At 41.5% G+C, this 72,089-nt stretch overlaps 1 long non-coding RNA gene and 9 other non-coding genes across 10 annotated transcripts; 5 read left to right on the plus strand and 5 right to left on the minus strand.

Moving 5' to 3' along the window:
* Positions 1-11,526: 11,526 nt before the first annotated feature.
* On the minus strand, positions 11,527-11,614 carry trnay-gua (transfer RNA tyrosine (anticodon GUA)). The gene is given in 2 exon segments: positions 11,527-11,562; positions 11,578-11,614. It is a non-coding gene; the product is annotated as a tRNA-Tyr (tRNA).
* A 524-nt stretch (positions 11,615-12,138) lies between these two features.
* On the minus strand, positions 12,139-12,221 carry trnal-cag (transfer RNA leucine (anticodon CAG)). Its single transcript has one exon. It is a non-coding gene; the product is annotated as a tRNA-Leu (tRNA).
* Positions 12,222-15,896: 3,675 nt separating this feature from the next.
* On the minus strand, positions 15,897-15,968 carry trnaq-cug (transfer RNA glutamine (anticodon CUG)). The gene has a single exon. It is a non-coding gene; the product is annotated as a tRNA-Gln (tRNA).
* A 365-nt stretch (positions 15,969-16,333) lies between these two features.
* Positions 16,334-16,414, plus strand: trnas-uga (transfer RNA serine (anticodon UGA)). The gene has a single exon. It is a non-coding gene; the product is annotated as a tRNA-Ser (tRNA).
* Positions 16,415-20,987: 4,573 nt separating this feature from the next.
* trnat-ugu (transfer RNA threonine (anticodon UGU)) lies at positions 20,988-21,060 on the plus strand. Its single transcript has one exon. It is a non-coding gene; the product is annotated as a tRNA-Thr (tRNA).
* A 2,976-nt stretch (positions 21,061-24,036) lies between these two features.
* On the plus strand, positions 24,037-24,109 carry trnar-ccu (transfer RNA arginine (anticodon CCU)). Its single transcript has one exon. It is a non-coding gene; the product is annotated as a tRNA-Arg (tRNA).
* A 5,612-nt stretch (positions 24,110-29,721) lies between these two features.
* On the plus strand, positions 29,722-29,795 carry trnan-guu (transfer RNA asparagine (anticodon GUU)). Its single transcript has one exon. It is a non-coding gene; the product is annotated as a tRNA-Asn (tRNA).
* Positions 29,796-31,661: 1,866 nt separating this feature from the next.
* On the minus strand, positions 31,662-31,733 carry trnae-cuc (transfer RNA glutamic acid (anticodon CUC)). Its single transcript has one exon. It is a non-coding gene; the product is annotated as a tRNA-Glu (tRNA).
* An 18,554-nt stretch (positions 31,734-50,287) lies between these two features.
* On the minus strand, positions 50,288-50,404 carry LOC116683992 (U5 spliceosomal RNA). The gene has a single exon (XR_004330741.1). It is a non-coding gene; the product is annotated as a U5 spliceosomal RNA (small nuclear RNA).
* Positions 50,405-67,259: 16,855 nt separating this feature from the next.
* On the plus strand, positions 67,260-69,558 carry LOC116683991 (uncharacterized). Its single transcript, XR_004330740.1, has 3 exons — positions 67,260-67,404; positions 68,814-68,884; positions 68,989-69,558. It is a non-coding gene; the product is annotated as an uncharacterized LOC116683991 (long non-coding RNA).
* Positions 69,559-72,089: the final 2,531 nt, after the last annotated feature.

Here is a 72,089-nt window from a genome sequence, read left to right on the forward strand (position 1 = left end):
GCTCATTGTATTCTTGCATGACACACAAACCTCTAGGAGGCACTGTAGCTTAGTGGTTAAAGCACTGTCTTGCTGAAGTGACTAAAGAGGAATGTGAAAAAATCATCTTTTGAAAGTGATCTTAAAGGGGTGAGTGGAATCAAAAAAACGATTTTACCTTTCTATTGATATAAGCATTAAGTCTGTTGATGTTTGACAAAGCATCTGTTGCTGCAAGTGTCTGAAGTGAAATGTCTCCACTGCTGAAGAGTAAACTTAATTTCATGTCAAGTTAATTTCATCTATAAAAATGGAAACTACATGGCCCATACCCGCCGTAACACCCATAAACGGAGCATAATAAAATAAATATACTACAATACAAGTAAATAAATACAGTAAAATAGAGACTGTAAAACATGTCCATTTAAATACAAGTCTCTTGCTGTTCCTTGACTAGTTGGCCACCCCTGCTCTGCATCGCTCCAGGTATGTAGAAAGCAATCTGTTATGCACCTTTGCATTGCACTAAAATGTCAAAATTTGGACTTAAATCCAAATAACATTACATTAGTGTTAAACTAATGAGGAAGAATTGATAAATGTAAATCAACCAAAAACCAGTTAAGAACTTGCTCTTTCAAATATACACGTGAATCTGTCAAGTCCTGACCATTCCCTGACCAGGAATTGAACCCGTACCGCAGCAGTGAGAGCACCAAATCCTAGCCACTAGACCATCAGGAGTCACATCTATCCAATTTATTCTTTGTAGATGTGAGTTTTTCTTTTCATTTCCTGAATGACTCATATTGTTTTAGGCGAGGAATGGTCCTGGCTAGAGCTTCAGAAGGCAGGACATGACAGATTACACATCTGTCACATAGTCAGTTTGTAGTCTTCCCTCTGAACCCACGAGAGACTGTGCACGAGCAAAAACAGCACCTCTGATTCATAGTTTAATCATTTAATAACCATAATGATAGACTACAAAAATTGCAGCTAAAAGCTAACAAGTTAGCGTTTACGGGGTCTCTTCTGGGTCTTTCTAGCCTCTACAGGTGATTTTTATCCAGCCTGGAACCTGTGCCTTCGGGGTCATTGAGCATTAAATCCATATCGTCACATCCACGATTTATCAACTTTTATGTCTATAATTCATCGCGTTTTTGCTTATTTATGCCACTAGCTCCGGGCTCCGTGTCTGCCTCTGTTTACGGAAGAGAAGGAAGTAATATGCCATATATGGGAGACAACGTCACACAAAGAGTATGGAGTCCTAAAGAGATCAATCTTCCTAGTCACACTATGGTCACATAGTCTAGTATGCGATATAAGATGCTATAGCGGAACAAAATAGATATCTACCGTTTTATAGAGAGGAACATGGACCCACTGGTTTGAGATTTGGGATATATTTGGGCCTTATTTGAAGAATTGTAAATAGTATGTGCTTTATATGAGTTATATGTTTATTATGTTATTTTTGCATATAGGAGAAACTGTTTTAGACACACAAATGTTTGTGTAGCATCGCTGGTGTGCTGGTGTATTATTTATAGTAAAGGCATAAGTAAATGTCATGAGGGCAAAAGCGTCTGGATTTCTTTGAAAAAATGTATGTATTTTGTCAACTGTATTGTTTATATGATTATTTCTTCACAGTGTGACTCCCAAGACATATGAGAAGTGTTTTAGAGAGGAAATGGCTTAGGTTTTACTGCTTTCTGTCTGTGATATCAATACATGTCTGTGAGATTCATGCTCCGTTTTATTTGTCTTTAAGGTCCTACAACCGTTAACATGCAAGGACCTCACTGCAGCCCAAATCTTCTAATAACCCAGTTTTGTCCTAAAAAAATGAGTTCATATCTTGACTGTAGACCACAGGGTGATGTTTGCAAGCTTTTTTATCAAATAAATCCAGACGGACAATGAACTGTAAAATGGACACAGCTGCATTGTCCAGTGATGGTGGTATAGTGGTGAGCACAGCTGCTTCCAAGCAGTTGACCTGGGTTCTATTCCCTGCCGTTGCAGTAGTTTCATTGTGTGGCTTACTTGCTTTCTTTGTCAAGAAGTAACCAGAAAGCTTACTTGCCAAAACGATTTGATAAACAAATGGATATCTGTTATGGTACAATTAAGGGAGCATGTCAATCAATCAAGCTGCCTCCACGAGGATATACAGGACACAGGCAGTGCACTACGATTTGCACTTGCCCGTGTCTGGTAATACTAATAACCATTGAAAAGTTTATGAACATTTGTGCAAAGAGGTAAAATGCTGCTTTTCAGGTTGTCGTGGCCGAGTGGTTAAGGCGATGGACGCAGGTTTGAGTCCTGCTGTCAACGAAAGGCTTGGTTTAAGAGAAACCAACATTATTCGGCATAACCGACATTATTTTTCTTGCTTTACAACTTTTTAGGAATATTTCAACATACTTTTAAGGAAGTGAATATGACTTTTTATGTTTTTGTCGACATACTATCCTATGACTTTTTATGAAAATTTTTCGAACATACTTAACCAACTATACGTTTTATGAATTTTGACATACTATACCATGACTTTTTATGAATTTTTGAATACTATATTATGATTTTATGAACTTTTTGACCATATTTATACTATGACTTTTATGATTTTTTTGACATACTATAGTATGACTTTCATGATTTTTTTGTCATACTTAACTACGACTTTTTATGAATTTTGACATACTAGATTTATAATTTTTTCTTTAAAAGTGGAATTAGCTCAAATGGTAGAGTGCTTGCTTAGCATGCGAGAGGTAGCGGGATCAACGCCGCATTCTCCAGAGGACTTTAGATTCTTCTTGTTTTACAACAAGAACAAATAAATCTGGACGTGTTACGACATACTATACTACAACTTTTAGGAATATTTCGACATATTATACTATGACTTTTTGTGACTTTTTATGAATTTTTTGACAACTATACTATGAATTTTTTAAATATTTGTACATACAACAGTATGAGTTTTTATGTTTTTTGACATACTTTAGCATACTTTACTTACAGGGGCGGCTGTGGCTCAGTGGTAGAGCGGTTGCCTGCCAATCGGAAGGGGTTCGATCCCCGCCCCTGCACTCATTGTCGAAGTGTCCTTGGGCAAGACACTGAACCCCGAGTTGCCCCCGGTGCTGCGCATCGGAGTGTGAATGTGTGTGAATGTTTATCTGATGAGCAGGTGGCACCTTGTACGGCAGCCCCGGCCACAGTGTATGAATGTGTGTGAATGGTGAATGTATCCTGTAGATGTAAAAGCGCTTTGAGCAGTTGTTAAAACTGGAAAAAGCGCTATATAAATACAGCACATTACATTTACTTTACGGACAATACACTACGACTTTTTAGGAATATTTATCATACTATACTAGACTTTTTAGACATTTTATGAATATTTTGACATATTATACTAAGACTTTATGATTTTTTTTGTCATACTAAACTATGACTTTCATGATTTTTTTGACATACTATAGTATGACTTTTATGAATTTTCGACATACTATACTATGACTTTTTATGACATTTAATGAATTTTGTCATACTATACTATGACTTTTATGATTTTTTCAACATAATATGACTCTTTTTGAAAAGGGGGAATTAGCTCAAATGGTAGAGCGCTTGCTCAGCATGCGAAGGGTAGGGGGATCAATGCCCGCATTCTCCAGAGGACTTTAGATTCTTCTTGTTTTACAACAAGAACCATTATCTGACTGTTACGACATACTATACCACGATTTTTATGTTGTTGGCGACATATACCTATGACTTTTTGGACTTTTTGAGATACTAAACTATGACTTTCAGATTTTCCGTCATACTATACTATGACATTTTATGAATTTTTGTCATCTAAACTATGACTTTTATGAATTTTTGACATGTTATTCCACAACTTTTTATGAATTTTGACATACTATACTCTGACTTTTTTGAATATTTGTCATATATACTATGACTTTTATGAATATTTGACATACTAAACTATGACTTTTATGAAATTTGACACGTTATAATATGACTCTCATGATTTTTTGTCATACTATACTAGACTTTATGAATTTTTTGACATACTACACTTGACTTTTATCATTTTTTCAACATACTATGACTCTTTTGAAAAGGGGAATTAGCTCAAATGGTAGAGTGCTTGCTTAGCATGAGAGAGGTAGTGGGATCAATGCCGCATTCTCAGAGGACTTTAGATTCTTCTTGTTTTACAACAAGAACCATAAATCTGGACTTGTTACGACATACTATACCACGACTTTTATGTTTTGTCGACATATATCCTTGACTTTTATGACTTTTTGAGATACTAAACTATGACTTTCATGATTTTCCGTCATACTATACTATGACATTTTATGAATTTTTGTCATACTAAACTATGACTTTTGAATTTTTGACATGTTATACCACAACTTTTATGAATTTTTGACATACTATACTCTGACTTTTTTGAATATTTGTCATAATATACTATGACTTTTTTTGAAATTTGACATACAAAACTATGACTTTTATGAATTTCGACACGTTATATATGACTCTCATGATTTTTGTCATATTAGATGACTTTATGATTTTTTGACATACTACACTATGACTTTTATCATTTTTTTCAACATACTATGACTCTTTTGGAAAAGGGGAATTAGCTCAAATGGTAGAGTGCTTGCTTAGCATGTGAGAGGTAGCGGGATCAATGCCAGCATTCTCCAGAGGACTTCAGATTCTTCTAGTTTTGCAACAAGAACCATAAATCTGGACTTGTTACGACATACTATACTACAACTTTTTAGGAATATTCGACATATTATACTATGACTTTTTGTGACTTTTTATGAATTTTTGACAACTATACTATGAATTTTTATAAATATTTGTACATAAACAGTATGACTTTTTATGTTTTTTGACATACTTTAGCATACTTACTTTACGACATACTACACTACGACTTTAAGGAATATTTATACATACTATACTATGACTTTTTATGACATTTTATGAATATTTTGACATATTATACTAAGACTTTTATGATTTTTTTGTCATACTAAACTATGACTTTCATGATTTTTTTGACATACTATAGTATGACTTTTTATGATATTTCGACACACTATACTATGATTTTATGACATTTAATGAATTTTTGTCATACTATACTATGACTTTATGAATTTTTTCAACATACTATGACTTTTTTTGAAAAGGGGAATTAGCTCAAATGGTAGAGCGCTTGCTCAGCATGCGAGAGGTAGCGGGATCAATGCCCGCATTCTCCAGGGGTCTTTAGATCTTCTTGTTTACAACAAATTAAATTTGGACTTGTTATGACATACTACACTAAGACTTTTTATGTTTTTGTCGACATACTATCCTATGACTTTTATGACTTTTTTGAGATACTAAACTATGACTTTTGTGAATTTTGACATGTTATACTACAACTTTTTTTGAATATTTGACATACTAAACTATGACTTATGAATTTTCGACACGTTATAATATGACTTTTATGATTTTTTGTCATACTAAACTATGACTCATGATTTTTTGTCATACTCTACTATGACTTTTTATAAATATTTCGACATACTATAGTATGACTTTTATGATTTTTTTGTTATACTAAATTGACTTTAATGACATTTTATGAATTTTTGTCATACCAAACTATGACGTTTAGAGTTTTCTACATGTTATACTACGACTTTTATGAATTTTTTACATACTATACTCTGACTTTTTATTACATTTTATGAATTTTTGTCATACTAAACTATGACGTTTATGAATTTTCTACATGTTATACTACGACTTTTATGAATTTTTACATACTATACTCTGACTTTTTATTACATTTATGAATATTTTGTCACACTATACTAGGACTTATATGAATTTTTTACATGTTATACTATGACTTTTTTGAAGATTTGTCATATTATACTATGACTTTTATGAATTTTGTGACATACTAAACTATGACTTTTATGAATTTTCGACATACTATACTATGACTTTTTATGAATATTTTGACGTACTATACTATAAGTTACTACGAGGCTTTGAATTTAATAATTTGTGGATGAAAATATATTTCAAACTGAATCATGTTTTTTTGACACACACACACAAGCACACGCACACAAACAAGCACACACACTTTATGAATAAACCTCAGATAGTTCAACCTGTTTTATTAGGAAGTTGTTTTACACTCTTTCAAAGTAAAACATGCATGCAACAAAACCTAAATAAGGTGCTCGGGTTTGAAAACTGATGCAAAAATAAAAATAAAAACAAAACTGAGTTCTTCTGTTCTCCAACAAGAAATAAGGAGGAATAAAAGGATCTGTCTCTGTCTTCATGATATCAGGTGGCAATAATGAGCCAATACCTATTAAATTTTTTATCAAAACCCTTCACTCTTTGCAATTTTGCTCTGACATTGTTTATTTTAGAAAATTGTAACCAGCATTAAGCGAGTAGTTTTAGGTCTGTGTGAATGTGGGCCGAGCATTTACCTCGGCTGAACTTGTGAACATCTTTGGCATATTCCCAGTCTGATCAAGTCCAGGTGCTGGAAAATCTGTGATTCACGTTTTGAGGGAATGGGATATCCATGTGCTTTCTTACAGAAAGTTTCTGGAGGTCCAAATGGCATCTTTGATGGCGGCCAGGGTGAGCCACTGATTTGCAAAGTTACATGCTGGTATCTGTTTCTTTGGCCTGACGGATGGACAGACGACCCAAAAGCATAATACTTTTGCCAAGACATAACAAGAAACAAAAAAGAGGCGGGGGAGACAGAGTTAAGCCCTGAAAGAATAGAGAACTACAGACAAAAGATGTGAAATAGTGCCAAGTGTGACCAGAAGAGTTGGAAAAAAACTAGAACTTTAAAGTACAAACCTTTCTTTAAGAAATCTTTATTGTGCTGACATGAACTCATTTCTAAAACGTGCATACGACCTAAAACGGTGTAGGACGGGGGTACGCCGATTCCTACGTAAAGTTCAGCAATGTATGTGGAGTACGTAGGTCTCCACATACATGCTTTTATTAAGATTGAAGACCAAATTGTTAGTTTTTATGAGATCTTCCCAACCACTGAGAGTGCGTGCGTAGCCTCGTTGGCACAGTAGGCAGCGCGTCAGTCTCATAATCTGAAGGTTGTGAGTTCAACCCTCACGCGGGGTTAGGTGTTTTAAAAACTAACAAACAAAACTGATGCTGGAAATACAGTGACTTTCAGGTGTTGAATACTGGCACATGCACATGAATGGAAGTTGTGATTCTGTGGTTATTTCTGAGATTGAGACAACGAAAGGCATTCTTTAAGGGTGCTAGCAAACCAATGACTCATTACAGTATAACAACCGCAGATGTGCTTCATGACAATATTGTCGACAGGTTGCTTCTGTACCATGAGATAATGATAGGTTACAGGAAGCCGACATTAATGTATTTCTTAGCATTTATTTTCAGTCTGAGTTACAAGATTTGCAGTGAACGTTGTATTGTCCAGCAGAACAGCAACAGGTGTGTTACTTTTTGACTATGATTTATATCGTAGCAGTGCAAGCATTTTGCCCAGGTGAGATTTCCAGCCACCACAGTGGATTACAGGTTTTGAAGCCATAGACAACATTGACATTACATGTTTTACCCAGGTTTCTTCTTTTATTCAGTGATATTTCAATTCCTTGCGGGAGTCATCCCAAAAGGATTAATAAAGATAAGTCTATGTCTATCTCGAAAAAAAGTAGTACAAATCTGAAAATCTTCAGGAGATGTAGCTCAGTGGTAGAGCGCGCATGCACTTTACATGATGAGGACCTGGCATCTCCAGCAGGTATTATAGTAGAGTCTTTAAAAGAGCTGCAACAGATATTACCTCCTGTGGTAATCTGACTGGTAGGGTTATAGGACGTAGTGGTAGACTAAGACCTCCTGTGACACAAACTAAGCGGTCAGCTCTGTCTTTTATACCTCAGACTATCAGACAGCAAAACAAGCACTTTAAATGTACATTTTTTACAGTTTCTATTTTACCGTATTTATGTACTTGCACTGTAGTATATTTGTTGTATTATACTCTGGTTTTTATGGGTGTTACGGCGGGTATGAGCACTGTAGTTTCCATTTTTATGGACGAAAAAAACTTGACATGCCATTAAGGTTACTCTACAGCAGGTGGAGACATTTCACGTCAGACACTTGCAGCAACTGACACTTTGTTAGACATCAACAGACTGGAAATAGACTTAAGTGGCCAGTGATTGTTGCTTTTTCATCTTTGTTGTTATTTTTGTGTGCCTTTAATGTCACACATGTGGATATTATGAAATAAACTGCATAGAAAACTTTTTTAGGATGTGTAAAGGTTCTGTGGTGTAATGGTTAGCACTCTGGACTCTGAATCCGCAATATGAGTTCAAGTATCAGTGGAACCTGGTTTTTAAGCCACAGCACCGGTGAAAAAGATCAAACTTTCAAACTCCACATCTAGTTTAAAGTAAGCTAACAGGTTTAATGTCCTTGGCCATTTAGACTGTAAACAGTACGTTTACATGGGGGCATGTTGAGGAGTCACCTGCTTTGTAATGTAATTGAAGGAGCTCCAAATTGACAGTATGACTGGAAGTGATAGGCTTTGAGTTACATGGGGGATACACACTTTGCATTCAGTCTCGTAATCACCATAAAAATAGGGATCACTGAAATTTGAACTTGTCTTGTTGCAGTCAGAGTAATAGTGTTCATCCTGAATGGGCCAGTATAGTTCATCAGAACTGCTTGTTGATGGTCTTTAGCTTTGGAACCCCCTTTCCCCACAGCTTCAATTATCAGATATGGGTGGGGGGGAGTGGGCACTGTGTCAACCTTTTCTGTGTAAAAAAAAACACTAAAGACGTCTCTGGATTAAAGACATAACCTCTGCGGAGACCTTTTACCAAATCCAGGTGCCCTTGGCATAGTTCTGATCTTTTGGGGTTTGGATCAGGAAACCAACACATCTGGACTCAATGTGGGCATTGTACGACAATATTTGACACATTTAGACCATAACGACAGTTATCAGTTATTTCCCATCTGGCAGGTGTAATGTGGACACAGTTGGACATTTTGAAGATAATTGCACAATATTGCCCAATTGTCAGTCTATTTCCATCTGACAATCAGAAAGGGTGATGCAACAAGAAATACCAGTCCAAACCATCGCGGTAAGCCTCACTGGGTGTCCAAACTAAAAGGATAAGAGGCAACTTGGTAGACTCCTTACTGATGTTTAAATCTGTACTCACAATGCCCTATTTTTTAACAACAGCCAATCACAAGTGTTACATGTGAATAATCATTGTGTGATTAATCAGGAAGCTCACATAAAAGATAGTTGCAAGGTCTACTAAATGTTTAACTTTACAACCCGTAAACTGTTGGAACCTTGGTCCTTCCTTCAAATGTGAATTGAAGATATTCCAGTCCCTGGACATGTAAAGCAGAGCAGAGAAGCGTGCTGGGCCCATAACCCAGAGGTGATGGATCGAAACCATCCTCTGCTAATTGTTATCTAGTCTACCACTACGTTCTATAATGCTAATAGTCAGATTACCACAGGAGGTAATATCTGTTGCAGCTCTTTTTAAGACTCTACCATAACACCTGCTGGAGATGTCATGTCCTCATACATGTAAAGCATGAGTTCTACCACTGAGCTAAATTTTTTTCTGAGATAGACTCAGACTTATCTTTATTAATCCTTTTGGGATGACTCCCGCAAGGAAATTGAAATATCACTGAATAAAAGAAGAAATCTGGGTAAACATGTAATGTTAAGTGTTGTAAATGGCTTCAAAACCTGTAAATGCAACTGTGGTGGCTGGAAATCAAACTTGGGCAAAATGATTGCACTGCTATGGTAAAAATCATAGTCAAAAAGTAACACACCTGTTGCCTTTCTGCTGGACAATACAACGTTCACTGCAAACGTGGTAACACAGACTGAAGCTATTCTGGGACATGAAACACAAATGGAAAGATAAAGGAGAGAGGAGCTCAGTGTGTCAAAGGAAGTCCCCGGCAGTCTAAAACTATCACAGTGTAATTAAGAAAGACAGGGTAAAGAGAGGAGCCTGGTTGGGCTACAACTCTCCCCTGCTGGATTGAGCTGTACTGCACCGCCTTCCTCTAGTTTTATATTGTGTTATGTTTACTCTTAAATGTGATGAGGGTGTCTGCGTAACTTAAGTACACAAGGTCAGACCAGACGTGAGAATTTTTGCAGCCTACGCTCACGTTCAAATTGATAAATGCCGAACTTTGGGTGGGAATCGGCGTACGCCCGTCCTACACCTGTTTTAGCACATTTCATAAATGAAGGCCCATGTCAACACAATAAAGATTTCTTGAAGAAAGGTTTGTCTTTTATAGTTCTAGTTTTTTTCCAATTCTTCTGGTCACACTTACTCTCTTGGTTGCACTATTTCACATCTTTTGTCTGTAGTTCTCTATTCTGTCAGGGCTTAACTCTATCTCCCCCACCTCTTTTTTTATTCTTGTTATGTCTTGGCAAGAAGCAATATGCTTTTGGGTCATCCGTCCATCTCTACATCCGAATCAGAAATTCTTTATTGATCCCCAAACATAAAATCTGGAAAAAAATGCTCCTTCGAGCCAGATTTGAACCAGCGACTAAGGATTTCAATTTTATGCCTCTACAGTCCTCCGCTCTACCAACTGAGCTATCGAAGGGAGATAACGAATGCCTAAGCATTTCTTGATTTTTCTCTACAGAAAACAATTAAACTTTCACCGGAGACTAAACTTTGATTCAGTTTGCAGCCTTCAGTCTTTATTCTATATACAGAGTCTTAATTCCAGCCAAATTCCTCCCTTGCTGTAACAAGAAACTTCTACTACAGTTTGGCGTCACAAACAGGATTTCAAGGAGGAATCAGAAAGGGACTCCACCGGTGACTGATGAGGGCGTGCATCCAGGGATCTGATGATCACCTGCCTCTAAACCTCGCCAAACATCTTTGAGAGAGAGAGGGTCAGAAAGCTCCCCTGATTCCACTCTGAAATCCAAACGACAAGGAAGCAATTTCAAACAGCGGGGTAAGTTAAAGTTTCAATTCTGTTGGATAAATTATTTAAATTGGACATTGAGACGGTTTGTGAGACAAATATTGACTGTGATTTAACTGAGGGATTCGGTGAAAGTTATCTTTTGTTTTGTAAAACTTTGGGTTGTGTACAAACAGGAGAAAAGAGAAGGTATTTTTTTTTTCAATTCTTCTGGTCACACTTGGCACTATTTCACAACTTTTGTCTGAAGTTCTCTATTCTGTCAGGGCTTAACTCTGTCTACCCAAATCTTCTTCTTTTTTCTTGTTATGTCTGGCAAGAAGTATTATGCTTGTGGGTCGTCTGTCCATCTCTACATCAGAATCAGAAATACTTTATTTATCCATGAAGGGAAAAGAGGGTTCCTTCGAGCCAGATTTGAACCAGCGACCTAAGGATTTCAACTTCATACCACTACAGTCCTCCGCTCTACCAACTGAGCTATCGAAGGCACCAACATGTATGAAAGCACTTCCTATTCTTGTGAATGTGATGACACAGGACCAAATTTTGCAAAAACATTCACAAGAACTCATAAATCAATGATGAGAAAACCATCCTCTGCTAATCTCCTTGCTGGTGACACAATGGTAGACAATCAGAAAGGGTGATGCAACAAGAAATTATGGCCCTCAACCTGATTTCCATGGTGAGATAAATCATAATCTAACTGCTGTAATTGTTGACAGCACCGTGAAAAGTAATGTTCTTGAGGAAATCATGTTCTGGCAGTTTATTTTGACAAATCGACATCCACTACCCTCAAGTCATGCTGTCTTTCCAGTGATGTGATTGGTAAGTGGTTGGGCTGTATACAGGTTTTAATCATATCCATCGGTTTAAAGATGCTCACAAAACGCTTTACTTGCAATCGCGTTTCTCGCGCACATTCATGTCCTCTTAAATACAAAGAACTGCTAAGTCTTTATTCCCAATATCAACTCTCGGACATTAGTTCCAAATGAAAACAATTGTTGTCAGAAGTGGGATTTGAACCCACGCCTCCAGAGGAGACTGCGACCTGAACGCAGCGCCTTAGACCGCTCGGCCATCCTGACTGATTCAACAAATTTCCAATAAGACCTGTTTAAAAGATTATGATTTAGTAAATTAAACATGTCATGATATAGTTTCTCAGTCATCCATGTCATAGTTAACAAGGGAAGGTTTCTCAACTGTCAGCCCAAATATATGGGCGTTCATGGAGACATGGAAGAAAGTCACCAGGGTGGCAATGTGTTGACAATGGCAATACATTGCACGGGATGTGAAACAATGTGCAATACAGGCCAAATCCTATGGTGGGAATCAAGATCCACCAATGTTTCTGTCTACAATGTCCACCTGAATCCAGAAATGTCCCAGCCAGATGGGAAATAGACTGACAATTGGGTCAATATTGTGCAATTATCTTCAAAATGTCCAACTGTGTCCACAATTACACCTGCCAAATGGGAAATAAACTAATAACTGTCTTCATGGTCTAAATGTGTCAAATATTGTCGTACAATGCCCACATTGAGTCCAGATGTGTTGGTTCCTGATCCATGCTATTACCCCAAAAGATCAAACTATGCCAGGGCACCTGGATTTGGTAAAAGGTTCTCCGCAGAGGTTTTGTCTTTAATCCAAGAGACTTCTTTAGTGGTTTTTTTTACACAGAAAGGGTTGGACACAGTGCCCACTCCCCCACCCATATCTGACAATTGAAAGCTGTGGGGAAAGTGGGGTTCCAAAGCTAATAGACCATTCAACAAGCAATTCTGATGAACTATACTGACCCATTCAGGATGAGCACTGTATACTCTGACTGCAGCAACACAAGTTCAAATTTCAGTGATACCTAATTTTTATGGTGATTACGAGACTGAATGCAAAGTGTGTATCCCCCATGTTTCTCAAAGCCTATCCCTTCCAGTCAATACTGTCAAATTTGGAGCTCCTTCCGATTACATTAACGACCAGGTGACTCCTCAACATGCCCCCACCAACGTACTGTTTACAGTCTAAATGGCCAAGGACCTGTTAGCTTACTTTAAACTAGATGTGAAAAGTTGATCTTTTTCACCTATACTGTGGCTTGAAAACAGGTTCCACTGAGATTTGAACTTAGATCGCTGAATTCACAGTGCAGAGTGCTACCCATTATACCATTGAACCTTTAAAAGTGTTACAAGGGTTTGCTAGGCAGTTTCTTTCATAATATCCACATGTGTGATATTACAGTTTTTTTTGGATTGCTTACACACTAAAGTTAAAGTAGTACACTATTAGCAAAACCTTACACTCAAGAAGCAAAAGATCAGCCCATATTTGCACAACTATAAGCACATTGTCAACCTCACACTTGTTGCAAAACTCTACACACAGTGATTTGCAAACACACTAAACACACTTAACATACATTACACACAAAAATCTATATGAAGTCCTTCCTTGCAATACCAAAGCACTGACTGTCAAATTACCGCACCTTCCAACAATTGATTCAACACAGTCATCAGGTGTGCAAACACTTGTTTGCTTAATTGGAGACACACCAATCAGGTGTGTAAGCACTATAAAAAGCAGCAGGTGAGTTCATCGGTCTTCAAGCACAATTGAAAGAGTCAGAGAAATAGTAAGACGAGGTCGAGGTCGAGGTCGAGGTCGAGGTCGAGGTCGAGGTCGAGGTCGAGGTCGAGGTCGAGGTCGACAAGGAGGAGGAGAAGGACAAGGAGGAAGAGGAGGAAGGGGAGGAAGAGGAATCAACAGAGGAGAATCAACGGAAGAAGAAGAGATGGAGGCCATGCTGGAGGTAGAGGAAGAGGAAGAGGAAGAGGAAGACGAGAAGGTGCTCAAAGAGGACCGAATCTGACAAATGAGATCCGTGCAACACTGGTTGACCACGTTGTCAACCACGGCCTGACGCTGAGGGAGGCTGGACTGCGAGTACAGCCAAATCTAAGCCGATACACAGTGGCAAGTGTGATAAGAACATTTCGACTGGAAAATAGGTATTGTAAAAATATCATCACATCAAAAACATCTGCACGGTTTCAGCAACTGCTTACAGTACTGTATTCTATGCACTATCAGCACTTCTGTTACCTTTTCCTGTGAAATGACTGTACTATTGTTTACTGTTTTTTTCTCTACATAGGATTGAGGGTCAGGGACGACGAGGGGGAAGGCCTCCTATGTTCACAGAACAGCGAGAGGGACATAGTAAACATGGTTTTGGCCAACAATGCTATAACCCTCAATCAGCTCCAAGCTAACATTGTCAATAACCCGTCGGTTTCAACAATATCCATCAGGTCTCAACATCAACACTGGCACGCATCCTAATAAAAAACATATTCAAATGAAGCAAATTTATCGAGTGCCTTTCGAGCGCAATTCCGAAAGGGTGAAACGACTGCGGCATGATTATGCAGAGGTATGTATTCACCTAAGCATTGTGATCTTGCATACTGTCTCATAATCTTTTACTGTACTGTAATATGTATACTAGATCTACACTGAACACAATTTTGCCTGACACTGTTCTTCAGAGAGTTTTACAAATGGATGGAGAGGAGATCCAGCATGAGTTCATCTACGTAGATGAGGCTGGGTTCAACCTGACGAGAACACGAAGGAGGGGAAGAAACATCATTGGCCACAGGGCTATAGTCAATGTCCCAGGGCAACGTGGGGGTAATATAACACTCTGTGCAGCCATTACACAGAATGGGGTCCTCCACCGCCATGCCCATATGGGCCCTTATAACACAGCACTCATACTCACATTCTTGGACCAATTGCACAACATAACAGCAGCAGATCAAATCGATCATATGCAATACATTGTTGTCTGGGACAATGTGTCTTTCCACCGCTCTGCTCTGGTTCAGAACTGGTTTCAGCAACATCCACATTTCACCGTCCTATATCTTCCACCATACTCTCCATTTCTCAACCCTATAGAAGAGTTTTTCTCGGCATGGCGGTGGAAGGTATATGATCTCCGTCTCCAGGCTGAGGTACCCCTCATCCAAGCCATGGAGGAGGCCTGTGACCAGATGGAGGTAGCAGCAATACAAGGATGGATTCGTCATTCAAGACGTTTCTTTCCAAGGTGTCTTGCTAATGACAACATTGCCTGCGATGTTGATGAAATTCTCTGGCCAGATCCAGCTAGGCGAAGAGACAATGTCTAGTGTTTTTTACAATACGTAAAGTGACATTTTGTTACAGTATTATGAATCTCCATGTCAACATTTTGGTCGTGTTGAGAAATGAGTTTCTTCAGTCTGCAACATTGGTCTTGTGTAGCGTTTGGTGAATTTACTTTATATTTGTACTTGATGGTAGCCAACTCTAATCATAGGGAAGTAGAAGTGCTAAAAGTGTTTTAGGTTTATCAGAGCAGAGTGGAACTCGTGCAAACAGAGTATAGTAATGTGAAACGTGTGTGTTTCATATGGTAACAAAGTGTGGTTTTTAAACAGAAGTGTATAGTTTTTACAAGAGTGTTTAATTATGCAAAGGATCTGTAGTGTTTTGCTAGTTGGGTGTGTGTGGTTGTGCTAATTGTGTGTAATGTTTTGAAAACACGGGCCCTGTTTTGAAAATCGTGCTTAAGCAATCCAAAAAACTGTAACAACCAGGTGACTCCTCAACATGCCCCCACCAACATAAGCTTACTTTAAACTAGATGTGGAAAGTTGAAAGGTTGAATGTTTTCACCTGTGCTGTGGCTTAAAAACAGGTTCCACCGAGATTTGAACTCAGATCGCTGGATTCAGAGTCCAGAGTGCTAACCATTACACCATGGAACCTTCAAAAGAGTTTGCTAGGCAGTTTCTTTCATTATATCTACATGTGTGATATTAAAGGCACACAACAATCACAACAATTAAAATATCACGCCCCAATATATTCTCGGTTTTGAGTCCTCGCCCCTACTATTTTCGACATGGCCAGACGTAATCCGGCTAAGAAGCAGCACTTTTCAGGGGTGGAGATTGAAACCCTGACATCTCAGTTTAATTTGCAGTAAAGTATACACCTACATGTAAAGTGTACCCATATTTAAATAAACACATGGTAGCAAAGTTTATGCAGTGTTTTTTAATTTTACTCGTGTTTTTTTTCGTGAGTCAGTGTAAATATTAGTGCAAATCAGTGTTACACTGTTTTTCAGGTTGTTGTGGCCGAGTGGTTAAGGCGATGGACTTGAAATCCATTGGGGTCTCTCCTCGCAGGTTCGAATCCTGCCAACACGAGAGGTGCTCTTTAATTGCGGTCACACATCTCATTATGACAAACGGCAGATGTGCCTTCATGGATAACACTATAATATCAAATAGTTACTGGAAGCCACTGATGCATCTCTGAGCATTTATTTTCATTCTCAATGCCCAGATGTGTTGCAGTTGATATGGCTTTGGTTCCCAGCCAGTAACTTTCTTTGAGTGACGTTACTTGCTTTAATCGTCAAGAAGTAACCAGAAAGGTTACTCTCCCAACCCGGTTTGATAAAACATTAGATCACTGTTATATCGCACAAATAAGGGAACATAACAATCAATCAAGCTGCCTCCATGAGGATCCACAGACATAGACATGTTCCACCACCCGCAATTAAGCCTGTCTCCTCAGCTTCTAGACGCCGCTGCATCACCTCGCATCTGCGTTTGTGACAGTTTCTCACAGTTAGCAAAGCTCACATAAAGCAAATGCTTGTGGCTCAAAGATCGAGCTCCCTGGAGTGATCCAACTCTGGGATTTATCCTTCTACAGAAGACCATAGAGGCAGCTTCTCCAATTTCTGAGTAACAGGAAAATAGCCTGATAAGCATACATGTGCAGCACGACCTCAAAAGGCCATAAAGCAAATGCTTGTGGCTTAAAGATCAAGTTGGCGCTCATAATACATCAGCCGGGCGCAGTCTCTGTGGCGCAATAGGTCAGCGCAGTCGGCTGTTAACTGAAAGGATGGTGGTTCAAGTCCACCCAGAGACGATTGTTGCTTAATAACCTGGAGTTAGCCAACTCTAGGATCTATGAGCTCAAAGATAATCCAAGTGGCCTTATATCAGAAGGTACAGTTCTGCAAGCCATGTACATATTGACCTTTGCAGTCATTGGTATGCAGGTCACTTGATGTAATACAAGCAAATACGTAAGGCCCCACCCCACAGTTTAGTGATAGGTGGCGGCAACTGTATGTCAATGATCAAGCTGGTTGCTGTGACCAAGAAACCACCAGCAAAACGACTGATACATCATCAGTTCCAGAACTTTCTTGGATGCCAAATATTTGAATTCAAAGTCAGATTTCAATTGACATGTAAGAAAAAGGCAATGCACGTCCAGCTTCTACATTTCAGCATGAGTCAGCTTCCCCAATTTCTGAGTAACAGGAAATAGCCTGATAAGCATACATGTGCAGCACGACCTCAAAAAGCCATAAAGCAAATGTTTGTGGCTTAAAGATCGAACTCCCGCTCATAAAACATCAGACATATGCAGTCTCTGTGGCGCAATAGGTCAGCGCAGTCGGCTGTTAACCGAAAGGATGGTGGTTCAAGTCCACCCAGGGAAGTTTGTTGCTTAAATAATCTGTAGTGAGCCAACTCTGGGATTTTTCCTTCTGCAGGAGACCATAGAGCAGCCCAAAGATAACCCAAGTGGCCTTACCTCTATTAGAAGGTACAGTTCTGCAAACCATGTACATATTAATCTTTACGGTCATCAGAGATGGGAAGTAACAAAACACAAATACTTCATTACTGTACTCCAGTTGAATTTTCAGGTATTTTTACTTTACTATTTATTTTTTGGGCGACTTTTTACTTCTACTCGAATATCGGTACTTTCTACTCCCTACATTTTACAAAATTGGCTTGTTACTTTAGTTTTGTACTAAAGGTCGTCTATCAGGTGTGATTTGGAGTCCATGTCGGAGAATAGCGCGGACACCCGCCTCACGCCGCGAGCGGGCGCACACGCCACACGGAGAAAAAAGTGAAAAAAAAAAAAAAAGAGACTAGCTGTCCGGAGGATAATCAGCTGAGAACGTGTGCGTCTTTGAGAACTGTAAGTCATTTAACTGATGATGTCAGTTCATGTAAGCCTGTTGTTGTGTTGGTCTGTAGTTCTGGTACATTTAAAAGTTAGCTTGTTTACGTTCTTCTACTGTTGGCTAGGTTACACCTGGCTGTTGATTCGATATAATGGCGATTGTTGAACGTCCTTGCTCATTAAGATAATGTAATTAATAGTGGGTTCATTGTTATTATTTACTAGCATATATGATTCCTTGTTATTTATTTATTTTATTACCACACACACAGCCATAGCAGAGCTACCCCCCCCCCCCCCCATGTTTATCCTGATGCTTGATTGTAATAAGCATCAACAGAGAGAGGTTGTCTCCATCTGTGTTTTAACAGACACACCTGGGACCAAATTGGAAACCAGAATCAGCTTTAAATCCAGTCCTAATCTAGTCCTCAATAAATTTTAATAATTTCACTGGAGTTAGTTATTATTTTTGCATCATCAATACCAAAATGAATCTAATTGAATGGCAATATTCACGGAATTCTCACAAAATCACAACTGAATTCATATCTTGATACTTGCGTGAGAATCTTAATAACCTGGAGTCCCAGTCTCTGTCACAATAAATAGGCTATATGTTTATATATGTTTTAGGCTACTTTTACTTCTATACTTTAAGTAAATTGCTAAGCCTTTACTTTGTTACTTTTTTACTTGAGTTCAGAAGTTAAATCAGTACTTATACTTTTACCAGAGTATTTATTAACATAATTCTCTCTACTTCTACTTGAGTAGGGGAAGTGAGTACTTTTAGCATCTCTGGATGTTAACACGTAACTTCATCCGTCTTTGCTGTTGCATTGCGATAACAAATAACTACGTTTGTGTAAAGTAATCGACAGGCTTTATGCCTGTGTTGAGTAGGGAGGGAAATGTAATGCATACTCCTACGTTTTATCTTCTTTTAATATTTATCATGAAACGAGGAAGTGATATAGCGCCCTATTAAACAAAAAGTGAGAAAAACAGCAGTGAGAGAAACAAATCAAGGGGCTGAAGAGCAGGAAGAGGGAGAGCCAGAGGAGTTTGGGGGAGTTTGGAGAGAGGGCGTGTGATGAAAGGGAGGGCTCTGACACAGAGAGGGATATTCCAGAGGGTGAGGAAGATGAAGAAGAGGGTGAGGAGGATGAAGAAGAGAGTGAGGAGGAAGAAAACATAAATGGGACAGAGGGAGGAACAGCCAGAGGGACAGCAAGTGGATCCATGTGGATCAAGTACTGCACCATCAGGTTTGTGATGAAGAAGGTTCTTACTATTTTCAAAGCAGTGCAAATACAATTTCATTGTAGGTCTGCTGTGTGTCCTTAAAATTGTGCTTTCTGCTGTAAAATTCTTTTTTTGTGTCAATGCGGCTAATTTTACATGCAGGTATACATGCATACAGTGGTATGCATGCGATTAGGAACCCATGCTGAAGTTGACCAAAAAGAGAAATTTAAAAAATCGTCTTTTGGAAATTGAGCTTATTGCCTTAATTTAATAAAAAGGAAAAATCCAACCTTTAAGGACATCAAATGCGTTGTCCAGTGATGGTGGTATAGTGGTGAGCATAGCTGCCTTCCAAGCAGTTGACATGGGTTCAATTCCCAGCCATTGCAGTAGTTTTCATTGTGTGGTTACTTGCTTTATTTATCAAGAAGTAGCCAGAAAGGTTACTTGCCCAACCCGATTTGATAAAAATATTAGATCTCTGTTATGGTACAAATAAGAGAGCATATCAACCAATTAAGCTGCCTCCACGAGGATCCACAGACACAGGCAGGGCACTACAATTTGTTCTTTGCCCGTGTCTGGTAACTACTACTAACTAATTGAAAAGATTATGAACATTTGTCCAAACAGGTGTAGCTCTGCTTTTTGTATTATCTCATAGGTACTGGAAGCAACCCATCTCCACCAATGCATCTCTTAGCATTTATTTTCAGTCTCAATGCCCAGATGTGTACAAGATTTGCAGTGAACTTTGTATTGTCCAGCAGAAAGGCAGCAGGTGTGTTACTTTTTGATTATGATTTATACCACAGCAGTGCAATCATTTTAACCAGGTTTGATTTCAAGCCACCACAGTTGCATTTACAGGTTGAAGCCATATACAACATTAACATTACATGTTTTACCCAGTTTTCTTCTTTTATTCTGTAGTATTTCAATTTCTTTGCGGTAAGTCATCCCAAAAGGATTAATAAAGATAAGTCTAAGTCTATCTCAGAAAAAAGTCAACAAATCTGAAAATCTTCAGGGTATGTAGCTCAGTGGTAGAGCTCCTGCTTTACATGTTACATGTTACCCCTAAGTGCAAACAGCAGAGCAGAATAGCACAGCGGAAGCGTGCTGGGCCCAAAACCCAGAGATCAATGGATCAAAACTATTCTCTACTAAATCCTATAGCAGAGGATGGTTCCTTGAACTTTCCCTGCAGTATAGCGACCCCTGCTGACCTATTACCTAAAACTACGCATCTCTTCCCCATTGACTCCTCCAAAATGACACGTCTGCTTCTGAAGCATGAGTTTCTTGAACAAAGTAAAGATAGAGTATGCTGAGATCGAGTATGGTCACGTGACTGCACAACGACGTTTGATTGGTGAAACACAGTCATGTGGTAGAGCCTTCAGCGGAAGACTCTCTCTCTATAGCTCTCTCTGGAGCTGCTGGACAAAGATGGATGGATGGTTGGAACCCTGGTCACTAGCTCATTGTAATCTTGCATGACAGGCAATCCTGTAGGAGGCGCTGTAGCTTAGTGGTTAAAGCACCTGTCTTGTAAACAGGAGATCCTGGGTCCAAATCCCAGCAGTGCCTAATCATCAGTTAATGTTTATGTTATCTGCACTACAAAGAGTGTATATATTTGTCATTTGTTTTTGCTATAGTGCTTAACAAGCATTATATAATTTTGCCCAATTGTGGCGTGTTGATGGGCAATAAATATCTAAAGTGAAATGGATTGGACCCATTTTTTAATGCTTTTAAACCTTGTTGTTGGGGCTGAACGTGGCCCAGGTGTACACCAGTACCCTGTGACATCACTGTTGGGTGGGGTTTCAGGTGCATGTGATGCTGACTGAGGTCAGAGGTGAAATGAACGTGAACTTTACTGGCCAAGGCACTTTGGGCGCTGACTGTGTGATTTTAACATCTTCGATGCTGTTGTAATAAAAATTAATACATTTATTATTTGATATTAGTTGACTAGAGGTTGATGGATTGAAACCATCCTCTGCTAACGCTGATTTCCATGGTAAGGTGAATCATGATATAAATGCTGGAAAAGTTGTTGACAGCCCATAAAAAGTGGCAAGTCATGTTCTGGCAGATTAAAAAATTGACATCCACTACCCTGTCAGGATCCTGTAGTAATGCTGACTTTCCAGTGATGTTTACAGGTTTTGATCATATCCATCGGTTGCATGGATGGGACATCAATACCCCGGTTCTATCACCTGATCGCTGTCTTGTCGTTCAACGACTATTTGGGCTCACACCTTAACACACCCGAAGCATCTCAGCCTAAAATCACGCGCACCTCAAAGGACTCTCAAGCACTCCCAGCTGTGCGTTTGCAGAAAAGCGCCTTGTTTTCTTTTAGCTTGGGAAAAGGCTTTAGCTTATGACAAGGTAAACAGATTGCACCATTGTGCTACTCATTAGTGTGTCCACTTCAGTTATGTATTGAAGCACATCCTTAGAGCTAATGGCCCTCATTTATTAACCTAACGTACGACAGGCTTCACGTGAGATTCATGAAACGTTCGTATCACACCAATCAGAGCGTAAGAATGATCGTACATTGATAAATGCAGCGGCTAGAAACGATTGTAATTTAAATATCACGTCCCAATATATTCTCAGTTTTGAGGCCTCGCCTCTATTATTTATGACATGGCCAGACATAATCCGGCTAAGAAGCGGCACTTTTCAGAGGTGGGGATTTAAAGCCTGACATCCCAGGTGCTCTGGTGCAGCCAGATACCACCAGGCCCAGGGGAATATGCCGCCTAAGAAAAATGCAATCCTACCCGATGAGAAGACTAAACATTGTGAAAATAACGAAAATATGAATACATTAAACATATACGGGCATTGAACATATTGCTGCAGTCTCAGTCTTTGGATGGTATAGGTAGCGCCCCGTCAGACATGTCATGATATCATGACATGTTTAATTTACTATATAATAATTTTTGAGACAGGTCCTGCTGAAGATCTGTTGGATCAGTCAGGATGGCCGAGCGGTCCAAGGCGCTGCGTTCAGGTTGCAGTCTCCACTGGAGGTGTGGGTTCAAATCCCACTTCTGACAGCTAGTATTTTCATTTGGAACTAATGTCTAAGAGTTGATATTGGGAATAAAGAACTTAGCAGTTCTTTGTATTTAAGAGGACATGAATGTGCATGAGAAACGCAATTCCAAGTGCAGCGTTTTGTGAGCATCTTTATTGTCAACACATGTAAAGTTCCTTAGGGGCCCGTAGTGGATGAAATGGTAAAACATTTGGCCCTGGATGCATAGAATTCCTGCCATATTGAGCGACAAAGTTTGGGTGTCCTGAAAAAAGGGTCTTGAACTCTATCTCGCCGACCTCTTTTTTTTACTGTTTCTTGTTATGTCACGGCAATAAGTATTATGCTTTTGAGCCGTTTGTCCATCTCTACATCAGAATCAGAAAAAAAAAAACATCAGACATATGCAGTCTCTGTGGCGCAATAGGTCAGCGCAGTTGGCTGTTAACTGAAAGGATGGTGGTTCAAGTCCACCCAGGGACGTTTGTTGCTTAAATAATCTGGAGTTAGCCAACTCTGGGATTTATCCTTCTTCAGGAGACTATAGAGCAGCCTGAAGGTAACCCAAGTGGCCTTATGTCTATCAGAAGATACAGTTCTGGAAACCATGTACATATTAATCTTTACAGTCATCAGAGATGGGAAGTAACGAAATACAAATACTTCAATAACAAAATAACGAAGTACAAACACTTCATTACTGTACTCAAGAAGATTTTGCGGATATTTTTACTTTACTCTTTATTTTTTTGGCGACCTTTTACTTTTACTCCTTACATTTTACCACAATATCGGTACTTTCTACTCCCTACATTTTACAAAATTGGCTTGTTACTTTAATTTTGTACTAAAGGTTGTCTATCAGGTGTGATTTGGAGTCCATGTTGGAGAATAGCGCGGACATGCACCTCACACCACGAGCAGGCACGCACGGCACACGGAGACAAAAGTGAGAGAAAAGAAAAAGAGACTAGCTGTCTGGAGGATAACCAGTTGAGATCGTGTGCGTCTTTGAGAACTGTAAGTCATAGAACTGATGTTGTCAGTTCATGTAAGCCTGTTGTTGTATCGGTCTGTAGTTCTGGTACATTTAAAAGTTAGCTTGTTTACGTTCTTCTACTGTTGGCTAGGTTACATCTGGCTGTTGATTCGATATAATGGCGATTGTTGAACGTCCTTGCTCATTAAGATAATGTAATTAGTAGTTGGTGTATTGTTATTACTTACTAGCATATATGATTCCTATACATTGTGTATGGTAGCCTTTACAATGTTGTTTATTTCATTTATTACCACACACACATTCATAGCAGAGCTGCCCCCCCCCCCCCCCATGTTTATACTGATGATTGATTGTAATAAATCAACAGAGAGAAGTAGGAGTCGCGGATGAACTGATTTCAATTTTGGAGGTCAAAGGTCAAGGTTACTGTTTCATTACGTCTCCAGAACTGTATATGTATTTCTCCTGAATTGGTGAGCTTTGGGGATGAAAAGCACCAGTGGCCTAATGGATAAGGCACTGGCCTCCTAAGCCAGGGATTGTGGGTTCAAGTCCCATCTGGGGTGAATTACAGTAGAGTGGCACAATGGAGCCAAAGGTTGATGGATTGAAACCATCCTCTGCTAACTCTGATTTCCATGGTGAGATGATATAACTGCTGGAAAAGTTGTTGACAGCCCATGAAAAGTGGCAAGTCATGTTCTGGCAGATTAATAAATTTACATCCAGGATCCTGTAGTAATGCTGACTTTCCAGTGGTGTCGTTGGGCTGTTTACAGATTTTGATCATATCCATCGGTTGCATGGATGGGACATCAATACCCCGGTTCTATCACCTGATCGCTGTCTGGTCTTTGTTGTTCGACGACTATTTGGGCTCACACCTTAACACACCCGAAGCATCTCAGCCTAAAATCACGCTGCACCTCAAAGGACTCTCAAGCACTCCCAGCTGTGCGTTTGCAGAAGAGCGCCTTGTTTTCTTTTAGCTTGGGAAAAGGCTTTAGCTTACACTGTAAACCTTTGATGTAAATTTACAGCTAAAATCTCACAGTATTTTACTGTTTTACTATTATACAGGATTATACTGTATGTGGCAATGCATTCTGGGAGAAAATAAAATTAACGGTCTAGGATTACAGCACATATCTGCAGAATGGTGCAGATTACAGATTTACTGTAAATTGCAGTGCATCTCGGGAAAATAAAGAAAAAAGCGGGGATTACAATTTAAAATATTTAAGACAACGACAGGCTCGTGATGCATATCAGTCTCTGAGGAAAGCGCGTGGACAGCAGTTTCACCAAGAGGACGCGAGTCAGCGGCTTTTTCAACATTTATGTAAGTTTGAAAATATTTTTGTTTGCCTGCATGCCTTGAAATGTTAAGAATAGTTTTATCGATTCATTTTTTTTTTTTAGATATGGCAGCCGATCACCCAGTAACAGTAACGTTAAGCTAGCTAGCTAGTAGAGTTAATCATCTGGTGTTCACGGTCGCTAATTTTACTACTAACACCGTTAACGTTAAGCTATCTTAACGTTAATGGTGTCAGTGGTATTTGTTAGCTAGCTAACTTCATCACGGTCGCTAAAAATTAACTACCACAAACACTGACTTAGTAGTAATGTTAGCTAACCGCTAGCTAGCTAGCTAACGTTATCACGGTCAGTAACATTATCGCTAACACCATTAACGTTAAGATGGCTCAACGTTAATGGTGTTAGTAGTAATGTGTTTAGCTAGCTAACGTTATCACGGTCGCTAACATTATCGCTAACACCGTTAACGGCTAGCTTATTGTTAACGGTGTTAGTAGTAATGTTAGCTAGGTTAGCTAACGTTATCACGGTCGCTAACATTATCGCTAACACCGTTAACGGCTAGCTTATTGTTAACGGTGTTAGTAGTAATGTTAGCTAGGTTAGCTAACGTTATCACGGTCGCTAACATTATCGCTAACACCGTTAACGGCTAGCTTATTGTTAACGGTGTTAGTAGTAATGTTAGCTAGGTTAGCTAACGTTATCACGGTCGCTAACATTATCGCTAACAACGTTAACGGCTAGCTAGCTTATTGTTAACGGTGTTAGTAGTAATGTTAGCTAGGTTAGCTAACGTTATCACGGTCAGTAACATTACCACTAACACCGTTAACGTTAAGATGGCTCAACGTTAACGGTGTTAGAACCCTATAGACGTTAACGTTAGTACCCCATAGAAACATTTTCCTCAAGGAGTCTAACGTTATACTGTCCACGCGTTTTGAAAAATCCTTAACACAGTGCTGCATCTACCCGAATCTACTGGAACCTTACAGACTTTGGTGCTCTCATATTTGCTCGGGTTTTCTTATAAAACCATAACTCTAACTAGCGCTAGCTAGATAACAGACTTTTAAAAAAAAAAAACGGTTTCATGGTCTATTTTTCAAAGATTTTAGGCGGACTTTTTTATTTCTGCTAATGAACATTGTTTAGTCATATTTGCTTTGGTTTACTACTAAAACTATAACTTTAGATAAAGGACTTTTTGTGCAAACGAAGATATAATATTGACTTGTCATCTATTTTTCAAACTGTTTATTGTCATTTTTAACTCCGATGCAGCGGCCACGGGTTTGACTCCGAGCTGCGGACCTTTGCTGCATGTCATCCCCCTTCTCTCTCCCCTTTCAATTCTAAGCTGTCCTATCCAAATAAAGGCATAAAATGCTACTATAAGGTAATTATTGCATTTTTGTTATGTTTTTTCTTTGCAGGTGTCTGCCACTCCCGCCATGATCCAGACTGTCCTGCTGCCTGAAAGCCTGAGATTAATAGTACCAGTACGTTGTTTGTATAGCAGTCTACTCTGCATTACCTTTTTGAGTTCATTATTATATCATATATTTTATATTACAGTCAATACTACAGAGCATTAACAAAAATATATGTTGGTTGTCATGACCTAACACACCATTTTTTATGGGGGAAAATACACTGATGGAAAGTCATCAGGCTTTGTATTTGTTGGGTATAGCCACAATGCCATAGAAAAAAGGTTTAGTTTTATAATTGTAAAGCAAATTGTAGAACAATGTATAATTCTACCATAGCCATAAATATGAAGACATTTCACGTGGTTTAAAAAAAATATGGGGATATGTAAATAAATTCAGATCAAATTAATTTACGTACAATGAAATCATATTGTTACCATTTCTATTATATTCCTATTTCTTTTAGGTCCAACTGACTGATCAGCGGGGGTGTGAGCGTGGAGGGCCAGGTTGTCAGTGAGGGGGGGTCCTTTGAGCTGGGACTTGCTGTTCTAATGTCAACTCACTACAACTTTAACCTGCAATACCAGGACCAGGCTGCATGCTCGTTGGAGTTCATTCAGAGGTAGGAGATTTTCCACACATACTGTATTATACACCGGGATTGACTTTTTATTGATTAAGTGCTCAGAGATTAGAATTTCAGTAGCTAAAGCTTCTAATTTGCTACAAGCATAAACATTGACTAAAATAATTAAAAAAACAACTTAGGGGTTTAAAGTAATTTTGCAAAAACCCAGCCTATTGTCACTCGTTACGCCACATAACTACCACCGTCAAGCATCGTTACTGTTTGTGACATTTCAAAATAAAATAATATTTCCCTCATTAAAGTCTTCTAAAATAATACTGTAACAACACAGCTCTAATGTTCATGAAATGTTACCAACAAATGCAGAAGGAATAAAGTGAACTTAATTGTATTATGCGGTAAAATATCTTTTCCAGAAATTATATACTTCTGGACATTTCTAAATTATTGGTAACTGTATTGTTTATTTCCTTTGGAATGTGTAATTCTACAATGGCATACATTACATACAGTTTTTATTCTTGTTTAGTAGCTGAATACTACTTGTATAAGAAAAATACAAATTAAGCTGTAGTGCCTTTAACACTAAAAGAGGATATATTCTCCTCCAAAATGAACCATTTCTTCATTAACCTATAGCATTTGTGTTGTTCCATTGTCATTTAGGATCTGCATGGGGACTAATCCTGAGAGAGGATCAAAGGCACCCAGCAGAAAAACTGGAAAGATGGTCCAGAAGAAACCTTCAACAGTGAACCCGCATGTCTGCACCCTGATCAGGAAGCTCAACGACTTCAAGTGGGACTTTGTTTGAGTTTCTCTTGTATTGTTTTGTTTAGCTGCAGATATCATTTGTCATTCATCAATTAACAATATCTGCTAGTTTTTGTGTTGTTTAGTTCAGTTCTTGCGGCTGTATGTAGTGTTTTGCCCCATTCAAGTGTTTCATTGATGTTTTATAAATTGTTGATTTAAACGGTTACTGCATGGGAGCCAAGCAGTTACAAGATGAGTTACTACATTATGATTGATTCTAAAATAAAGAGTTAATTAGATTTTGAATCTTGCTTTTTTCCTTGTTATTTAAGACTAATTATTTATTGCAGTGTTCCCTGAGGTTTATTTAAAGCTGCAGAATTTATTCTTCTGGATCAGTATACTGAGAATTTCATAACACTATGTTTTTGTGCTGTCAACACAATTGTTGTACATGTACAACAAATTTAATTATATTTATTTACAGTAAATCAAAATAAACATGAAATTATATTTTTAGTGTAATATTGGCAAAGCTGCTGCCAAAAAAAACTGTAAATTCAAATAAAGTAAAACTGTATGTCTATTTACAGTAAAATACCTGTAATTAAAAATAACAGTATGCATACTGTAAATAAACAGTAGTTTACTGGCGAAGCTGCTGCCAGTATATTACTGTAAATTCAAATACAGTTAGTAACTGTATACCTGTTTACAGTTAAATACTGTAGTTTAAAACCGTATGCCTACTGTAAATTAACAGTAGTTTACTGGTGAAGCTGCTGCCAGTATATTACTGTAAATTCAAATAATACAGTTAGTAACTGTATACCTGTTTACAGTAAAATACCTTAATTTTAAAATACAGTATGCTTACTGTAAATTAACAGTAGTTTACTGGCGAAGCTGCTGCCAGTATATTACTGTAAATTTACGGTGAAAAGTTTTACAGTGTATGACAAGGTAAACAGATTGCACCATTGTGCTACTCATTAGTGTGTCCACTTCAGTTATGTATTGAAGCACATCCTTAGAGCTAATGGCCCTCATTTATTAACCTAACGTACGACAGGCTTCACGTGAGATTCATGAAACGTTCTTATCACACCAATCAGAGCGTAAGAATGATCGTACATTGATAAATGCAGCGGCTAGAAACGATTGTAATTTAAATATCACGCCCCAATATATTCTCAGTTTTGAGGCCTCGACTCTATTATTTATGACATGGCCAGACATAATCCGGCTAAGAAGCGGCACTTTTCAGAGGTGGGGATTTAAAGCCTGACATCCCAGGTGCTCTGGTGCAGCCAGATACCACCAGGCCCAGGGGAATATGCCACCTAGGAAAAAGGCAATCCTACCCGATGAGAAGAATAAACATTGTGAAAATAACGAAAATATGAATACATTAAACATATACGGGCATTGAACATATTGCTGCAGTCTCAGTCTTTGGATGGTATAGGTAGCGCCCCGTCAGACATGTCATGATATAGCAGGTTCTCATGACTGAGAACCTACTATATCATGACATGTTTAATTTACTATATTATAATTTTTGAGACAGGTCCTACTGAAGACCTGTTGGATCAGTCAGGATGGCCGAGCGGTCCAAGGCGCTGTGTTCAGGTCGCAGTCTCCACTGGAGGTGTGGGTTCAAATCCCACTTCTAACAACTAGTATTATCATTTGGAACTAATGTCTAAGAGTTGATATTGGGAATAAAGAACTTAGCAGTTCTTTGTATTTAAGAGGACATGAATGTGCACGAGAAACGCGATTGCAAGTACAGCGTTTTGTGAGCATCTTTATTGTCAACACATGTAAAGTTCCTTAGGGGCCCGTAGTGGATGAAATGGTAAAACATTTGGCCCTGGATGCATAGAATTCCTGCCATATCGAGCGACAAAGTTTGGGTGTCCTGAAAAAAGGGTCTTGAACTCTATCTCGCCGACCTCTTTTTTTTACTGTTTCTTGTTATGTCACGGCAAGAAGTATTATGCTTTTGAGTCGTTGTCCATCTCTACATCAGAATCAGAAATAAAAAAAACATCAGACATATGCAGTCTCTGTGGCGCAATAGGTCAGCGCAGTCGGCTGTTAACCGAAAGGATGGTGGTTCAAGTCCACCCAGGGACGTTTGATGCTTAAATAATTAGGAGTGAGCCAACTCTGGGATTTATCCTTCTTCAGGAGACCATAGAGCAGCCTGAAGATAACCCAAGTGGCCTTATGTCTATCAGAAGATACAGTTCTGGAAACCATGTACATATTAATCTTTACAGTCATTGGTATGCAGGTCACTTGATGTAATACAAGCAAATACATAAGGCCAGACAGAGACAAAAAGTGAGAGAAAAGAAAAAGAGACTAGCTGTCTGGAGGATAACCAGTTGAGATCGTGTGCGTCTTTGAGAACTGTAAGTCATAGAACTGATGTTGTCAGTTCATGTAAGCCTGTTGTTGTATTGGTCTGTAGTTCTGGTACATTTAAAAGTTAGCTTGTTTACGTTCTTCTCCTGTTGGCTAGGTTACACCTGGCTGTTTATTCGATATAATGGCGATTGTTGAACGTCCTTGCACATTAAGATAATGTAATTAGTTGTTGGTTTATTGTTATTATTTACTGGCATATATGATTCCTATACATTGTGTATGGTAGCCTTTACAATGTTGTTTATTTCATTTATTACCACACGCACATTCATAGCAGAGCTGCCCCCCCCCATGTTTATACTGATGATTGAGTGTAATAAATCAACAGAGAGAAGTTGTCTCCATCTGTGTTTTAACAGACACACCTGGGCCGAAGTTGGAAACCAGAATCAGCTTTAAATCCAGTTCTAATCTAGTCCTCACTAAATTTCAAATAATTTCCCTGGAGTTACCATTACAAAATTTAATCTAATTAAATTGGAACATACACAGACTTCTCACAAAATCACACTTGAATTCATATCTTGCTACTCGGTCAGAATCTTATTAACCTGGAGTCCCAGTCTCTGTCAATATAAATAAGCTATATGTTTATATATGTTTTAGGCCTATTGGGAGACGGCCATTTAAAATGTAGGCAATGGCATATAAAGAATAAAGAATAAAGAGTCTTTTCTCCATGTCCACTGTAGTTTCTCAGTGTGCTCTCTAGTAACATGTGTCTGGTCCAGGGAGCTTTGTCATTCATAAGGCTACTTTTACTTTTATATTTTAAGTATATTGCTAAGCCTGTACAGATGGAGGAGAGATGAAATGTGTCAGTAATATAGGAGATTGTTGGCTGGAAGTATGGAGATACTAATATGCATTACTTAAAAAGAGAAAACTAAACATATTCTATGGTCATGTAAGTATGTGTTTTCCAATAAAAAGATTGACTTGAGAATAATTACTTGGTCTATAAGTGATGCTCAGAGGCCCGACATGGCCCTTCTATGTTCATGTTAGTATGTGTTTTCCAATAAAAATTTGACTCGAGAATAATTAATTAGTCTATAAATGATGCTCAGAGGCCCCACATGGCCCTCACCTTGTTCGCAATAGGTCAGCGCAGTCGGCTGTTAACCGAAAGGATGGTGGTTCAAGTCCACCCAGGGACGTTTGTTGCTTAAATAACCTGGAGTAAGCCAACTCTAGGGTTTATCATTCTGCAGGTGAATATAGAGCAGCCCAAAGATAACCCAAGTGGCCTTACCTTTATCTGAAGGTACAGTTCTGAAAACCATGTACTGTACATATTAATCTTTACGGCCATTGGTATGCAGGTCACTTGATGTAATACAAGCAAATACATAAGGCCAGACAGAGACAAAAAGTGAGAGAAAAGAAAAAGAGACAAGCTGTCTACAGGATAACCAGTTGAGATTGTGTGCGTCTTTGAGAACTGTAAGTCATATAACTGATGTTGTCAGTTCATTTAAACTAATGAGGAAGAATTTGACAAATCAAAATCAAGTCCAGGAACTTATTCTTTCAAACATCACACCTGAGTCTCTCAAGTTCTGACCATTCCCTGACCGGGAATCGAACCCGGACCGCGGCGGTGAGAGCACCGAATCCTAGCCACTAGACCATCAGGGAGTCACATCTTTCAAAATTATCTTTGTAGATGTGAGTTTTCTTTTCACTTAGTGGAATGACTCATATTGTTTTAGGCGAGGAATGGCACCTGGCTAGAGCTTCAGAAGGCAGGACATGACAGATTACACATCTGTCACATAGTCAGTTTGTAGTCTTAAATACCAAGTCTCTTGTTGTTCCTTGACTAGTTGGCCACCCCTGCTTTGCATCGCTCCAGGTATGTAGAAAAAAAATCTGTTATGCACCTTTGCATTGCGCTATAATGTCAAAATTTGGACCTGAATCCAACAATAACATTACTTGACTCTCACATACATTGGTTTTCAGTTAAAAATGTTGGTTAGGGGTTTAGTTACTGCTTGAAAAAATGAAAAGAATTGTTATTGAGATGGAGGCAGATGAAGTGTTTATGACCCATCAATGATGACAAAAGGAGACATCCTCTGTCGGGGGTCTGATTTAAAGGAAATGGTACTCTTTAAAACGTTAAACTAATGAGGAAGAATTTGACAAATCAACCAAAACTTGCTCTTTTAAATCTGTATCTGTCAAGTCCTGACCATTCCCTGACCGGGAATAGAACCCCGGCCGCGGCGGTGAGGGCACCAAATCCTAGCCATTAGACCATCAGGGAGTTAGATCTATCAAATTTAATTTAACATATTGTTGGTTATATTGTTTTAGGCAAGAAATGGCACATGGTTAGAGATTTAGAAGGCAGTGGTGCAAAATGCAAAACTGCCTGTTTCGATTTAATTACATGGTAATAATACAAAAACAGAGGTGTAGTGATTACTTGGAAATGCTTCCGGTAGTTTCTGAAATAAAAACCATGAATCAGTGGTGGAAAATGCAAAACTGCCTGTTTCAATTTTATTACATGGTAATATTAGATTAACAGAGGTGCAGAGATTACCTGGAAATACTTACCATGAAATATGTCTTGTCCTTCACGTACGTAACGCAGTGCAATCTGACCAGCAGCTAAACACCTTCCACCATCAAGCACTGGCGACCGGGATCCTTGTAACACGTTTATTTGAGTAACAAAGGGTGAAACTGGGAGAAAACACAATGACCAGTTACTTAGATAGTAATGAGTCACAGATATTAAACAAAGATAATTGTAAAAACAATATAACTACACAACAGGCTAGCAAAAATGTAAGATGAAATAAAGAAACACGTAATGTATTGTTATACAGTGTACGTAGTATAACCTATGTTGGGTATCTAAATAAACTAAGATATACTTACATGTGGCATTACCCAAGATAAAAGTGGCAAACTAGCTTACTGAAGCATACCGTCAGTTAGGGCTGAACATATTGTGTTTTAGCATTGACATCGCGATGTGCGCATGCGCGAAAGTCACATTGCAGGACGTTACGATGTTGACGTTAATACTTTTTTGCTGCTTGATAGAAAAGTAACCTTTCACCGTTTCTCCTTTACATGATTATTACCATCCGACCGTTCCCCTTTAAGACAGGTAGCCATGTGGGCAACGTGTGGATGTGACGTTAGTCCGATGGGGTTTATTGTTATGGGAAGTGAGGCTCTTCGTGTGTAGAAAAGTACCGGAGGCAGCAGCTGCCGCTGATACAATGATGTCATGGTTTTCATGGGTAGTCAGGGACGCTACAGTAGTCAGTGTTTTATGTTCTCTACAAATACAAACTAAATCCCCTGATTAATGCCACATAATCACAACGTCTCCCGGCCATTTCCCACCGCAGAAAGCTGCTATCAGCCAAGCTAAAGCTAATATAGTTAGCTTAAAGAAACCAGCAGAAAGGTGCTACCAGCCAGGCTAAAGCTAATATAGTTAGCCCAAAGAAACAAGCAGAAAGTTGCTACCAGCCAGGCTCAAGCAAATACAGTTAGCCCAAAGAAAAAAGCAGAAAGTTGCTACCAAACAGGCTAAAGTTAATACAGTTAGCCCAAAGAAACAAGCAGAAAGCTGCTACCAGCCGGTCTAAAGCTAATATAGTTAGCTTAAAGGACCAAGCACAAAGCTGCTACCAGCTGGTCTAAAGCTAATATAGTTAGCTTCAAGAAACAAGCAGAAAGCTGCTACCAGCCAGGCTAAAGCTAATACAGTTAGCCTAAAGAACCAAGCACAAAGCTGCTACCAGCCGTCTAAAGCTAATATAGTTATCCTAAAGAAACAAGCACAAAGCTGCTACCAGCCGGTCTAAAGCTAATATAGTTATCCTAAAGAAACAAGCGGTCCGTCTGTCCCAACTAACGTTTTGGTTCGGAGCCGCGACACTGGAAACGTAACACTAATCTAATATAGATGGCTGTGTCTGATCGAACGTCATTTCCACTGACTGAACTGTTCTTGGATACACGGTTTGTTTCTAGTGCACATGACGTGCAGGTCTGATCAATTTGTCAAACTATCGAGCTGACCTCGCTAGTCAACCACAACCTTAAATTTAGAGGTAGCAACATGCAGTCACTGTCATTCACGTTAGCCTGGATTGATTATTATATGAATACAATGGTGTCATGCTAGTCAACCAGAGTATTTCTACCTGATGTCCCTCTCCAAAATCACTTCAGAAGAGTAATGTTAGTCACAGCGTTTACTTGCTTTGGTTTTTGTAAAGCATTAAAGTCTATCCCCAGATGAGGGACAACTCTGTCCGGCTTAGTTATGTAGCATGAAAGCTAGCATAAGCTCACTAGCATCCAGCCCGCTTCTAAATACTGTAAATAGGGGAGAGTGAGGTAAAGTGAGACACTGGGTAATGTGAGACAACCCCTGTATCTAGGCAACAGAACACATTTGTGCCCATGTGACCATTTTGTTTCCAAGCTCCTCCCATTTCCCCTTGGCCATAAAGGAGAGAAGCTCATTTAGCTGAGGTAAGCATGCTTTTTCCAACAAAATGTTTTCTTTGCATGTAAAAGTAAATTTTCTTGCTGTCAACTTAATCAACTGTTGTGCCAAAGCAAATTGATTCAGGTAGAAAAACTTATATCATACCTGTTGATGAACTACCAACATATAAAACCATGTGATGATGCTAGCTGAAGGTTAGCCTGAATTGCTAAGAAAGGTCATTTTTTCAAAAATGGTGGAGGTGGGGTAAATTGAGACAAATGCTGTGGGGTAAAGTGATACAGTGTCTCACTTTACCCCACCATGAGGCACAAGTTAAGTTTAGTTTTAAACATATTTTAATGTAATATTACATTGCATATGTAATGTAATATTAATATTAATTACATATTAATTAATATGTAATGTTACATTTTTATTTTAAATGTCATAAACATTGTAGAAAAGCCATCATGCCAAGGCAATACACCAGGAAGACAACCTGGGGCAAAACACCCCTCGAGGAGATGGAGAGTGCAGCCGCTGAGGTCAAGGAAGGAAAGAAGTCTATCAGAGCAGCTGCAAGGGACAGAAATATTGACAAGTCAAGCCTTTTAAGATTCATAAAGAAAAAAGAGAAAGGGGAAGTAAAAACAGTAGCCTGGGGTGCAGTAGCTAAGGCAAAGAGAATTATTACAGATGAGATGGAGGAGGAGCTTGCCAAACACTTGAAACAACTAGCTGAACAGTTCCATGGCCTTCCTCCAGTTAAGTCCCGTCAACTGGCCTTTGAATATGCAGAAAGAAACAATATCCCTGTCCCTGACAATTGGACAAAGACACAATGTGCAGGTAGGCTAGGGTGTGCAAGAGATCACATGATTCTGTAGGTTAAGTAAGGCCAACTGATCTTGGCACACAGTTGCTTGGAGCAACGGAATTGTTCTGCTCACCCTCCCACCCCACACATCCCATCGCATGCAGCCTCTCGATGTGACCGTGTGTGGCCCGTTCAAGACCCAATACAGCCGTGCTCTTGATGGGTGGATGAGGTCTAACCCCGGCAAAACAGTCTCCATCTACCAGACTGCAGGACTTGTGAATGAGGCTTTCATGTCAGCAGTGACACCACGCAACATCACTTCTGGATTTAGGTCCACTGGGATTTTCCCATATAACCAAGACATTTTCCCTGATGAAGCGTTTGCACCATCCATGGTGTCAGACCGGCCAAACCTTGAGCTGCAGCCTGCCACTGCAGATGATCTAGATGGTCCACCCCCTGCAGATGATCCACCTGCAGACGAACCACCAGCTGCAGATAATTCACCCGCTGATGCTTATCCATCCACTGCGCATGGTCCACATGGATGTGCCTCGCCAGCTGACTCAGATGTGCCACGTGTTCCCAGCCGACCTGGATATGTGTCTCCTTGTGAAATACTACCACTTCCCAAATGTCCCCCCAGAACACAAACCAAACGAAAGCGTGTGAAGACAGCCATCATAACTGATACTCCCGAGAAGCAGGCAATTGAAGAGGCTTATAAAGAAAGACAAAAGAAACTGGCGGGGAAAAAGAAAAATAGCAAAAAAAAGGGAAAACCGAAAAAGAAAGCAACCAAAAGGAAAATCGGCAGCTCTGAGGAGAGTGATGTCCCTGTCCCACTTGATAATGACGAAGAGAGCTCTGAGGATGAGAGAAGTGATCCAGGAAACAAAGATCTGTCTGTGGGTGACTTTGTCATGATTAACTTTACAACCAAACACAGGAGCGTCCGGTATATTGGCATGGTTGAAAAAGTTGAAGATGATGAAATTCTTACCCAATTCCTTAGAAAAATTCAGGGAAACACAAAAGTGTGGGAGAGACCCACATTTGCTATTAAAGAAAAAGATGTGGCACATGTTCCCAAAGCAGATGTGGTGAAGAAGCTGCCTCAACCTAAGAGGCGTGGAGGGACCACACGTAGAGAACAACTCTTCATCTTTCCCTGCAATCTTCAGGGCTGGAATGTGGAGTAGTTGTATAGGCCTACTGTATTTGTAGAGAATGACTGATGCTCTGATTGTGGATCTAGTCCTGTTGAGTCCCAGGCTGTTCTAGCTGGCTCTAAAGGTCCTGTGTTCTGACCCCGAGACTGTGTCTGTGTGTTCAACTGTACATAGGCTCCTGGCATTTTTATATTAAGACTTTTATATACATATAAAAAAGGGATATTTTGTAGTGTAGGAGTTGAGTTGCAGCAAGGTGATTCATACCTCTCATTTGAATGTTAATAAAACATTTTGAATTACATTATGTTGTATTTGATTTTGTTTAGAATTACTTTCAAGTGTTGTAGGAAAAAATGTGCTTAATAGACCAATTCCAATGATTATTTTACTAGTCTGGCATTTGTTCTGGGATGTGAGGTTGTCAGGCTAGCTGTCAGGATTCTAACCTGTTACAACATATGTTGTTATGGTAGTTTCAGAGTGGAAAAGGTAAGTGGATCAGTTTACCCCTAGTTGGTTCACTTTACCCCGTTGACTTCTCTGGTCTGCTTCACTTTACCCCTAAGCTGGGGTAAAGTGAGACACAAGATCACTTTTTTAAAAAACATCATATTTTCACTGCCCTTCATCCTGAATACATTCTGATAATTACAATAACAAGGAAACATCCTGAATTAATGGGAAATGTGTAAATTTAACTGATATATCATTTTAGCTCACTTGGAGGGGAGCAAATGTAAAAAATGTCTCACTTTACCCCACTCTACAAACCCCAGGTTCACCAGAAATCTACTGGTTACTATGTAAGGACTACAAACCCCACGTTCACCAGAAATCTACTGGTTACTATGTAAGGACTACAAACCGAAGTTAAAAACAAACCTGAAGCTGAAGAAACCCTAAACGTTAACGGAACAGATTATGCGTATACACATCACATTTCTTTTTGATTAATGCATAAACACATCAACTTTCTTTTTAATAACCGCATATACACATCAAATTTCTTTTTAATTAATGCATAGACACATTCATTATGTCATCATCACAATTTATTATGACATCAACTTTCTTTTTAATGAATGCCTAACAAATCAAATTTCTTTTTGATTAATGCATGTACACATCAACTTTTGTTTTGATAAATGCATATACAGATCAAATTTCTTTTTGATTAATGCTTAAAAAACATCAACTTTCTTTTTAGTGAGTGCATATACACATTCAATTTATTTTTTATTAATGCATATACACATCAACTTTCTTTTAGATTAATGCATATACACATCAACTTTCTTTTTCATTAAGATAAGATGGTGCTTGAACATGAAGAGCTTTGTAGGTGAGAAGAAGGATTTTAAATTCTATTCTGGATTTTACAGGAAGCCAATGCAGAGAAGCTAAACCAGGAGAGATGTGATCTCTTTTCCTGGTTCCTATCAGAACACGTGCTGCAGCATTCTGGATCAGCTGAAGAATCTTTATGGACTCTTTTAAGCAACCTGATAATAAAGAACTGGAGTAATCCAGTTTAGAAGTAACAAATGCATGGACTAGTTTGTCTTTATCATTTTTAGACAGGATATTCCTGAATTCCTGAATGTAATGTATTTACTACTTCACTATGGAAATTGATTTTTGCAATATTACATCGTTGAAAAAAAGCAGCACTAATAATCTAATAACACCATTACAGAGATAAGTCCTTTGTCTGAGGCAATTAGACAACTGAACTCTAAATCCTGACTGAAAATCCTCAAATAAGCTGTTGCTATGCAGAAAGTCACACAGCTGTTTGGCGACTGCTTTCTCAAGAATCTTAGAGAGAAATGGAAGGTTGGATATTGGTCTATAGTTGGCTAAAACATCTGGATCAAGGTTTGGCTTTTTTAGAAGAGGTTTAATTACAGATACTTTAAAGTGCTATGGTACATAGCCTGTAAGTAAAGACAGATTGGTTATAGCTAGTAGAGAACTGTTGACTAAGGGTAAAACTTGTTTAAGTAGCCTAGTCGGGATGGGGTCTTATAGGCAGGGTGATGGTTTAGATGAAGAAATAACTGAATTAAATTGATAAAGATCAAGTGAAGCAAAGCAGTCTAAACATGTATCTGGTTTTACAGCTGTTTCTAAGGTTCCTGTGTTCAGAGATAAGTCAGTGCCAGTTAAAGGCAGGTCTTGGGGAATTTTCCTTCTAATTGTTATAATTTTATCATTGAAGAATCTCATAAAGTCGTTACTACTAAGAGCTATGGGAATACTTTGCTCAGTAGAGCTGTGACCTTCTGTTAGCCTGGCTACAGTACTGAAAAGAAACCTGGGGTTGTTCCTATTTTCCTCTATTAATGACGAGTAGTACGCTGCTCTGGCATTACGGAGGGCCTTCCTATACGTTTTAAGACTATCTTGCCAGGTTAAACGAGAATTTTCCAGTTTGGTGGAGCGCCAGATCTTCTCAAGTTTCCGCGATATTTGCTTTAATTTGCGAGTTTCAGTGTTATACCATGGAGCTAACCTTCTTTGTTTTATTATCTTCTTTTTTAGAGGGGCAACAGAGTCTAGAGTCATTCGTAGCGAGCCTGCTGCACTATCAACAAAATGATCGATTTGGGAGGGACTAATAGCATAGGAGTCCTCCGTTACTTTGGGACTTGGTAATGAATTAAATGCTAACGGAATCGTATCCTTAAATTTAGCTACAGCACTATCAGATAGACATCTTGTATAGGATGTTTTGCCTAACGGCGTGTAGTTCAGCAGTATAAACTCAAAAGTTATCAAACAGTGGTCAGATAGGAAGGGATTCTGTGGGAACACTATTAAATGTTCAATTTCAACACCATATACCAGAACAAGATCGAGGGTGTGGTTAAAACGGTGAGTCGGTTTATGTACACTTTGAGAGAAGCCAATGGAATCTAATAGAGAGATAAACGCAGTGCTAAGGCTATCATTCTCATCGTCCACATGAATATTAAAATCCCCTACAATAATAACTTTGTCCGTTTTTAGCACTAAGTTCGATAGAAACTCTGCAAATTCGGATAAAAATTCAGAGTATGGACCAGGTGCTCGGTACACTATAACAAATAGAACTGGTTGCATTGATTTCCAACTTGGGTGTGAAAGACTAAGAACAAGACTTTCAAATGAGTTATAATTTAGTTTAGGTTTAGAGCTAATTAGTAGACTGGAATCAAAGATAGCTGCAACTCCACCTCCTCGGCCTGCGCCTCGAGGAATGTGAGTATTAATATGACTGGGGGGGGTGGACTCATTTAGACTAACATATTCTCCATTACTCAGCCAGGTTTCAGTAAGACAAAATAAATCAATATTAGAATCTGATATTAATTCATTTACTAGTACCCCTTTAGAAGAGAGAGATCTGATGTTTAAGAGTCCACATTTAATTCTCCTATTCTTTTGAACTATTGCACTTGTGGTTTTAATTGTTATGAGGTTTTCATGCACAGCTCCTCTTCTGTTTACCTTTGATTTAAATAATTTTAATGGTCGGGGGGCAGACACCGTCACTATGGGATTTTTACTAGGTAACACCTGGAATAAAGGAGCAGAGAAGTGTGTTAGACTGGGACTCTGCCTCCTGGTCCCAACTATGGATTGTCAAGGATTAGGTCCACCAATACACTTGTCAATGTTTCTAGAAATGAGAGCTGCTCCAGTCCAAGTGGGATGAATGCCGTCTCTCCGAATCAGATCAGGTCTTCCCCAGAAAGACTGCCAGTGATCCACAAAGCCCACATCATTATCTGGACACCACCTCGATAGCCAGCGGCGAAATGACGACATGCGGCTATACGTGTCATCGCTGGTTAGATTTGGCAGGGGTCCAGAGAAAACTACGGTGTCCGACATTGACTTCGCGTATGTACACACCGATTCAACATTAATCTTAGTAACCTCCGATTGCCGTAACCGGGAGTCATTAACGCCAACGTGAATAACAATCTTGCTGTATTTACGTTTATCCTTAGCCAGCAGTTTCAGATAAGACTCAACGTCGCCCGCTCTAGCCCCCGGGATGCACTTAACTACGGCCGCCGGCTTCGCTAACTTCACGTTTCTCAGAATGGAGCTGCCGATAACCAGAGTTGGTTTCTCAGCGGGGGGGTTGCTGAGTGGGGAAAATCTGTTAGAAACGCTAACAGGCTGGTGGCGGTCCGACGCCTTGGAAAGCTTACGACTGTCTCTTCCTCGTCCTCGCACAGTAACCCAGCCACTATGTCCTGGCTGCTCCGGAGTTCGCGAGGAACTACCAGAGGCTAACTCAGGCTCAGGCCGGCCCGTGCTGACTACCGGGGGAGGTTAGCTACAGTAACTGACGACTGATCTGTCATGGTGCGGATCCGGACTTCTAACTTACTAAGCCTCGCCTCCACGTCCAAAAATAAACTACACTTGTTACACACGCCATCACCGCTAAAGGATGCAGAGGAGTAACTAAACATCTCACACACCGAGCAGGAGAAAGTCGGAGAGGGGGCCGACATAACTAACTGCTAAGCTAAAGTCGTTAGCAGCTAAGCTAAAGTAAGGTAGCGTTAGCTACCAAGCGTTAAAACAGCTGTTATTTAACAAAAGTCGCTAAAAAATGAGAAGATATGTGAGTGCTTAGGCAGAACTGCTATAAGAATAAGTGTTTAGCGGACAGTTAGCCGCTGTAATAGCAAATCTAACAAACTGAACTGGTATGTCGTGAGCAGCAGAGCAACCAACACGCAACCAACACACAGGCACAGGAAACGGAAATGAGTCAGGTACGCTTACCGTAATGCCGGAAATCCAAAAAACCAAAAAGACTTCAGACCCATTAATGACATTACTGTCCCAGCTGTGCATCCTGTCCCAGACCCACATGTCTCTTTGACATCACTTAACCCCTCCTTCACCCACTTCACAGTGGTTGACCTGGCCAATGCTTTCTTCTCTGTGCCCCTACACCAAGACTCACAGGAGTACTTTGCATTCACTTTCAATGGTCAACAATACACGTATTCCAGGTTGCCACAGGGATATAGAGACTCACCTGGACTGTTCAACAGGATCCTCAAATCTCATCTTCTGCAGCTGCAACTCCCCACAACTGTGGTCCTCATACAGTATGTGGACGACCTTCTGCTGGCTGCTACAGATCCCCTCACCTGTGTGGAACAGACAATGGCACTGCTGACATTCCTAGCCTCAAAAGGCTACAAGGTCAAAAGGGACAAAGTACAAGTTGCTAGGAGACAAGTCCTCTTTCTGGGCAGACAAATTTCATCAGCAGGCCTTGGGGTGTCTCCCAGCCATAGACAGGCTATTCTGCATCACCCGCTTCCCCTCACAGTTGCAGACATGCTGTCTTTTCTGGGCCTCACAGGATACAGCCGCTCACATATCCCTGACTATACCAACAGAACTACATCGCTCAGGGAACTGGTGGCTGCTGCTGGTCATCGCTGTCTCACCGCCCCCCTCCTATGGACAACAGAGGCCGAGGCCGCCTTCTCTGACCTCAAAAGTGCCCTAGCAAGGGCAGAGACACTCACCTCCCCAGACTACTCACTCCCATTTCATATGGATGTTTCTGAAACAATGGCTTTCTTAATGCCATTTTATTTCAGAAAAAAGGGGGAGACAGACATGTACTGATGTACCACTCATCAAGGCTGGATACAGTGGAAAAAGGACAGACAACCTGTGCCCGCTATGTAGCGGCGCTGGCAAAATCCATTGACAAAACAGCACATATTGTAATGTGCCATCCAATAACAATCCACACCACACATGGTGTCACAGCTTTTTTGGCCAGCAAGGAATTTGCATACAGTGCCACAAGGAGAACAAAACTGCAGACTGCCTGTACCCAACCGCACATCACCTACTCATCAGAAGGAATAAACATGGCCAACAGTATGAGTAGACAGGGAGTGCCACATGTTTGCGAGGAAGAAGCAGCCCAAGAAAGCAGAATAAGGTCAGATCTGGAAAACGTACCAGACATGTCGGCTGACATGTGGCTCTACACAGACGGATGTTGCTACAAAACAAAGGATGGGACTAACAAAGCATCATATGCAGTAGTCCAACAACACCCAGATGGAACACATCAGACATTGGAAGCAGGAATAATAAACCAACCAGCGTCAGCACAGAAAGCAGAAATAAAAGCTCTGATCGCAGCCCTTCTGCTAGCCAAAGGAAGAACAGTGAACATTTTTACAGACTCTGCTTATGCTCATGGAACAGCACACTTGGACGCGATCATGTGGAAAAGGCGAGGATACGTCACCTCTGCAGGAATGCCCATAAAACATCAGAAGGCGATAATGGAGCTAGTGGAGGCTATTGCCGCTCCACTAAAGGTGTCCATAATTAAATGCAAAGGACATGACGCAGGGCAAGGAAGAGTAAGTGCAGGAAACGAGGCAGCAGATTCTGCAGCCAAAAGAGCGGGAGGATACTCCCCAAAACAGATGGTACTATCGAAAGAGATAGAATCACAACCAATGGCACTGGAGCCTAAAGACATTCTAGAAATGCAGAAAAAGGCAGGAGCCTATGAATGGAATCAGTGGCAGCGGAGCGGCGCCACAAAAGACAAAGATGGGATATGGAGGTCTCATCAAGGAAAGATAGCAGCATCAGCCGAGATGTGCAGAATGTTGCTACCTGAGGCACACAGACCAACACATGAAGGAAGAAAACAGACTCTCCTGAATCTGTCTGAGCTGTGGTGGCACCCCAATTTGAGGGACATGGTGACACATTTTTGTCAGGAATGCAGGGTGTGTGGAGAGCATAATGTTCAGAAACCATACACCACACTAAAAGGAGCGTACCCAGTCCCCACAGCTTGTTTTCAAGATATCAGTATAGATTATACTGATATGGGCGCAGAAAATGTGGTAGGGGGAAAAAGGTATCTTCTGGTGATGGTAGACAGGTTCTCTAGGTGGGTAGAAGCCATTCCCACCAGAAAAGAGGACGCAAAAACAGTGGTGAAATGGCTCAAAACTGAACTCATCCCGAGGTATGGGGTCCCCAGGCAAATAAGGTCAGATAATGGCACACATTTTAACAACAAACTACTAAGAGAAGTAGAACAGGCCCTGGGAATCACTCATGCCTTCGGATCAGTTTATCATCCACAGTCACAGGGAATGGTGGAAAGAGCAAACCAGACATTGAAGGCTAAGATAGCCAAGGCATGTGCAGGAAGCAAGTTAACATGGGTAGAAGCGCTCCCATTGGCCCTCATGGCTATGAGGTCCTCAGAAGGACGAGAAACACATTTGACCCCACATGAAATAATGACAGGGAGAAAAATCCCAGGACCTCCACTAGATGGAGGCCACATGCCAATGTTAGATGTTCAGCAAATAGAAATGACAGACTATATGAAAAAGCTAACATCTCTGGTTTCAGCCCTTTCTACGCAGGTCCAGTTGGCGAACAGGAAACCGCAGGAGGAAGACGTAATAGTGCAGGACTTCTCTAAAATGAGGGTGGAAGATGTGTTAGAGTTATCAGCAGGTGCAGGCCAGGACAATTTATGGATCAGGTGGCTAATACAGAATGCCAAAGAACAACACATGGAAGGGTGCGTGGCCTGTGCCACAGCTAGACCAGTCATGTTCACTAACCCGGCCCCGTTGTTTCCTAATGAGGACCCAGCAGGATATGCATGCATGTTGAACTTCACACACTCTAAGACAGCTTCCCGCAATTGTACTACCCTAGCATCCCTCTTTCCCCCAGGCTTTGAAAAACCAGGGTATTTTACCGCCATAAAGGGGGAGGGTGCAAGATATCACTGTTTCAATCTCACCGGATCAAGCAAGCCCACAATCAAACTAGGTGATATACCCCCAGACTGGTGTAATACAACTGTACAAAACAAAACAGCCCTAGGCCCAGTGGCTAGAATAGGACTATTCTACTATTGTGGTGGTCTTAGGTTGTACTCCCAGATAAAGTTCCCAAATCAAACGTCAGGAGTTTGTGCTATGGTTAGATTAGCTATGCCCATATCTTTGGTGGGGAGTAGAGTCCACTATACCCACCATAAGGCTGTGCAACTGACCGTAAAGAGAAGGCGCAGGGCCCGTAGTATGCAAGGCCCGGCTTTTGATCCATGGGCGGGAACCCCAACCTATATAGACAGCATAGGAGTTCCTAGGGGTGTCCCGAATGAATACAAATTGGCAGATCAAATAGCCGCAGGATTTGAGAATATACCACTGCTTTCAGCCATCTTCCCCGTCACTCCCAGCAAAAATGTAGATAGGATAAATTTTGTGCATTATAATGTTTTACGCTTGAGCAATGCAACTAGGGATGCCATCGAAGGCCTGGCCGAGCAGATGGCCCCAACGTCCCTCATGGCGCTCCAGAATAGGATGGCGCTGGACATGCTGTTGGCTGAAAAAGGAGGAGTCTGTTCCATGTTCGGAGAGATGTGCTGTACGGTCATCCCTAACAACACTGCCCCGGATGGGAAGGTCACCAGGGCTTTGAACCAACTTCGAGCCCTTTCCCAGGAGATGCATGACGCCTCAGGTGTATCAAATCCATTGGAGGGGTGGATGACAACCTTTTTTGGCAAATGGAAGAATCTTATCACTGCTTGTTTGACATCTATTGCTGTTTTTCTCGCTATTCTAGTTACCTGTGGGTGTTGCTGTGTGCCCTGCCTGCGGACCATGATATCCCGGCTCATCACCACTGCCTTGTCCAAAGAAAAAGCGCCACCTCCCTATTCCGCTGGGATGCTGCCATTACTCACCATGCCTGAGGACGGGGAGGACGTTGAGGCACTGCAGTTAGTGTAAAAAGTGTTCGCACCTAGTAGGTGCGAAAAGGGGGAATTTGTGGGAAAATAATACAATGACTGAGGTGGTGATGAACAGGGCACTCAGGAACGGCCACGTAAAAGCTGGCTTAAAGTATATGCTGAATTAACCAAAGACTAAATAAGAGTGTGTGTATGTGTGACATATTATACATTATGCTTTGCAGCTGGGGTACGGCTAGGAGGGAGAGAACAGGAAGGGCTATCTTAGTCAGATAAGCTACAGTGAGCACGAGAAGAGGAGATGGTGAGGCCAAGGACACTGAAGTTCGAGGACGGTCTGATAACTCAGAGAACAGGACGTACAAACTAAGAAGGGAGTGAACATAGCTGTCTTGTGAAGTAAATGATAACTGAAAATAATAGACAGGCAAGAAGGAAGAGGCAGAGCAGGGATTGTACCCCAGCAACAGTATAGCTGACCAATCAGGCCCCACAAGGGGAACCAATATAACCCTGAGCACGCTATTGTTTAAGTGCCTTTTTGGGAACCTCTGTACTAGACAAGTTCCCATCAGGTCCGTGCACGTTTAACTGCCCGGAAACGCATTTCATCTGTTGACCACAAGAATAAACGCTGTGTTAATTCATCATGGAGTCAGTTGTCAGTTTATAGAAGGATTTCTCCAACACCGTCCATGGTCCATAAAAATGGGCTTGGGTCTTGCTTCGGTTGAGCTTCGACCCAGAGGCCTGTCCGAACCAGTCAGTCAAGTCCAGCGTCCTGTTGACAGATAAAAGGTCAGTGCATAAAATGTTGATGTCGTCCATATATAAAATGCATTTTGTCTCGAGTCCCCCGCTCCCTGGGACTCTTACCCCATGGATTCGTTGGTCCCTTCTCAAGATCTGTGCCATCGGTTCTATTGAGAGGACGTAAAGGAGGGCAGATAACGGACAACCCTGACAGACACCGCAGTTTATATCCACTGCTGCTGTCAGATGCCCGTTAACAATGAATTTGCTGTTGATCCCCCGGTACAGCAGTCCCACCCAGGCTATAAACCTTCTTGGGAACCCCATTTTTTGCAGTACCTGAAAGAGGTACTGGTGCGAGACCCGATCAAAGGCTTTCTCAAAATCTAAATTCAGGACTACTAGCCGAATGTTTCTGTCTCTCGCATAACAGATGGTGTCTCGGATCAGTACGAGGCTGTCGGTGATCTTCCTCCCCGGGACGGCACAGGCTTGATCCGGGTGAATCAGCTCTCCTAAAAACAGGGACATACGTGAAGCTAATAATTTGCTAAAAAGTTTACAGTCGACATTTAAAAGTGTGATGGGTCTCCAGTTTTTCAAGTCTGTCTTGTCTCTGTCTTTATGTAAAAGCGTCACTATCCCTACTCTAAAACTGTCAGGAAGTCGGTCCAGTTGTTCAAAATCCATAAAAACAACAAGCAAGTCTGGTGCTAAAATGTCCCAAAATGTCAAGTAAAATTCCAAGGGAAGCCCGTCTTCTCCTGGTGACTTCCCTTTCTTAAAAGTTTTTACACAGTTGTTTAGTTCAGTCATGGTAAAATCTTGAGTTAAGAGCACATTGTCATTTTTTGCTTGTTCAATTGATTTTAAAACTTCGGTCATGGTGTCCTTATTAACTGCTTTTTCCGTGTACAGTTCACGGTAAAAGTCTTCGACAGTTTCTTTAATTTCCTCTGTTGTGTTAGCTATGCACCCGTTTTCTTTTTTAAGTCTTAACATGCCCCCCCCTTTATTTATGATTTTCTTAAAAAAATATCTTGTGCACTTCTCTCCTTCCTCTATTTCCCTCTCCTTGCTTCTTAGTATGACACCTTTGCTTTTAATTTCTGCTAAAACCGACATCTCTGTTTTAATTTGTTTTATTTCCTCATTAAAATCCATTCCCTGTTGGATTAATTTAAAATACCTCTGAAGTCGTTTCTGCAGTCCCATCATGCGTCTGTTGTCCCTATCTTTTTTCCTTTACCTGCCTGTCTGTAAAAAGTCTTAGTCTTCCCCTTCACCATTTCCCACCACTGTGCGCGTGTATCGTAAAAGTCTTGAAGGGTCTGCCATTCTTTGTATTGCTCCCTGTACTGCCTATCTAGCTCCCTGTCTTCTAACAGGGAGCAATTGAGCTTCCACAGACCGCTTCCTGCCGTCACACCGGAAGAGAGTGAAAGAGTGCAGGAAAGCATTGCGTGATCGGAAAAGAAAACAGGTACTAATCTAGCATCGGTTGGTGGGCAGTCACGTGATAAAATGTAGTCTATGCGAGAGGCTCGGGTGCCGTCACTACTGAACCAGGTGAAGCCCTCCTCTCTGGGATGCATGGTTTTAAAACAGTCCACAAGTTTAAAATCGCTACATATACTTTGTAATAAAAGTGAAGTCTTGTCTGCTTTAAAATCATCCCCTGTTCTTCTCCTGTCGTTCTTGCTTAAAATACAATTAAAATCCCCCCCTACGACTAAAGGTAGCCTACCTAGCATGTGGGGCTGCAGGTCTTCTAAAAGGTCATACCTGTCATTCTTGTCATTAAAGCCATAAATATTTAAGACTTTAAAATCCCTCCCCATAAAAGTCAGGTGTGTTAAAAGTGCCCGACCATCTCTCACCACAGTGCTGCCCTTTACCAAGACTAGAGGGTTTTTTATTAAAATGGCCACTCCATCACTCTTGTTTTCATTTGACCCGCTCCATAGTGACGTTTGTGGCCATAACTCCTCCCATTCCCTGTAGTGCTTTAAAAATGGAAGGCCACATTCCTGTAATAAAAACACATCTGACTTAAAAGAGTTAAGAAAGGATAAAACCGTCTGGGCTCTAACTCTCGACTTGACGCTTCTCACATTGATAGTTGAGAAGGTGAGTGCCATGAGTATGGTTAAGAATAACAAGTATGACATCTTAAAGACAGAAAGGGAGGGACTTCAAACATTTAAAACAACAATTATTGAATTTCTTGTGAATGGAGCTCTTCCTTCATTCTCACAGGTGAGAGAGGACGGGGTTGAACTCCATTTCCCTTTCGGACTCTGGGAGTTGGCCTCTGACGCAGGGTTGCGTTGAGCTTAGAGACCTTAGGGGTTGATTGCAGAGCTATGCTTAGGAATGAGACTTCATTGGGTGAATCGGAGGGGAAGACTCTGGGCCCCTCCACAGATGAACTGTCTGAGTCAGTCCCAGCTCTTCCCCTCTTTTCCGAGACTCCAGGAGACTCAGAAGACAATTCTGAAATTAGCCTCTTGCCTGGCTGGGCATTGGGGAGGGGGACATCCTCACTATCACCCTGTGACTGGTCAGTTTCCTGTTCTGAGCCAGCCACTGGGCTAGCTCCGCCTTCTGCCTGCATTGCCACCACTTCCTCCCTGTTCACCACTGGTGGGGCAATTGCAGGCCCCTCCCCTTCTCCCGCCTCCCCTGATCCTTCTCCTCCAATCACAGGATTTGGCGGGAGATTTGAATTTTCCAGCCCAAACAGCTCTCCAAACAATTCATCTTGTTCCTTCTCCGTTCTTTTTGCTGCCGTCTTTAATTTGTTGGCAAATGACTTTGGGCAATCTCTGAAGAGGTGGTTTGTTTCTCCACAGAGATTGCACTTCCTGCCATTGGTGCATTCCATGAAGGTATGCCCAATTTCTCTACATTTGCCACAATAATCTGCTGGCACGCTTCTGCCAGGTGCCCATTCTCACCACACTTGCGGCAGAGTTTGGGCTGGCCCTGGTAGTGGATGTAGCCCTGTTGTTTCCCAGAACTATCATGGATGGCAGATGTTTCAGGCCCTGGAAGCCTTGGGGGTCCTGCCATTGTTGGATGGGGACCCTCCAAGCACAATTCCAAATGCCATCCTCATCTCTCACCTTGGTAGCCTGGCCTTTCACAGTGCAAAATCTGCCCAGCCATAAACAAATGTCATCTGCATTTACGGTTTCATTGAACATTCTGACAATTACAGTTTTAGCTGCATTGTCAGTCAGTTTCTCAACATTAAATGCAGTAAACTGGTGTTTTGCATTTTCGAAACGTATCCAAAATTCTCTCAGCACGGCAGGAACAAAAGCTTATATCAAAACCTTTATTAAAAGGCAAAGTCAAGATACAGTTTATGTCTTCTGGGTTGAATTTCAAGATTTTCTGGACTAGCCTCCTGGAGAAGTCAAGCCTTGATATAACAAGGGTTTCATTTTCGTTAAATGTGAATCGGACACTGTGGTGCCTCCGCATGCCGGCATGGTTGGCCGACATGGTGGAGGCACCACACTTCAAACGGGATGAAAGAAGCTAAAAACCCTAAAAAAGTCTAAAAAACAACAAGTAAGCTAAAAATAAGGTAAAACACTGATTTAAAAAGCAAAATAAAGCTTGCCTAATAAATACTAAAACGCACTTACCTTTCTTGTTTGGTCTGGTCGATGTTGTAATCCCCACAGAGTAGTAAGCAGTCCTCTAGACCAATGAATTCCTCAGTGAAAGTATTTCAACTACAAACAAGATGAAATTTGTTCACAAAGAATGAGTACACTATCCTCCAAAAACCCGCTACAAAACTAGGCCACAAACAGGCAAAAGTTTTGTCCGGACATAGGAGGCGATCGCAGTCTTAGCCAAAAGGCCGAGAAGCGATGACCACCACCTCTATGCTGTCAGATGCGACCTCCCCGGACGGTTCTCAGTTGTCACGGTCCAGTAATTTTAAATGGACATAACAGCTGCTGCTTAGCACCCCCGTCCAAGCGCTTCATGGGGAAGCACAAAAAGTTTTAGTTAAAGACGGCAATTGTGGTTTTCCCAATTGGTCAAGCTCCTGCCAACGTGCAATATTCCCATGCTGTCACATTTTGGCTACGTTTAAGAATCTGAGTTTCCTTTTGGAGAGCATATTTGTTTTTCACAAGTACAAAAGGCTTAGCCAAACAGCAAAGCCCACCAAAAATAATTTCAACTCATAGGCGTTCCTCTCCACGGAAGTCTTTAGTAAAAGGCGAAAGACTTGTGCGTTATGAAGAGAAACCAGAGTAAGTACAGCCCACTCTCGAGAGCAGCCGAAAACGCCAGTCTTCCCAGTCCCAACCCTCGCGGTAATTCTCACTTGGTGTGCCGCTTTTCCAAATCCAAGGCCTCACCAATATTTTGTCCTTGCTGTTTTTCTGCCAATCAAAAGTGCAAATCTTGCTACACTTTTGTATGGCTTTATCTTGTCAAGTATTATAACAACGTTTTGATACCAGGAACCCAACGAGGTTTCACAGATCATTCAGTTTTTAGGACAATTTCTGGCGGTAAAATCTGCCAGCCATGTCTCTTCAGGTCCGTTGACAGTTTGGGCAACGGGCAGCTTCACGTGCATCGTTAATTGTTTTTCCAGAAGACAGAAGATGGGTGCACCGTTCCCGGTGACGCTGCAATACCGGGTCGATGCGTGGGGTTTAGATTTGTGCATATACACATCAACTTTCTTTTACATTACTGCATATACACATCAACTTTCTTTTTGATTCATCATCACCATTCATTATGTCATCATCACTATTCATTATGTCATCATCACTATTCATTATGTCATCATCACTATTCATTATGACATCAACTTTCTTTTATATTACTGCATATACACTAGGGGTGATCCGAGTGTCCGGCTGAAACGAGTATCCGGTACGGATAAAGCACTTTTGCCGAGTACAAGTATTATCCGAGTAATATGAGTCAATATCCGTGCTCGGATTGAATAAAACTCCTCAACTGGCCGCGCAGCGTTCTGTGATAATCACAGCGCCCCCCGCCTACAAACACGCTCGGATCATTCACACACACACAGAACATGGAGAAATGCGCTCTCTCTCTCTCTCTCTCCTCTCTCTCTCTCTCTCTCTCTCTCTCTCTCTCTCTCTCTCTCTGCTGGCTCACTCTATCTCTCTCGCTCGCTCCCGCTACTTCAGTCAATTCGGTCTTCGGATCTGTTCGGTTAACGTTTAGGGTTTCTTCAGGTTTGTTTTTAACTTCGGTTTATAGTACTTACAGACATAGTAACCAGTAGATTTCTGGTGAACGTGGGGTTTGTAGTCCTTACATAGTAACCAGTAGATTTCTGGTGAACGTGGGGTTTGTAGTCCTTACATAGTAACCAGTAGATTTCTGGTGAACGTGGGGTTTGTAGTCCTTACATAGTAACCAGTAGATTTCTGGTGAACGTGAGTTTCAGACGTGCTGCTTGTTTTAAATGCGACTCCAGTTGCGTCTCTGCCATCGGAGATTATTTTTTTTTTTTACTGTCAGCAATTTTTGATCAACTCATATCAATTGCATGCTTAAATAACATACCGGTTAAAGCCCCGCACATTTCAAGAGAACCTGACCCACTTCCTGGTTAAATATGACCACTTCCGGTTTAGGCCCCGCCCACTCCGAGTACGGATCCGGATACAGATAATTCATGTGTTAAACAGATACAGATACAGATAATGCTGTACTCGCTCATCCCTACTAGACAGGCACTTTAACCAACTAAGCCACAGCACCTCTGGGTATGAACCCAGATGCCCGGCCATGTTGGAGGAACTCGGTGTAAACACCTGAACAGAGTACAGTTCAGTATTGTGCACTTTGGATACTTTATGTGAATGTAGCCATGTCTAAACAACAGAAAAGCATCCAAGATGCAAAGGCATATAGGGAACGATGATATTTCGAAAAATTACAGTTTATTGGCGGTGCAGATCCTTACGAGTTGGCTCCCTCTTCTTAGATCCATGACGACCCGGTGATTCTTCCTTCAGTTACATATCCCGATATAGTCAACTAATATCAAATAATTTGTTTATTAATTTTCATTCCAGCAGCATCAAAGATGTTGAAATCAGGCCTGGAAAAATGACAAGAACAGCTCTCACAATGCAAGTTACAGAGTGACAACAGTTCTGGTGAATACAATCAGTAATACACTTCCTTACATCCAGTGCCCCCAGAGGAAAACAAACCTTGTTATGAAAACAGTTTAATCTCAAACACAACAATTAGTGAACCTTAGGCAGACAGCTGGAGCTCTTATGTATTTCTGAACCTGCCCCTTGTGTGTCAAGTTTCTTGACCGGTCATTCTATCTCAGCTGAAAAAGGACATCTTGTCTCTAGGATGGGCTATGGTCTCGACCTGGGACCTGCTATGATAAACACAGCTTTAGACAACTGTTTCTGTAACAAACCCAGTTGTCTCCCATCAAGGAGAAACACACAGATGGCAGATACAGAAGTCATATACTCTGAGAGGCATTGGAGATCTTATCATGAATAATTAATATGAAAATCATTGGTTAAATGTAATTTTCCCATTACAAGCCGTATCGTTTTCAGGTCCGGTACAGACATGGAAAGAAGAATGTCATTGCTGACTCTGATGAGTAACGGTTTTAAGAGGGAGGGTGTGTGACGAAGTGGGTTTGCTCACCACTTGTCCCATACAGGTCAGTAAAGTAAACACACAGTCACGTTAGTTTCAGTTCCATTTTAATAGGTTGCAAGTTGAAACATGGTTTTCCCTGTATTGCTACTTACAATTGTTTGTTCCTTTGTTCAGTTCCACCATGCAAGACAATTGGTTGGGGAGGGGCCGGCCTAAGTATTTCCTGTTTTATAGGAATAGGGTGGTCATGGATGACATCACCGGGCCAAACCAAGTAGAGGCTTTTCTTTTGTATAGGAATGTTTATTTTGGTTGTTTTTGGTCATTGTATAAAAAAGGTATGCAAAATCCTGACCTGTTGTGTAGTCAGCGGGATAGGAGGGAACTGGTGACCAAGTTCCATAGGTTAAGAGATGGCAAGGTATTAAGGTTTGGAGTAGATCAACCTGCTTTAGGATGGGATGGACTGAAGCAGTGGGGGGGGGGGAATTGACAACCCTATATAAATGGGGGGATTTGTGCTCCTGGGAGGAGAGACGGAGGGGAGGCTGCGCTGCGCTGCGCTGCGCTGCCAGGAACATGCGCCTGTTATTGCTACTATTAGTTTAATGTGCCACTGTCTTTAAGTTTGATGGGTTAATTTTCCGTGTACTGCAGACCATGGAAATAAACTAATCACCTTTGAAAATGTGCAATGTTCGAGTCTGCCAACCTACCGCCATCCTAGCCACTCTGGCTACCTCTCCACGAATGTGTAAAACTAAAAAGAAGACACACAAGACCAAAAACAAACAAATTAACTACAGCTATTCTGATATTCCTGACCAGTCTGATGCCTGTTGGCCAGTAACCCCCCCCCCCAAATCATCAGTGTCCCGTATCAAAACCAAAAACAATACACAAGTGCATGAACAGGAATTAATTACAAACGATTACAATAATACAGTACCGATGCAGTAATGAATGGGTACAACATGAACACATGATTTAGGAAACGTTGCTGGTTTTCAGCCCTAAAGTGGATCAGCTGCTGTGTCCTCCTGTGTGATACAGGACGGTTTATGTAAAGCACGTAGCGATGTATCATAGACCGGTAATATTAAAATATATAGTCTATGCGATGTATACAGTCCATTTAAGGCAGAGAAATGCGGGACTGTTGTAAAAATCAACGTTAACGTTAGTGGTTAGCGATTGGCGTTAGCATAGCAAGCTAGCGATTTTTAAAAAGTTTCAGTTAGGAACATGGTTGCAAGCATGTATGGACAGGACTGTATAGACCACAAAACAAGACTGTTGTAATTTTTAAATCAATTATTTAAGCCGAAAATACCAGAAATGCGTCTCTCTGGTCGATGCGGCAGCCATTGTTGCCTGTTGCACATTGTATATCGCTACCCCTCGGTTTCAAGTAAGCTGGCATTCTCCCTTGATTTTCTTCATTCATTGTCTATGGTTCCTAGGGCCATACACCCCTTACCCCTCGATCAAAAACATTATTGGGACAGCACTCACATGAACGCTCAAGACGTAGGGAAAGGGGTAGGGGTAAGATAGAGAAATGAGATTCAGCCTAAGACCACTTGTGTTAATCTGACTGATAGGGTTATGGAACATAGTGGTAGACCAAGGCCTCCTGTGGTAATCTGACTGATGGGGTTATGGAACATAGTGGTAGACCAAGGCCTCCTGTGGTAATCTGACTTGAAGGGTTTTGGAGCGTAGTGTTAGACTAAGACCTCCTGTGACACAAACTAAGCAGTATGCTCTCCCTTTTATACCTCAGGCTATTGTAGACAGCACAACAACCACTTCAAACATACACATTTTACAGTTTTTATTGTACTTTATCTATACAATATTAATGCATCAGTTTTAATGGGTGTTACAGCGGGTATGAGCACTCTAATTTCCATTTTAATGGATGAAATAAACATAACATAAAGACTGTACCATTCAGCAGGAGGAAACATTTCACAAACAGATGCATTGTTAATTTTCAACAGCCTGGGAGTGGACTTTACATGGAGACAAAGCATAGCAATTAGCAGAGGATGGTTTCGATCCATCGACCTCTGGGTTATGGGCCCAGCACGCTTCCGCTGCGCCATTCTGCTCTGCTGGACAAGGCCACGGGTTCAAATAAGCAGGTAAATCACCGTAGTTTTAGATGTTTAAATGTGCGCACAAGAAAGCTAAGAGATTACTGTGGGGAAATGGAGACTGGCTAGGTTAACTGAAGATTTTAAACATTGTAAAAAATGTATGAAACATATGAACACGTTAAACATATACGGGCATATAATATATACTTACAGTCTCAGTCTTTGGATGGTATAGGTAGCGTATCGCTACCGTGACGGCTGACATGCGCCCCGTCACAGTTACCGACAATTTTGTTAATGAATGAGTATTTCACATTGAACACTAACGATTGGGTGGTCATTAAAAACAGGGCATTGCAAGTACAGATATAAAATCCAGGGTCAGAAAGGGGTCTTTAGGTACTTCACTAAGCTATGTCACAAGGTGTTACGACCCGAAGTAGCAAAGTAGCCTAGGGTGGGGGTCGTAGACAGCATATAATAATAAAACCCCGGGACGAAAAGCAATCGGTTAAATACGGCAGATTTATTTGTGTCCACACCACAACAGGCAACCACAGGCTATATATATGACGGCGACTGGCACATGGGTAGCAAGGCCTAGCTCTGAACAGCTCCCACACAGCCGCCTCCCCTCTCCTTGGAAGACCGTCCGAGCAGTTCACACAGCCGCTCCTTCTCTCCCTTCGGGCACCAATCAGCTGACCCGCCTCAGCTGCGCGACCCACAGCAGCACACCTGCAGAGAATCACACACACACCTGCAGAGTATCACACACACACACAACACGGCACGTGACACCCCCTCCCATAAGAGAGAACCCCCCCCTCTTCACACCCCTGGAGCATCATCACAAAATACACCCTAATCCGTTAAAACACACTTAAGACCCCCAAAACCCAGTCTCACCCACGGGACAGTGCGTCAGCGACAATGTTATCTGCACCCTTCTTGTGTTTGATGCAGATGTTGTAACCCTGGGCCATAAGTGCCCAGCGCATTAGACGCTGATTGCTGTTATACATCTGGGCCAGAAAGACAAGGGGGTTATGGTCAGTGTAAACAGTGACAGCAAACGGACTGCATCCTACATAAACATTAAAGTGCTGTAGGGCAAGGAGCATCGCCAGGGTCTCCTTCTCAATGGTTGAGTAGTTCAACTGATGACGCTTGAACTTGGTGGAAAAGAAACAGACAGGATGACACACGTCCCCATCACCTTCCTGCAACAGCACAGCACCAGCTCCCGTGGCACTGGCATCCACCTCAAGCTGAAAAGGTCGAACCAGGTCAGGAGCAGCCAGCACCGGAGCACTACAGAGGAGAGACTTAGCAGAGTTAAAAGCATGGCTGCACTCATCATTCCACACGAAAGGAACCACAGGACTACACAACCTGGTCAGAGGAGCAACCACTACCGAAAAGTTCTTACAGAAACAGCGATAGTAACCTGTCAACCCAAGGAAACGCCTTAGTTCACGTCTAGTGCTGGGCACTGGTAGAGAGATAACCGCGGCTACCTTAGCATCCACAGGCCGAACCTGACCCTGGCCAACCTGCTTACCAAGGTAAGTGACAGTGGCCTTACCGAACTCACACTTAGCCAAGTTAAGAGTAAGGGAGGCGTCCGCCAACCGTTGGCAAACAGTTTCCAGACTGGACATGTGACTACCCCACTCACTGGAGTAGACCACCACGTCGTCCAGATACACACTGCAGTTAGGCACATCCCCTAACACACGTTGCATAAGGCGCTGAAAAGTGGCAGGGGCGTTCTTCATGCCAAACGGCATCACCGTATACTGCATAAAAGCATCAGGAGTGACAAAAGCCGAGATCTCAGAGGCCCGCCGTGTCAAAGGAACCTGCCAGTATCCTTTGAGAAGATCAAGCTTTGTTATACACACAGCTGGCCCAACCCTGTCTACACAATCATCCATAAGGGGCAAAGGAAAAGAATCCGATACAGTAACAGCGTTCACTTTACGAAAATCTGTACAGAAGCAAGGACTGCCATCGGGTTTAGGCGCCAACAAGCAGGGAGAACTCCATGGACTACAGCTAGGCTTGGCAAGACCATTCTCTACCAAGTAGCTAACCTCTTTCCTCATGGCCTCCCTTTTAGCAAGCGGACAGCGGTATGCATGCTGTTTAATGGGGGCAGCATTACCCACATTAATGTCATGCTCCAGCACACCTGTACGTGAGGGTACATCCTGTAATATACTAGTATACCTGCCGAGCAGGCCAATCACATCCTGTTTATGAGGTATGGGGAGATAGGACAGCTGCTGGTCAAGATTGGACAAGAACTCCGAGTTGGCTAGCCTACCACACAGATGGCTTTCACAGGGGGTCATCAGGTCTGCCTCCAGTCCCGGTTGAGAACTACCAACAAAAGAAGAAACCCCTACCACAGCCACATTTTGGGTCGTCTCTGGCCCTGTCAGGTCAGCCCCTCTGTGGTGAAAAGATTTCAGCATGTTAATATGGCATAAGCGGGTCTTCCGTCTACGCTCAGGCGTACGGATAACATAGTCGGTAGAGGAGATTTTAGCCTCCACCACATACGGACCTGAAAACCGGGCAGCAAGGGCAGAGCCTGTGGTAGGCAGCAAGACCAACACCTGGTCCCCGCAGCAAACTGTCGCTCGACCGCCTTCTTATCAAAACGTCTCTTCATGTTACCCTGAAATGACAAAAGCGACTCCTTGGCCAAACGTGTAGCATGATGCAGACGTTCTCTACAGCAAGATACAAAATCCAGCACATTCTTTCCACCAGAGCTATCACCCACTAATTTCTCCCTTAATACTTTCAATGGGCCACGCACATTGTGACCGAACACCAGCTCTGCAGGACTAAACCCTAGCGATTCCTGCTTGCATCACAAACAGCAAAGAGAACAAAAGGCACACCCTCGTCCCAGTCATTCCCAGTCTCATAACAGTACTTACTCAGCATGGATTTAAAAGTCTGGTGCCAGCGCTCAAGCGCACCCTGCGACTCAGGATGATAAGCACTGGACACTGAGTGGGAAATACCGAGGGAATGGAGGGTCTCCTTAAAGATTCTGGACAAGAAATTTGTCCCCTGATCTGATTGTATGGTCTTTGGTAAACCATAAGTCGTAAACAACTTAAGCAAGGCGGTAGTGACTGCTTTAGCGGTTATCTTGCGCAAAGGAATGGCCTCAGGGAAACGGTAGTGACACACATCATGGTGAACAAAAATTGATTCCCGGACTTAGCTTTTGGCAATGGGCCTACGCAGTTGACCAAAACATGCTCAAAAGGTTCACCAACAGCCGGAATAGGCCGCAGCGGCGCGGGGGGCACAGGCTGATTAGGCTTTCCTACCATCTGGCAAGTACCACAGGTTTTACAAAAGCGCACTACGTCTGCCTTCATTCCTGGCCAAAAGAACTGCCTAAGAACACGATCATAGGTTTTGCTGATGCCCAAGTGACCTGACCATAGGTGCTCGTGAGCCAGTGCTAAAACATGCTGTCGACAGTCAACAGGGATTACTACCTGAAAAACCACCCCCCAGTCCTCCTCAGAATCTGTCGACACCCACCCTTTCCGTGAGGTCCACCTCCGCATCAACACCCCATTTTCCACAAAAAAAGGCAGTTGACCACTACACTCAGTCATATTGACCACTGATTTCCAACACTTATCCAGCGAGGGATCATTTTTCTGAGCTGTAACAAGAGCCTCCCGAGTAAGCGGTAAAGATGCAGTGGCATCATCCTTTTCACCAGGCTCACCTGAAGTACTGCCAAACGAACCACTAGAGGTCATACCTTCCCCAGAAAACACAGAAGCAAACAGGGAGTCAGACAAGCTGACCTCCTGAGTCTGCTTATGAGCTTATGAGACACAAGGGATAACCTCATCCGAACGCCAAGTCATCACATTTACATTTAGCTGTGATACGAACTATCCTGACCAATCAAGAAGTCATCAAAGATCAGATGGGAATTTTGGTGAAGCTAGTTCATCAGTTAAAGGGTACTGCAGAAGAGAGCCCATCTCTACCAACGGAAACACTTCCGGTTGCAACCCTTCAAGAGCTTCTGGTTTTGGATGGACAACTGCTTGATCAAGAATTCAAGAAAACTCTGGTAATGTATATTGGTACAATACCATTATAAGAGATTATGTATAAGGTAATTCAATCCAATACGATTATCTCTCTCACAAAGAACCATAAATGGCAGCAGACATGTTTTTTTTAACTATCCTTCATTGGAAAAATCTCTTTACTAGAATCCCCATTAGCACTGGCTTCTCTGACTGTGGTTCCATTCAACTGTACATTATAAAACACTGACTATTAAATACACTAAATTAAAATTAACTGCAGATTAACAGTGCTCAGTGTTTCCCACAGAATAACAGTATTACTGTGGTGAGGGGTTATTTGTACAATTAGAAAAACAAAATAGGCAACAAAGTGGCTCAATCTAAAATGACTATGATACGATATCAAGAATCAATGGTTTTTTTTATGCACTGAAATGTGGTCAGATGTTTGGTTTGGATGCTTCCACTCCAGGTGGAACATATTTTGTCTCTGACAGAGTTTGATTCTACTTGAACGTCTATCTCCTCTGTCATCTGAGTCAAATTAGCTACATGTGACAATTAATGCTTGCTGTCTTTTCCCCTTGTTTAACAGACGATTACCTTAGCACAAAGAGGAGGTACAGCCGTTAAGGACACTGTTTGGAGAATGATGGGATACCTCTTGACCAATGAACTTGCCAGACAGATGAATTGGAAAGGAGCCAATGGCAAGGCAGCCTTCAAGAACCTTATTCTAAGAGGGATAATCAATGGTGAGTCGCAGTGGTGTAGGTGTTGTTGCCACAGCTTTCACTGGACATTTGTGCATTTGTTGGAATTTGCTGCTTACCTCACCCACAAACATGCATACACCTACACCTTTGGCCCTGTTTCAGAAAGCAAGTTCTTAACTCTGAGCCCGCATTGTTATCCTGTAGATTGCAGAACGTGACGTGTGTAAGGGAAAGTGGGGAAGTTTGTCAGAAGTGACGTAATTCAGCTGCATCACTTTACAGCAGGGGTATTCAATTAGAATACAAAGGTGCAGTTAGAGAAATTTCCCAAAAGGTCCGGAACATCAAAACAACTAACTTGCGCTATCATTCAGTACCCTAACGTATAGTTGTATCAACATATGTTTTTAGTCAACAACTGACAATATTTCAACCATATTCAGTTTTTACATCAAACTGGAGGGATAACAATTAAAAACTACTCTAATAATAAAGCTTTCTCAGACTGTTGTTGGATATAGGTTATCCTGGCCATAAAATGTGTACAAAAACATAAATATTGCTCAACATTTAGCATGACTTTATTATATAAATTGGCCTTCTATTAACTCCCCAGACCCAATCCAGTGTCCCTGTGTCATGTACATTTGCACTCACTAAATAAATACTTTACTCTTACTTTACTTTATTTTGCTCAATCCTGTAATTTATATTGCCTGAGACCAGCACCAGAGTAATCCTAAAAGTCAGAGTATTATTTTTCAGAGCCCTATTGCAAGCCTGTGTTTTTTTTCAGCTCACACATTCTCACCTTATCAACCCTAACCACTTTGCATGCCTGTCCTGAACGTTGACTGGTAAATGCATATGACATATCTGAGCTTGACAGTGGCATCATGTATATTGTATGTATGTTATATTGACTTTCAGTGTCACATTGCTTTAAAATTACGTACTAGAATCACTGACTATATATACAATATTACTAATGTCTTGTTTCAACTGATGTCAAAAGTTATAAATTCTTGTCTTACTGATAATATTTTACTATAACTTACACAACCAACTATCTCATTTTACAGGCTGTACGAAGAAACCGACTTACAGCAACATCAACAGATCAAGAAACTGAACTGTGGATTAAAAGGTGGCTCCATCTTGCTGGAGACAGAGATGGAGGACGCCGTGCTAGGCAGCGAACTGTTAACTGATGTAACTGAGACAGTCTACTTGTTAGGAACAATGCTATAGTTCAGCATACTTTCAGCTACATACTTTAATTGTTGTGACAAATTTAAAGTTTAATTTGTTTTGTTAACTTTGTTCAATGTGGCTTAGTTTTATTCTGTTTTCAGCCATTATAATGGGTGTTTTTTTGCGCGAGTTAGAGTGGATGACATTGTCGTGAAGAAACCTTCAGAAAATCTAACATTTTCTATTTAGCTTATGAATAATCTCACATCTCATGTCAGCTGCAATGCTGTTGCTGTTATATCACGCATCACAATGCTGTTGCTTTAGCAGCCCACCACTCAGCCTCCTGCCGCAGCCTCGCAGTCTGCTGCTCTGGTCTCGACCGCTGGTGCAACGGCTGCTGTGCCACCGTCTTTCCTGCGCCCCCTTTAAGTTTGTCAATGGTGAATAATTTATTAAATAACTCATGTTTCATACATATATATATATATATATATATATATATATATATATATATATATATATATATATATATATATAGTGGTTTTGTATTTGTTCCATCCATCCATCCATCTTCATCCGCTTATCCTGTATCGGGTCGTGGGGGCAGCAGCTCCAGCAGGGGACCCCCAAACTTCCCTTTCCCGAGCCACATCAACCAGCTCCGACTGGGGGATCCCGAGGCGTTCCCAGGCCAGGTTGGAGATATAATCTCTCCACCTAGTCCTGGGTCTTCCCCGAGGTCTCCTCCCAGCTGGACGTGCCTGGAACACCTCCCTAGGGAGGTGCCCAGGAGGCATCCTTACCAGATGCCCGAACCACCTCAACTGGCTCCTTTCGACGCGAAGGAGCAGCGGCTTTACTCCGAGCTCCTCTCAGATGACTGAGCTTCTCACCCTATCTCTAAGGGAGACGCCAGCCACCCTCCTGAGGAAACCCATTTTGGCCGCTTGTACCCTGGATCGCGTTCTTTCGGTCATGACCCAGCCTTCATGACCATAGGTGAGGGTAGGAACGAAAATTGCCCGGTAGATCGAGAGCGTTGCCTTCTGGCTCAGCTCCCTTTTCGTCACAACGGTGCGATAAACGGAATGTAATACCGCACCCGCTGCTTCGATTCTCCGACCAATCTCATGCTCCATGGTCCCCTCACTCACGAACAAGACCCCAAGGTACTTAAATGCCTTCACTTGGGGTAAGGACTCACTTCCTACCCGAAGAAAGCACTCCATCGGTTTCCTGCTGAGAACCATGGCCTCAGATTTAGAGGTGCTGATCCTCATCCCAGCCGCTTCACACTCGGCTGCGAACCAATCCAGTGAGTGCTGAAGGTCACAGACCGATGATGCCATCAGGACCACATCATCCGCAAAAAGCAGCAATGAGATCCCGAGCCCACCGAACTGCAACCCCTCCCCGCCCCGACTACGCCTCGATATCCTGTCCATAAATATTACAAACAGGATTGGTGACAAAGCGCAGCCCTGGCGGAGGCCAACCCTCACCTGGAACGAGTCCGACTTACTGCCGAGAACCCGGACACAGCTCTCGCTTTGGTCATACAGAGATTGGATGGCCCTGAGAAGGGACCCCCTCACCCCATATTCCCGCAGCACCTCCCACAGCACCTCCCACAGCACCTCCCACAATTTCTCCTGGGGGACCCGGCCTTCTCCAGATCCACAAGACATATTTAGACTGGTTGGGCATACTCCCAGGCCCCCTCCAAGATCCTTGCGAGAGTAAAGATCTGATCCGTTGTTCCACGCCCAGGACAGAATCTGCATTGTTCCTCTTCAATCCGAGGTTCGACTATCGGGCGAACCCTCCTTTCCAGCACCTTGGATTAGACTTTACCAGGGAGGCTGAGAAGTGTGATACCCCTATAATTGGCACACACCCTCTGGTCCCCCTTTTTGAAGAGGGGAACCACCACCCCGGTCTGCCACTCCTTAGGCACCGTCCCAGACTTCCACGCAATGTTGAAGATTTGTTGTCAACCAAGACAGCCCCTCCACACCCAATTTGTTACATAATCAAATTAATATTGTTTGTCTTTTCAGTTCACTAAATAACGCTATGGTGGGTCACAGTCTGCCACACTAAAGCCTAATTTAGTGGCTGGGAGGAGCCCCAGCCCCTATCCATCCTCTGTTAAGACTCCCAGTCCCTCTTCCTCCTCTGTGAGGACCTCAAACCCTGCTGTGAACACCAACATGGCAGAAGCCTGTGTAAGTACAGCAGTGTCTGTTCATTGGCCAGGCTGTTGTGTAAGTTGTGCTTGGTGTAGCCTTTATTCATGCCATGCATTAATAATTTGTTGTTGTCTTCTTACCAAGGTGAACCCAGAGGAGTTCACCCAGCTACTGCTGCAGCTACTGCAGCTTCTTTCTGGTTGCCAGGAAACCTCCCCATCCTAGACCAGAGGTGGATTTCTAACACCATTTTCCACTCTGGCAAACTGCGGCAAGATTTGAAGCTGTGGTATGAACCCCCTGTCCCAGCACTCATAAACCACCAGACACCGACACCAGATCGCTTTTTCACCCACCGGCTGACGGTATGGATGCCCTACCACCTGTGGAAGGTGAGGGTATACTGCCCTGAGTGTGGGAAGCAGCTGACGGGCTACGGTGTCCACAAGAGGGCTCGGAAAGTCCTGGACATCGACAGGTATTACCTGATGTTGACAGAGACACTCAGGTGCATTGTGTATTCTCTGAAGTAATTGTCAACCTCTCAGACTGTCTGGTGGACCAGAAAATGTTCCGGCTGATCCTGACCCACCAGTGAGTAAATCTTTTTTTTTTTTTAATGTGTCGCCAGTAGTGTGTGTAATAAAGCGATCAACAGATTTCCACTGTCACCGTCAACTGTCGCATCGCCGGCCGAGTGTGAAAGCTTTTACAGGACTTCTATTAATATGTAACTAATCAGAGCTAAATGTGCATTTCAGGTATAACTGAACTGATGATGAATTATGTATGAAGCAAAAATTAGTAAAGATAAACAAAAAATTAATAATGATGACAAATAATTACCTAATAGGTAACTAATGATTAATAAATGATGCATTGTGTGTAGTTATTATAAAGTGTTACTGTTGTGGGTAGATGTAGCCAGTAGTCAACACATGAAAACTATTCAGAATGAGTCAGAGTTGTGTTTCAAAAGAAGATGGGATTTTTATTTGTTTTATTTTATTAAAGAGTACCATTTCCTTTAAATCCTACTTTTAATCATACCCTTTTGTCATCATTGATGGGTCATAAACACTTCATCTGCCTCTATCCCAATAACAATTCTTTTCATTTTTTCAGACAGTAACTTGTAATGGTAAATTACATTTAACCACTGATTTTCATGTTAATTATTCATAATAAGATCTCCAATGCCTCTCAGAGTATCGGACTTCTGATTTTTCTCTATCTTTCCTCAGTGTCTTCTCCTTGTAGGAGACAACTGAATTTGTTATGACTTTGCATTTGTCCTCCAAGGACAAAATGGCATAAAGTCTGACAGAAACAGTTGCCTAGAACGGTGTTTACCATAGCAGGTTCCAGGTCAAGACCATAGCCTATCCAAAGAGACGAGATGTTCTTTTTCAGCTAAGCTATAATGACCGGTCAAGAAACTTGACACGAGGAGGGCGGATTCAGAAATACTTAATAGCTCCAACTGTCTGCCTGAGGTCCACTAACTGTTATGTTTGAGATCAAACTGGTTTCCAAACAAGGGTTGGTTTTCCTCTGGGGCCACTGCATATGAAGAAGTGTATTACTGATTGTATTCACACAGAACTGTGTGCATTGTGAAAGCCGTTCTTGTCATTTTGATTGTTCTCTGCAGAAAACAATTAAACCTTTTCACCGAATACCTAGACCTTTAATTCAGCCTGCAGCTTGTCTTTATTTTGTTTCAACAAGGTCTCTTCTTCAACACAAATTCCTCAAATATTTGGCATCCAAGAAAATTTTGGACCTGATGACATATCAGTCATTTTGCTGGTGGTTTCTTGGTCACAGCAACAAGCTTGATCATTGACATACAGTTGCACGACACGTGTCACAAAACTGTTGGGTGGGGCCTTAAGTATTTGCTTATATTACATCAAGTGACCTGCATACGAATGAACTCAAAGATTAATATGTACATGGTTTGCAGAACTGTACCTTCTGATAGACATAAGGCCACTTGGGTTATCTTTGGGCTGCTCTATGGTCTTCTGTAGAAGGATAAATCCCTTAAATCCCACCCAAACGTCCCTGGGTGGACTTGAACCACCATCCTTTCGGTTAACAGCCAACTGCGCTGACCTACTGCGCCTGGTTGATTTTCCATGAGCGGGAGCTCGATCTTCGAGCCACAAGCATTTGCTTTATGGCTTTTTGAGGTTGAGCTGCACATGTATGCTTATCAGGCTATTTTCCTGTTTCTCAGATATTGGGGAAGCTGACTCATGCGGAAATGTAGAAGTTGGTTGTGCATTGTATTTTTCTTGGATTCTGACTTTGAATTCAAATATTTGGCATCCAATAAAAAAAATTTTGCTGGTGGTTTAATTTTTCCACGTCTTTTTTCACATAAGTGGTGTTATTCAACTTAATTACAACCATTATACAACTATTCTTACAAATTTTACTGATTTAAGGTTTTCAACCAGGTTACCTTTAGCAATTCAGCTATTCAACATTCCTACGGAATTTTATGCAGGAAATTCTTTTTCTAGTTACTAATCATTTTCTTTGAATGTGTGTCTGTGTGTGTGTCTGTGTGTGTGTGTGTCTGCCTGTGTGTGTGTGTCTGCCTGTGTGTGTGTGTGTGTGTGTTTGTGTGTGTGCGTGTGTCTCTGTGTCTGTGTGTGTGTCTCTGTGTCTGTATGTCTGCCTGCCTGTGTGTGTGTCTGTCTGTCTGTTTGTGTGTGTGTGCCTGTGTGTCTGTGTGTGTGTGTCTACCTATCTGTGTGTGTTTGTGTCTGTGTGTGTATGTGTCTGCCTGCCTGTGTGTGTGTCTGTGTCTGTGTGTGTGTGTGTGTGTGTGTGTGTGTGTGTGTCTGTCTGTTTGTGTGTGTGTGTGTGTGTGTGTGTGTGTGTGTGTGCCTGTCTGTCTGTGTGTGTGTGTGTGTGTGTGTGTCTGTCTATGTGTGTTTGTTATCATCAGAAACATGCTACAGACCCAGAGATATGTTGTTTATAATAATCAATCAGAAATCACAATCATTATTAATAATCTTTATTATCCAGACGATAGATTATAGATATAGAACACAATATCATAACACCATAATAACACGGTAAAATCACGTTAATAACACGTATATAAAACTGAACACTGCAAGATACAACTATTATAAATGCATTAAATTCATATTCCTTCATAGAAAATATACAACATCCCATAATATTAAGATTTTAAATACATCTGGAACACACACAGACACACACACACTGACACACACACAGAAAGACACACACACACACACAGACACACACACACACCATACACACACACACACACACACACACACACACACACACACACACACACACAGACACACAGTGTCCCTGTCTTCCAGGTCCTTGTTGTTGGTCTGTGTGTCACTGTCTTCCAGGTCCTTGTTGTTGGTCTGTGTGTCACTGTCTTCCAGGTCATTGTTGTTGGTCTGTGTGTCCCTGTCTTTCAGGTCCTTGTGTTTGGTCTGTGTGTCCCTGTCTTCCAGGTCCTTGTTGTTGGTCTGTGTGTCCCTGTCTTCCAGGTCCTTGTGGTTGGTCTGTGTGCCCCTGTCTTCCAGGTCCTTGTTGTTGGTCTGTGTGTCCCTGTCTTCCAGGTCTATGTGTCCCTGTCTTCAGCTAGTCTTCTCTTCCCTGCAGTCCTCTGTGAGTTTTTTCCTGTTCTTTCCTTGTTGCCTGCATCCCCGGGACTCCTTGTGTTTTTTTGGATCCCTTTGTTTGTTGGGTTTCTGTTTTTGTTTAATAACCCTTCAACATAAGCAGAGCAGTTAGTGGACAGTGGGGAGGAAAACCTCCTTTCTGGGTGGGCGGTGTGATGACTGGGACAATAATAGTCACCATGAAGATATTGGAAATATGAAGATATGAGGGACAAGAGAAAAAATTTCCTCATTCTGTATTTTCTTAAAACATATGTACACACACACATACACACACACACACACACACACACACACACACACACACATACAGAAACACACCCACACACACATACAGAGACACACCCACACATACACACACAGACACACACACACAGACACACACAGACACACACACACACACACAAACACACAGACACACGCACACACACATGCACACACACACACACACGCACACACACACACACACGTGATAAGAGTTATACATTAGCCTTTCACTCATGACATGGAGACTCTGGTCATGTGATTTCAGAAAAACAACTCTGAAAGACTGAAAGCTGAGAGACAGACTGAGCACGCTCAGTTGCTGCTTCACCTGCACCGCCTCACACAGCTGACACACACACAGGTAAGAACACACACACACACACACACACATACAAACACACACACACACACACACACACAGCTCACCATAACTTCCCCATCTGAATCATCGTGTGTTCCTCGTAGAAACAAGGGATTTACTTCATGATAATTCTGTCAGATGCAGAGATTTTGGTGTAGTGTTTGGTAAAAACTGTTTTAGAACTGAGATCTGAGCGTAAAGCAGGAATTGGGCTTGTAGTTTAGCAGAATTACATTTTAGTGACCCCCCCAGGCATACTTCTGGCAGCTGGCACACTTTTAACAAACACAGAACTAGTTCAGGCTGAGCTGCTGTCACACTCTGATCTGAATGGTTTCTCCCAACTAGAGGCCGTGGGACTGACGGTTCTTTACATAATGATAAAAAGAAATGAACACACCCTGATCTGAACTAGAGGCACGGTGGTTGGAACCAAAGATCTCAAACCTGGACTCATCAGACCAAAGCCCAGATTTCTACATGTCTAATGTCCATTCCTTGTGTTTCTTGGCCCAAACAAATCTCTTCTGCTTATTACCTCTCCTTAGCAGTGGTTTCCTAGTCTTGTTTCCTTTCCTTAGCCGTGGTTTCCTAGCCTTGTTTCCTCTCCTTAGCCGTGGTTTCCTAGTCTTGTTTCCTTTCCTTAGCCGTGGTTTCCTAGCCTTGTTTCCTCTCCTTAGCCGTGGTTTCCTAGCCTTGTTTCCTCTCCTTAGCCATGGTTTCCTAGCCTTGTTTAGTCTCCTTAGGTTTAGGTTTCCTAGCTGCTATTGGACCATGAAGGCCTGATCCAGTCTCCTCTTACCAGTTGTTCTAGAGATGTGTCTGCTGCTAGAACTCTGTGTGGTATCATCTGGTCTCTAATCTGAGCTGCTGTAACTTGTGATTTCTGAGGCTGGGGACTCAGAGGAACTTATCCTCAGCAGCAGAGGTGACTCTTGGTCTTCCTTTCCTGGGGGGGGGGACTATTGGTCTTGCTTTCCTAGGGGGTCCTCATATGAGCCAGTTTTGTTGATGGTTTTTGCGACTGCACTTGGGGACACATTCAAAGTTTTCACCATTTTACGGACCGACTGCCCTTCATTTCTTAAAGTAAGGATGGCCGCTCGTTTCTCTTCTCTTAGCTGATTGGTTCATGCCATAATATGAATTCTACCAGTCGTCCAATAGGCTGTCGGCTGTGTATCAACCTGACTTCTGATGGTCCCAACTCCATTAATAAGGAAGAAACTCCACTAACGAACCCTGACAAGGCCCACCTGGGGGGGGACCATTTCAGGGACTACCTCATGAAGCTCATTGAGAGAACCCCAAGGGGGGGGGGTACTCTGAAGAAACTAGAACATAAGACATGTTTTCAGTTATTTCTACTTTTTTGTTAAGTCCATAATTCCACATGTGTTCATTCATAGTTCTGATGCCTTCAGTGATAATCTACAATGGAAATAGTCATGAAGATAAAGGAAACGCATTGAATGAGAAGGTGGGTCCAAACTGTATGTGTGTGTGTGTGTGTGTGTGTGTGTGTGTGTGTGTGTGTGTGTGTTTGTGTATTCTGATGGTGTGTGTCTCTTTCTGTCTCCACAGTCTGATATAAAGTCATCTTCTTCATCGCACTGAAAAGGAGATCTCAACATGTCAGGAGGACCAGGAGACCTGAAGATGGATGTGATTCTGAGAGGAAGCCGGACTGGAAACCTTCCTCATCTGTATGACCTGATGAACATGACTGAGTTCAGAAGGCTGCAGGAGCAAAGAGATGACGCCAGAGCACGATATAATGCTGGAGTGGTAGGAGCAGTAGCAGGAGGAGTAGGAGCAGCAGTAGCAATAGCACTCCTGTTCCTTACATCTCTCTTCACTGGGGGGGCTAGTTTAGCAATAGGAGTGTTAGCAGTAGTAGCAGCAGGAGCTGCAGGAAGAGCTGTAGTAGCAGGAGTAGGAGCAGCAGATCAAGCAGTAGCCGGAGCAGTAGCAGGAGGAGTAGGAGCTCTAGTAGGAATAGCACTCAAGGCACTCCTGGTCCTTGCAGCTCCATACACTGGGGTGGGAGTGGGGGGTGATTTAACAGCAGTAGGAGCATCAGTAGTAGCAGCAGGAGCTGTAGCAGGAATGTTAGCATTAGCCAGAGGAAGATAAGCTGTGGTTGTAAATGCACTAAAAACAATGAAGGATAACAGGGTAGCACTTTACATTCACCACAGTTATAAAATGTAATAGTGGGATAATGAAGAGGTAATATATAGGTAATTACTAAAGTAATAATTGGGTAATACATCACAGTTATAAGATGTAATAGTGGGGTAATGAAGAGGTAACATATAGGTAATAATGTGTAATTACTAAAGTACTAACTGGGTAATACATCACAGTTATAAGATGTTATAGTGGGGTAAGAAGGTAACAGATGTAATAACATGTAATTACCAAGGTAATAACTAGGAATGGTTTGATGATCTGGATAGTTGTACACTCTAAGAAAAGAATCTGTAAAATAACAGAAAAAGTACAGCAATACAGCAGCTTGTTACCTGTAATTAAAAGGTTTAACTATAGTAAATAAGGAAGAATATTTTTGTCATTACTTACAGAAATACAAATGTAACTTTTCTTTTCTTGATGCTGTACTTTATTTTTGTAAAACATCTTAAACAAATCTGTGATGAAATCTTTCAAAATTCTTTAAAAATATAAAAAGGACTAAAACATTACCCAAAGAGAAATAAAAAAATAGAATAACATTAACAACATTAACACAATTTGTGTGTGACAAACACAGGGTGTGTTCTGATAATAAAACGTCCTTTAACACGTTCCCCCTCCCATCTCGTAAGATACGGACGTTTGGTCAGGTGTTACTGACGCTAAAAGTCTCCTTTAGCGTCAGTAAGGTCTCCTTTGGCGTCAGGAACACACGCTTTTGAATTTAAAAATGTAGCGCTTTACATTTTAAGTACATCTCAGACAGGTTATGAACATCCTTTCTACAACATAACAACTATAGTTAAATAAACCAGAATGACATTGAAGATGCATTTCATTTCACCTTCTAAAACCATGTGACATGTTTTCTTTTAGTTTTTGTTGTTCCAGTGCTAATAAATCCATATCAGTAGAGGGCAACAGAGAGCAGAAGTCTGTATTCAGAGTACATGGTGTAGATGCACAGCAACAGATATTTGCCCGTTTCTGAGGATCTCTCTGAAAACTTAAAAGAAGCATGTAAATAGCCTCCAAAGGCCAGTGAAAATAAAGTGAGGTCGGCTTAAATGTCCTCCCTTTTGCAAAATGGTCCTTATTTAAAAAAAAAAATGTTAATACCCCATGGTTGTCCTCCGTAAAGATAGCTGTACACAGACACACATCGCTCTCCTTTCTCTCTGTTCCAGATGGTTCTTCTGCTGGAAAACAAAAATAGAGTGACTCATTATTATGCATTGAGGGTCAACCAAGATTGTTTTTGGGCATTTTCAGCCTTTATTTTGACAGGACAGCAGAACACATGAAAGGGGAGAAAGGGGATGAATGACATGCAGCAACAGTCTACAGGTTGGAGTCAAACCCACACCCACAGCTTTATAAACCTCTTTATATGGTCGCCTGCTCTACCAACTGAGCTATCTAATGGCTAATTGATGCCACATTTGGCACAGAGCCTCAAAGGCCCATGCAGAACAACTGTGCCGAGGTTTATGTAAATGGGAATAACTGTTCCCAAGATTCCTCTTCCATGTGTAAACCACCACCAACAGTTGTGCATGAAGACCTGCAGCAGTGTTTAACCCTGAAAACACACAGCTCAGTTCAGCCGTTACATGCAGCTCTGCTACAGCAGCAGATTACCTGCCGGTCACATCGTCTCTAAACAGGCTGCTCAGTGAAGTCCTGCTCAGATCAACAGATGTTAGAGTCCGGAAGCTGCTCCCTCTGTTTGTTATGACAACACAGGACGAGAAATAGATCATAGATCCAATCTTTTCAGGCCTCAAAACCGAGAATACCCACATGCCAAACAAACTACTTAACAATTGCCTTTCGAGTCACTGACTGATCACATTTACTTACTTAGTAAATTTCTATTATGAGGTATTTATGTGGCTTGTTGGTCAAGTGGTATAACTCTTGCTTTAGGTGTGAGAGGGCCTGGGTTCAACTCCCGGACAAGCCCTGAAGGCAGGAGTTGTTATAAAACTTTAAAATCTGGTTTGATGTTAAATTAACACAGATTAGGAGCAATCAAAATTGTATTAGAGCATGCTGGCAATTTTTCATGTCCTGCTTCAACTGCACGCAACAGGAAAAAATTGAGCAGGACATGGCTCTCCTTTTTCATTTGTCGCGTCTCTGGCCACTTCCGGGTTAGGCCCCGCCCAGTCCGAGCACAGATACAGATACAGATAATGCTCTACTCGCTCATCCCTACCAGGTACTTTAAGATCAGAGGGTAAGGTCTTCAATCTTCTGAGGTCTGATCCCATCCAGAACCGTGCCATAGCTGCATGATTTCTGGATGGGGCCGTGGCTGCTGTTATGTGTATAGCTGTAAATCTGCTCCCTAAAAACAATAACAGGTCCGGCACTCCTTTCCCTCAAACATTGGTGGATCTTGATTCCCACCATAGGATTTAGCCTGTATTGCACATTGCCTTCACATCCCGTGCAATGTATTGCCATTGTCAAGCACATTG

This window comes from Etheostoma spectabile, unplaced genomic scaffold (assembly GCF_008692095.1).
Source record: "Etheostoma spectabile isolate EspeVRDwgs_2016 unplaced genomic scaffold, UIUC_Espe_1.0 scaffold00019180, whole genome shotgun sequence".
NCBI lineage: Eukaryota > Metazoa > Chordata > Actinopteri > Perciformes > Percidae > Etheostoma > Etheostoma spectabile.